The sequence below is a fragment of the Sorex fumeus genome, unplaced genomic scaffold, assembly GCF_029834395.1.
Source record: "Sorex fumeus unplaced genomic scaffold, SorFum_2.1 ptg000094l, whole genome shotgun sequence".
In the NCBI taxonomy this organism is placed as follows: Eukaryota; Metazoa; Chordata; class Mammalia; order Eulipotyphla; family Soricidae; genus Sorex; species Sorex fumeus.
Genome location: NW_026606151.1, coordinates 23,142,626 through 23,214,079, shown reverse-complemented (window position 1 = coordinate 23,214,079; position 71,454 = coordinate 23,142,626). Strand labels below are relative to the sequence as shown.

Genomic DNA, 71,454 nt, shown 5'->3' with positions numbered 1-71,454 from the left:
AGGGAAATGTAAATAAATAAATGACAGTGAGATAACATATCACACCAGTGAGAATGGCATATATTAAAAAAAAGATTGGAATAAGCAGAACTGTGAAAAAGGAAACCTCAACATAGTTAATGTTATGGAAAGCATTATCAATATTTCTTAGAAAACTAATAATATACCTCCAATATGTTGGAGAAATGCAACGTCTGGGCATCTACCCCACCCAACAACAACAACAAAGAAACATTAGCATCATAACTAAGAACAACTATGTTCCTAGCAATGCTTAATACAATAGCCAGGACTTGGAATCAACCCAAATGTCCAGTGACAGAGGAATGGATATGGAAGTTAAGATACAGATAATGCAATATTGTGTAGCTATAAGAACAGGTGAGATATACAGTTGACTGCAATGTTGATGGAATTGGAAGGTATGTTTAGTGAATTAAGTCAAAGAGTAAATGGCAAATACCAGATGATCTCACTTATCTGTAGTATACAGAAATATAAGCTACGTTTGTAGAATAACATTGGATAGGATTGAACAGTGACAAATTCTTGGCCTTGCATTACAAAACTCAGATTATCAGAAAGTGTGAGAAAAGTGATGGAGTAGGAAAAGGCAGATTACAGGTCACATAGTTACAATGGTGGAAAATCTGGGATACTTTCCTTGGATACTTTGGTGGCATATAGTAACTTTGTACATCAATGCTCTAAACTTTAATATTATTATAACCATGTTACCAAATCTTTAATATAAAATATTAAGACTGGATAACTCTTTTACTAATCGACAAGAAACTTCATATTTACCTCATTTTTAAATAAAGACTATTACAAACGGTATATTATCCTAAAATCAGATTATGAATTAAATTATTGATCTAGTCAATAAAATTAATTAAAAAATTAATTTGCCTTGTAGTTATTCTGTAATCAAAACACAACTTATACAGTATTTACAATGTGATTCAATGAACACAAATAAAGCTGTACTTCCAGTTACTAGATGTGCTAATTAAATCACTTCAACAGAAAAATGTGTTGCAGGAAAACCCAATAGAATTGCAAGTTTGGACCCCAGGGTGTTGCTCAGAATTGCCTATACCCAGAGAACGCAGAATCTCTGTGGCTGCAACGGGTCTTCACCCCAAACCCCAAATGGCCAAAGGACTGAAAAGGAGTCATCTTTACTCTCCACAGGCCAATTTTATTGATATGAACTGAGTGGCAGAGATATGACTTTCATCTCAATGTCGACTTCTGAGACTGACAGATTATCCATCCCTATGATCAGGTAAGAAATTTCTGGGTTGCTCTGGCAGGTTTCCTTAGGTTCAATAAAGGCTATACTGCAAAATGGAAAGCAAATAAATGACAGATTCTGAGGGCATAAAAAGAATCATATCTTTACTTGAAAATTGAAAACTAAAATACAAAAATTCACATTATTTTAATTTAAAATAGGAAAAGAAACTTCTTCCATCCAGAAATATTTTGTGGAATAAAATCATCATTTTTCTGTCAATATCTTTTTACTCGGTACCTTCCACTCAAATATACACACAGATGCACATTCACACACATGCTCAAACACCGTCACCCCAACAATGAGCAAATATGCCAAGAGGTTACTTTGTTATGTATTGGGGATACCTCCTATCGGATAATTTTGTTCCACCAATCTCAGACTTAAGCAATCTTACAATTCAGCAACAAATATAATCATACATCAGAGTGAGAAATAATTTCTTGTTATTTGTCTTATTTCCTTATACTCTATACCAATTCCACTCCTATCTAGTCACATTTTTGAGATTCTCAGGTATATATAATATATAATCCTACTTACAAGAATGATCACGATTCCATTTCAAGAAAAAAAGGATTTAATGTCCTGTTTTCAGAGCCTTTTGAAATCTTTATTATATAAGTAATTGTTCATTAATTTTAGTGTTTCTCAATGGATTTTGCTAGTAAACTCATTTTAAATAGACGTAATAATCTTCAGTACTGATTAGTCTGTGCCTTATTTTAAGTGTTATGTAGAATAGGCCCAAAATAGATTTAACTATATAATTTTTTCCAGAGAACACACAGATTGGCATCATAGGCGTCTGGGTCAGTGGGGCCATTTCTGGAGTCATGCATACAGCAACTACTTTCTCCATCCACATCTGTGGTTCCCGTATCATTTACCAGTTCTTCTGTGATATCCCCCAGATCTTGAAACTCTCCTGCTCCAATGAGTATATCAGTGAGATCGGTGTCTCTGCCTTCTTGTCTTCAGTGGCACTTCTTTGTTCTGTCTTTATTGGGTTCTCCTACGTGCACATATTCTCTTCCGTGCTGAGGATGCCATCTGCTGAGGGCAGAGCCAAGGCCTTTTCCACATGCCTTCCACATCTCGCTGTTGTCATATTAGTTTTTTCTACAGTTTCTTTTGATTATTTTAAACCTCTTTCAAAATCTCCATCTTCTTTGGACATTTTGCTCACTATTCTTTACACAGTATTTCCCCCAACATTCAATCCAATCATCTATAATCTGAGAAACAAAGCTATAAAGTTGGCCCTAAAAAAGATTTTTCAAAGAAGAAAAGAAAGATGGACTTTTATTCATTCTCTATTTGGAGACAAGTTCAATATATGTGGGTAAAATTAACGTGTGCTAGTTCACAGATAAATATTCATTTTAACTGATGTTTAGGGTTGATGAAATCTCTGTGTGTATGTGCTGCTGAACGAACCATTCATACTTAGGGCTACTACATAAAACTACTCTTGAGTTTTATTTTATAAGAGCACTTTGAATATTTTAAGTTTTACTTCACAAAACTGGAAGTGAAAATAGTGCAAAATACATAATGTTTAGGACATCAACTTAGTTTTGTTTCCCTGGCAATTTATATGGTAGTCATGGAAAATAGTGTATATGTGGTTCAGCGCTCATTTTCCTTTTTTACATACCTGATAGCGAAGATTGAGAAAACACTGATTCTTTGCATCATTAGTTATTCCAAACCCAGTAATCTTCTGTTAACTTCCTGAGACTCCAATCACACATGCTGAAGTCACCTTGAAAAACTCCATATCCCATTTGCTTTGCATCTCCAGATATATTGGGTTACTCTGCATTCACAGCGAACAAATATTTAAAGAAAAGTATAATTTGGGAGATCCAAAGAAATGCAGGTTTTTAAATTTTATTGACTTATTTTTTATGCATCATGATTTACAGGTGATTTACAGGAGACTAGTGTCAGACCTACAACATCCCAGCTCTAACCCCACCACCAGTAAAACAATAATCCTGAAAGATTTTATCATTTAGAGAACAGTCTGTGCAGGTACAGTATGTAAGCGATAAAATGTTCAGATATTTGATGCGATATTTCAATTTTATCCTATTATTAAATGTCAATATTTTGTTTTCTGAAATATTCCTCAATGTAGCAACCTCTCCATAATAATAAATATTTACTACTTATATTTAGATTTTAAATTTTCCCTTTTCATTTTTATATTTTGATAATAGAACTGATATTATTGTTTTATAAGATGCCCACCAGCAGGTGCCTCCACCCCTCCACCATTGTTGCAAGATCCCCTTCCCCACGCCTCCTACACAACTGTTCTCTTGACTTTAACTCAGGGCTGTTTTCACTGGGACTTGTCTAGTTCTTTGCTTGTTTCCTTTACTCTGAAAATGAGTGAGATAATCAGGTGTTTGACTTCACTCTGTAAACTTTACCTCAATTCCTTCTGAGCTGAAGCAAGTTGCATGATTTCAATTTCACCCGCAGTTGCGTGGTATTCCATTATGTACATATTCTGATAGTTGTTCATTAATCTGCCATTGGTCACTTGAGTTGATACATGTCTTGGATATTGAAAATGATGCTGAGTGAACATGGGTGTGGATATGTGCTTTCAGTTAAATATTTTCATGTTTTGAAGGTAAATATCTTGGGAGTTGCATGATCAAAAGGAAGCTCTATTCTTTATCTTTTAAGAAGCGTCAAAAATAAAAAACTTTTTCCCATCAGGTAGAATCAAGAAATGGTCCCAGCAAGTGTGAATAAGATATTTTGAAACATCCCCACCAGTATTATGTGCCTATTTTTATTCAAATGTCATACTGACTCAGTTCTTTTCGCTTTGCTGTTACTTTGAATTCAGGGGATATGAAATTTCCATTTGACATTGTTCTGCAGCTGCTGTTTATGGTTTTTGTGCTTTTAGTTTTGGGGGCACACCCTAAACCGTGTTACTCAAGCTTTTTTTTCTGGTTTTGTACCAGAATAGTTCCTGGCAGTGCCCAAGGGTACATATGAAATACTGGGGTTTAAACTTTTGTAAGTGGCTTGCAATGCAAACACCTTGTCTCCTGTACTATGACTCTGGCTGGCATTTTTACAGGGTAGCATGGTAGCACGGTCCTCCCCTTGTTCATCGATTTGCTTGAGCAGGCCCAGTAACGTCTCCATTGCAAGACTTGTGGTTGCTGTGTTTGGCATATCGAATACGTCATAGGTAGCTTGCCAGGCTTTGCCATGCAGGCAAGATACTCTTGGTAGCTTATCGGGCACTCCAAGACAGGCAAAGGAATCCAACCTGGGTCGGCCAAGTTGGCCACTTGCAAGGCAAACACCCTACTGCTGTGCTATTGCTCCAGGCATTTTTAACATATTCCAATCAAAATTGCAGAAAAGCTTAAAGTTTTCCCTTTAAGATTAAGCACAAGACATATAACATTTTCACTATCATTTGCAGTTGTATTGTAATTACACAACACAGATATTTGACATTTAAAAATAGCTACGCTAAATCAAATTTGAAAGCAAGTTAGTCTCATTATTTGACTCAAATATCTCTATGTCTCGATAGCACAGCCGTAGGGCATTTGCCTTGCACGCAGCCAACATGGCCGACCCGAGTTCGATTCCTCTGCCCCTCTCGGAGAGCCCGGCAAGATACCGAGAGTATCTCGCCCGCATGGCAGAGCCTGGCAAGCTCCCCGTGATGTATTCGACATGCCAAACACAGTAACAACAAAGTCTCCAATGGAGACGTTACTGGGCCCGCTCGAGCAAATATATGAATAACGGGAGGACAGTGATCACTATGTCAATGGTAATATATATAGAAAACACTAAATCCTTACTAAAAATCCTTTAGATACAATAAGCCAGCACAGTAAATTGAAATCAATATACAATAGAATGCTGAATTTTCCATGCAAATAACACATTAAAGATTAAGCAAAATTAAAAACCACAGTTAAAATGGCATCCACGAATGAGGCACCTAGTAATCAGCTTAACAAAGGTGAAATGACTTATACACTAGCTTTCAACAAATTTAAAAAAGACGCAAGGAAATGGAAAATATTTAAAAAGACGCAAGGAAATGGAAAATATTTCTGTATTCATAGATTGAAAGAATTAACCTTGTACAAATAACTGGTCTACCTGAGGCATTAGAGGGACTTAATGCAATTACTTTTAGCACTAAAATCATGAGATCACACTACAACTCAACTAAAAATGTATCTGTCACATGGAAGAAGGAAACTGGGGCATTGATGAAGGGAAATTGACACTTTGTAAAAAGCCTTGCAAATCACAGAGGTCCAATAAAAATATTTTTTTAATCTAAACGGCATTCTTCAATGAGACAAGACAAATGGTACTAAATATATCTGAAACCACAAACACCCCAGTATTCAAAGCCATACCAAGAAAAAAGATTTTTATGTTTTAACTCCTGCTTTATCATCCCATTAAAACATTTTGAGTTTCTGGAGTGCACGATTCCCGCGGCTGCACATCTCAAAGTCTCCTTCACTGATCAACCAAGAGTAGAATGCCAAATTGGATGGGATGCAAAGATGAAAGCAACCAACCTCAATTCACAAGACAGAAACAAACATCCAAGGCCTAACCTGTAACCAAGTAATTTCTTATACGAGGGCTTAAGAGCTCCATGGTGAGATGCAACAATCTTCACATACTTTCTTCAAAGGAAACGTTTTTGGATCACTTTTAGTGAATTTTTTAAACAAGACATATCACGATCACGATCATCTTGTTCATCGATTTCCCCGAGCAGGCACCAGTAACATCTCTTTCTTCCTAGCCCTGAGATTTTAAAAGAGCCATTTCAATGCTCTTTCAGGATTAGGAGAATGAGACCCTTCATTGTTACTGGTATTTGGCATATTGAGTACAACAGGAGAAGTTTGCCAGACTCTGCCGTGTGGGCAGGATACTTGCGGTAGCCTGCCAGTTTCTCCAAAGAAAAAATAAGATAATAAGACGTCACGTGGCTGCAAGGGCAGCCGCGCTCTTCCGGGAGCTGGGTTTTATAGTCTCTGCATCTTGGCCGTTGATGGGACCAACCTGGCGCTGGCAGCAGCTGGTGGGTGTGACCTCTACCTACTGGAAGATGGGGGGTCAGGGTGGAGAAGGCCCAGTCCCAATCCGAGTAGGCTTGGAGACCTCAGCCCTGGGACCCGCATGCCTGGGTTCCTCTGCCAGTTCTTTCATGCATGAGGCCTGTCCGGACATGTGGAGAGTCATCCCAGCATGGCCGTGGCTGGCTCTGGAGGTCCTCAGCTGTTGGGGCTCTGCTCGGGGCAAGGCAGGGGGAGAGAAACTCAACCCTCCCTCCTCCAAGGGGCCCCAGTGAGGACAGCCAGGCGCGGGGGCAGGAGACTCTGTGCTGTTCTCTTCCGGGAGCTGGGTTTTATAGTCTCTGCATCTTGGCCGTTGATGGGACCAACCTGGCGCTGGCGGCAGCTGGTGGGTGTGACGCCTACCTACTGGAAGATGGTAGAAACAAGAAATATAAAGTAAATTATTCAGGGCATGCTATAGGGGTAGGCTTGAGGGGTGGTTGGGAAAATTGAAAATAATGGTGTTGAGAAGATACAATGGTGTTGGGATTGGTGTTAGACTATTGACTGTAACGAATTGAAATTAACAATTTTATTTAAAAATAAAATAACAGGGGCTAAAGCAATAGCACAGCGGGCAGGGCATTTGGCTTGCACACTGCCAACCCAAGTTCAATTCCCAGCATCCCATATGGTCCCCCAGTACTGCCAGGAGTAAATCCTGAGTGGAGAGCCAGGAGTAACCCCTAAGCATCGCTGGGTGTGACCCCCCCCAAAAAAGAAAAAATAATAATAATATGCTCTGGTTTCTCTTCAGATCATATAAATAATAAAGGTAAAGGTAAAGGCCCTCCTGTTGATCATCGATTTGCTCGAGCGGGCCCAGTAATGTCTCCATTGGAGACTTTGTTGTTACTGTGTCTGGCATATCGAATACTCTCGGTAGCTTGCCGGGCTCTCCGAGAGGGGCAGAGGAATCGAACTCGGGTCGGCCATGTTGGCTGCTTGTAAGGTGAACGCCCTACCCGCTGTGCTATAGCGGGTATTATTTATATAAATAATTATAAAATAATATAATAAATAATAAATATATATAAAATATAATAAATAAATATAATAAATAAATTATAAAATAATATAATAAATATATTATGTATATAAATATTATTTATATAAATAATAAAATAACAAATAATAAAAAAGAAATTAATGCTCTAAATGGGATGGGATCATCAATCAATGAGTTTGTTTGGGTAGTACTTAATAGCTTTATAGTAGCTATACTACCAGTGGACAAATACCTAGATGATTTTTTAGTGGATATTTGTGACTTCCAGCTCAGTATGAAATGTATTTGAGATTTAGGGGTATAAAATTTGGAGCTATTTCATTCTTTCATTGGTAAAAATGTATTTGCGTTTACTCCCTTTTCACATAAATGGAATTCTAGTATAAAATACTGTGATGAGATAACACATATTAAATCAATATCTAAGCAATTAATTTTTATATTAAATTTAGTCTTTTGGTAGTTCTGATTTAAAAATACAACTCAAACTATAAAGTCATATGAGTGACTGAGTGGTGTAGTGCCAGGCAACCTGATATACTGTCACTCTGGCCCCAGAGTTTAAAATTTATTTTACATGATATTTTTGTTTGATTAAGCCATTTTATGTATTGCTAAATGGAAACTGAAATAATCATACTTAGAGTAACAGAAAAATTACTTATATATAGTTTTTTATTAAAAATTTTTATTAGTGAAACACCATGAGGTACAGTTATATACTTACAAACATTTGTGCTTAGGTTTCAGTTATACAATGACCAAGTACCTATCCCTCCACCAGTGCCCATCCTCCATCACCACGGGTCCCAGCATCCCTCCCACCCCCCACCCCCCCCATTCCACCCTGCCTCTGTGACAGGGCATTCCCCTTTGTTCTCTCTCTCTTCTTTTGGGTACTGTGTTTTGCAAGAGAGGCATTGAGTGATGATAATGTTTGGTCTATAGTCTACTTTCAGCCTGCTTCTCCCATCCTGGGAGGATCCTCACAACACCCTTTATTTGGTGCTCTCTTCTCTATCTGAGTTTCCTTTTCCCCTAGCATGTGTGGCTGGCCTCCAAGTCATGGAACAAAATTCCTGGTAGTAATCTCAGCCATTCCTGGGTGTTAGTCTCCCTTTTTGTTGCTTTATGTTCCCCAGATGAATGCAATATTTCTGTGTCTATCCTGCTCTTTCTGACTCATTTTGCTTAACATGATACTTTCCATGTAGTACCACTTGTATGTAAATTTCACGTCTTCATCTTTTCTAACAACTATATACTACTCCATTGTGTAAATGTACCAGAGTTTCTTTAACCAGTCATCTGTTCTCGGGCACTCAGGTTTTTTCCAGATTCTGGCTATTGTAAAGAGTGCTGCAATGAACAAACAATTGCAGATGTCACTTCGACTATCCTTTTTTGCCTCTCTGGAATATATTCCCAGGAGTGGTATTGCTGAGTCAAATGGGAGATCAAATTCTAATTTTTTGAGAATCATCCATACTGTCTCCCAAAAGAGTTGGACCAGTCGGCATTCCCACCAGCAGTGAAGGAGGGTCCCTTTCTCGCCACATCCGTGCCAGCACCGGTTGCTTCTGTTCTTGTGGATGTGGGCCAGTCTCTGTGGTGTGAAATGACATCTCATTGTTGTTTGATCTGCATCTCTCTGATGATTAGTGATGTAGAGCATTTTCTCATGTGCTTTTTGCCATTCGGATTTCTTCTTTGCGAAATTTTCTGTTCATTTCCTCGCCCCATTTTTTGATAGGGTTGGGTGAATTCTTCTTGTGGAGTTCAACCACTACCTTGTATACCCTTGATATCAACCCCTTGTCAGATGTGCATTTGGCAAATATCCTTTCCCATTCTGTAGGCTGTCTTTGTATTTTGGTCACTGTTTCTTTTGAGTTGCAGAAGCTTCTTAGTTTAAGATAGCTCCATTTGTCTATCTCTGTTTTCACTTGCTTGGCCAGTGGCGTGACATCTTTGAAGATACCATTAGCTTCAATATCATGAGGGTTTTGCCAACTTTGTCTTCAATGAACTTGATGGATTTTGGTCTGATGTTGAGGTCATAAATCCATTTTGATCTTACTTTTGTGCATGGCATTAGGCAGAGAACTGAGCCCACTTTTTTGCATGTAGCCATCCAGTTTTGCCAGCTCAATTTATTAAAGAGGCTTTCCCTGCTCCATTTCACTTTCATTGCCCCCTTTTCAAAGATTAGATGATCATATGCTTGGCAGGAGATGTCATTATATTCAGTTCTGTTCCATTGGTCTGCAGCTCTGCTTTTGTTCCAGTACCATGCTGTTTTAATTATCACTGCGTTGTAGTAGAGCTTGAAGTTAGGCAGGTTGATTCCTCCCATTTTCTTTTTCCCAAGAATTGCTTTAGCTATTCGTGGGGGCTTATTGTTCCATATAAATTTCAGGAGTGTTTGCTTCATTTCTTTGAAGATTCTCATGGGTATCTTTATAGGGATTGCATAGAATTTTTACAGTGCTTTGGGAAGTATTGACATTTTGACAATGTTGATTCTTCCCATCCATGAGCAGGGAATATTTTTCCATTTCCTCGTGTCCTCTTTTATTTACAGAAGTAGCATTTTGCAGTTTTCTTTGTACAGGTCCTTTACTTCCTTAGTTAAACTGATTCCCAGGTACTTGATTTTCTGGGGCACAATTGTGAATGGGATTGTTTTCTTCATGTCACTTTCTTCTCTTTCACTATTTGCATATAGGAAAGCCATGGACTTTTGGGTATTGATTTTATAGCCTGCCACTTTACTATACAAGCCTGTAGTTTCTAGGAGTTTCTTGGGTTCTCTAAGTAGAGTATCATATCATCTGCGATTAGTGAGAGCTTAATTTCTTCCTTCATTAACCTGGATGCCCTTAATATCTTTTTCTTGCCTAATCGCTATTGCAAGTACTTCCAGTACTATATTGAACAGTAGTGTAGATAGTGGGCATCCTTGTCTCATCCCTGATCTTAGGGGGAAGGCTCTCACTTTTTCCCCATTGAGTATGATGCTTGCTGTAGGTTTGTGGTAGATGGCTTTAACTATATTGAGGAAAGTTCCTTCTATCCTCATTTTAGCGAGGGTTTTTATCATAAATGGGTGCTGGATCTTGTCAAATGCTTTCTCTGCATCTATTGATATGATTATATGATTTTTATCTTTTCTTTTATTGATTTGCTCTAGCGGGCCCAGTAACGTCTCCATTGGAGACTAGCACAGCGGTAGGGCATCTGCCTTACACGCAGCCAACACGGCCGACCCGAGTTCGATTCCTCCGCCCCTCTCGGAGAGCCCGGCAAGCTACCGAGAGTATTGGATATGCCAGACACAGTAACAACAAAGTCTCCAATGGAGACGTTACTGGGCCCGCTCGAGCAAATCGATGATCAACGGGAGGGCCTTTTACTGATATGATGGATTATGTTGATTGATTTCCGAATGTTGAACCATCCTTGTATCCCTGGGATGAATCCCACTTGGTCATGATGTATGATCTTTTTGATGAGTTGTTAAATTCTATTTGCTACTATTTTGTTCAGAATCTTGGCATCCGTATTCATCAGGGATATCGGCCTGTAGTTTTCTTTTCTTGTGGTGCCTTTGTTTCCTTTTGGTATTAGAAAAATATGGGCTTCATAGAAACTGTTTGGGAGAGTTTCTGTTTTTTCAATTTCCTGGAAAAGCTTGAGAAGGACTGGCAGTGGGTCCTCTTTAAATGTTTCGAAAAATTCGCAAGTGAATCCATCAAATAGAACTTTTTATGGAGAAAAACAGTGTTATTACCAGTGTTATTACCTGTAGACATTTTGGTTGTTGGCTGATTTATTCACTTTGGAAATTCAGGGTTTGGCTTCACACCCTGTAGCCTCACCTCCTACCTTCCTTCCCTTTCTCTCAGGCAATCACAGTTTTCCCAGACTATAAGGTTAGTTTTCCTGTTTAGTCCTTTGTTTCTACCTAAGAGGAAAACCGGCTACTAATTATCTTTCACTCCAAGGAAAAATATTGAATGAGAGGAAAAGCATCAAGAACTTTTGCCCTCCATCATGATGAAATTAGAAACCTGCTAGAACAGCCAATGTGTGGTTGTCGTCATGTGTAAATAGGAAGGCTGATGACAGCGAATAGAGTTTCGAAGCTTATTAACAAGCAGAGCATTGAGCTGGATAACACTGTAAATGGAGAGGGCAGTTCCCAGCAGCTCCCAAGGGTCCTGTATCCATTCTCAGTGCAAGTTGCTCCATTCTGGGGCTTGAAAGTGAGGTACTGCTGGACCTCCAGTGGCAGGGAGCACCTGTGCCAGCCCAGAGTGCCTGGGAGCCAAAGGACAGAATTGTTTGTGGAGAAGCTTGTGGTCCCAGGCACCTAATTGGTGTCGGGTACATGCAAGGCAGGCTCCCAGTATTTCCTTTGTAGTTTTATTTTTATGTGCACATATCCACATATGGATGTATAGAAATTTAATAGAGTGAGGGCAGGGAGAACCCAGTAAGTGTGATCATTAAAAGCACTTCAACAGAAAAATGTGTTGCAAGAAAATGCAATAGAATTGCAAGTTTAGACCCCAGAGTGTTACACAGAATTGCCTACACCCAGAGCACCCAGAATCTCTGTGGCTGACAATGGGACTTCACACCTAACCCCAAATGGCCAAAGGACAGAAATGGACTCATTTTTACTCTCCACAGACTGCATTTTATTGAAATGAACTGAATAGCAGAGAGATGAATTTCATCTAAATATTGACTTCTGATACTGACAGATTATCCATCCCTATGACCCGGTAAGAAATTTCTGGGTAGATAGGTGAGTTTCCTCAGGTTCTAGAAAGATAGGCAATATTGTAAAATGGAATGCAAAAAATGACAGATCTGTGGGCATAAAAAGAATCATATCTGCAATTGAGAATTGCAAAATACAAATATTTACATTATTTTAATTAAAAATAAGAATAGAAACTTCTATCCAGAAACATTTTGTGAAATAGAATGACCAGATTCCTATCAACATCCTTCCATTCCAGAAACATCTTTGTGGAGTCATATGATCCCTTCCCTATCATTTACATTTAATTCCGTACCTTCCACTCTTCACGGCACTCACAGCAGACTCAGCCCTGGAGAACAAGAGTTTTTATATTATTATTATTATTACTATTATTATTATTATTATTATTAGTTTAAGAGCCACAACTGTTGGTGGTTAGGGCTCACTCCTGGCTCTGAATTCAGGAATTACTCCGGTGTTGCTTGGGGATCTTATGGGATGCCGGGGAATGAACCCAGATTAGCCTCATGCAAAGCAAGTACTCTCCCGGCTGTGCTATCACCCTGGCCTACCCGGCACTTTTACCTCCTGGGACTTAACCACAATCATGTCACATCGTGCAGTTGAGCCTCACTACTCCCTCTGGTCCAGCTACGGTGCCTGTCCTCTTGGTCCTGGCTGGGCACTGGCTGGCTGGATCCAGTGTCTTTGCTCACAAGTCTGCAGCCTCATCTCCTACCTTCCTTCCCTTTCTCTAGGGAATCACAGAATTTTCCCAGAGTCTGAGGTTAGTTTTCCCCTCTGGTCCTTTGTTTCCACCTTACTGTAAAACCAGTTGGCAATCTTTTTTCATTCCAAGAAAAAAACTCGAGAAAGAAGAAAAAGCATTAGGAACATTTTCTCTCAAGCATGACCAAATTAGAAACCTCCCACAAGAGCCACTGTGCTCTGTAGTGACAGGTAAATAGGGAGGCTTATGACAGTGAATGGAGTTTAGAAGCTTATTTACAAGAGGGATGATGAATGAAGGACACTTTGGAGGGAGAGGGCTGTTCACAGCAGCTCTCAAGGGACCTACAACCATTCCCAGAGACTCTCTCACACAGGGGCAGCTGCTCCATTCTAGGGCCTCAGGGTCCATGCACCTATGGCCCTCCAGTACCAGGGAGCACTTTAGTCGTAGTTTTATTTTTATGTGCACATATGTGCAGATGTCTGTATATATGTTTGGTGTATTGAGGCCAGGAGAACCCAGCCACTGCTGAATGGACCCCTGTGTCACTCTCATGATGTTCTGTAAAGCACAATTACTGTTCAGAGCTAGGGCCCCAAAAGAGGTGCCCCTAGGATCATGTCATGTGGGGATGAGAGATTCTGTCTGGCCATGTTTGAGAGACCCTAGGGTTCACTGGCAATGCTCAGAAACCAACTGTTGCAAGGGACCAAATCTATGAGGAGGCAAAGTGGTCTTTTGCATGCAGGCAACCCAAGCTCTGGTTCTGCGCAGCTGGTTCCCAGAAAGCCATGAGAACAGGGCTGGGAGTGGCTATCCACATCACTGAGAGTGGCCTAAGAAAAAAATCTCGAAATTTCCAAATATCATGGGTAAAAGAATAAAAAGGAAACAAGGTCAGTTTCATCCACAACACATCACCTAACAACTCTTAACATATGCCCAAGCCTCCTGTACTTTGATTTCTTTTCATCTTTGTCTGAGGATCCTCCATTGTTGTCATTTGTAACATTGAAATGGCAATGCTAAAATGCATAATGTTTAAAAACCAATATCCATTCTCTTTAAATAGACCTAATGAATTGAGATGGTTATCACTACACAAAGCCTCTCACATTTATAATAAGTGCTGATTCTGCTCTCTCACCCAAAATTCACAGATAAGACTGATTTATCAAAAAAAAAATTCTATTCAACAGATTTCATCTTGTCTTGCAGTCAGCCAGAAGAAGTCAGAGGCTATGGATAATTTCACCACAAGTGGGTTTCTTCTCATGGGATTTTCATCTAAACCTGAGCAAGAACTCTTTTATGCTTCTCCGTTCTTGGTCTTGTACTTGTTGGCTTTAACTGGCAACAGGCTCATCATCACCACATCTTCCCTGGATGATAGTCTCCAGTCCCCCATGTATTTCTTCCTGAAGCATCTCTCCTTGTTGGATCTTTCTGTATTTCTGTGATTGTGCCGATTCATTTACAACTCTTTTATGCACAGTGGGAATATATTTCCTTCTGAGAATTCACAGTGCAGTGCTTTGCGTTAGTCATCTATGCAATTGCCGAGATGGCCATACTCATGGTAATATCCTATGACCACTACATGGCCATCTGCCTGCCCCTGTGCTATGAAATCATCATAAATGTCAGAACCTGTGTCCATGGAGTCATCAGTGTCTGGGTCAGTGGGGCCATCTCTGGAGTCATGCATGTGGCAGCTACTTTCTCCATCCACTTCTGTGGTCCCCGTGTCACTCACCAGTTCTTGTCTGATATCCCCCGGATCCTGAAACTCGCTTGCTCCAGTGAGTATCTGGGTGAGATCAGTGTCATGGCAATCATGACTTTGATATCATTTCTTTGTATCATCTTTATTGGGTTCTCCTATGTGCACATATTCTCTTCTGTACTGAGGATGCCATCTGCGGAGGGCAGAGACAAGGCCCATTCCACTTGCCTCCCCCACTTTACTGTAGTCATATTGTTCCTTTCTACTGGTACCTTCATTTATTTCAAAATTAGAATAATAAATACTGATAAGTTAACAAGTGATAACTTATGCAGACAAGTATTACGACCCCAAATGTGCATGCCCTCTATGAAAGAGCAAATTGTTTTATTTAATTAATTAATTTTATTTGCTTTTTGGGTCACACCCGGTGATGCACAGGGGTTACTCCTGGCTCTGCACTCAGGAATTACCCCTGGCGGTGCTCAGGGGACCATATGGGATGCTGAGAATCGAACCTGGCCAACCGTGTGCAAGATACCCTATCCGCTGTGCTATTGCTCCAGCCTCCAAAGAGCAAATTATTTAACAAGTTTTTTTTTAAATTTTTTATTTTTTCCCTTTATTTTAGTTATTTATTTTTTTTACAGTTGTAGATTTACAATTTTTTGTGCTTTGGTTTCAATTATACAATGATCAGATACCCATCCCTCCACCAGTGCCCATTTTCCACCACCATGGATAATATCCCTCCCACCCCTATCCCCCATCCCCCCTGTCTCTGTGGCAGGGCGATCCCCTGTGTTCTCTCTCTCCTTTTGGGTGTTGTGGTCTGCAAAAGAGGCATTGAGTGGCAAACATGTTCAGTCCATAGTCTACTTTCGACATGCATCTCCCCTCCTGGGAGGATCCTCCAAACATCCTTTATTTGGTGCTCCCTTCTCTATCTGAACTGCCCTTTCCTCTAGGATACCTGGCTGGCCTCTAAGTTATGGAGTAATCCTCCTGGTGCTGATCTCAGCTATTCTTGGGTATTAATCTCATACTTTGTTACTTTATATCCCCCAGATGAATGCAATCTTTCTATGTCTATCCCTCTCTTTCTGACTCATTTCGCTTAGCATGATACTTTCCATATTGTACCACTTGTATGTAAATTTCATGACTTCATCTTTTCTAAGAGCTACATAGTACTCCATTGTGTAGATGTACCAAAGTTTCTTTAACCAGTCATCTGTTCTTGGGCATTCAGGTTTCTTCCAGTTTCTGGCTATTGTAAAGAGTGCTGCAATGAACAAACAAGTGCAGATGTCACTTCGACTATACATTTTTGCCTCTCTGGGATATATTCCCAGGAGTGGTATTGCTGGGTCAAATGGGAGCTCAATTTCTAATTTTTTGAGAATCGTCCATACTGTTTTCCAGAAGGGCTGAACCAGTGGACATTCCCACCAACAGTAAAGGAGTGTCCCTTTCTCGCCACATCCCTTTCTCGCCACATCCACGCCAGCATCGGTTGCTTTTGTTCTTTTGAATGTGGCCAGTCTCTGAGGTGTGAGATGGTATCTCATTGTGGTTTTGATCTACATCTCCCTGATGATTAATGATGTAGAGCATTTTCTCATGTGCTTTTTTGCCATTCGGATTTCTTCTTTGAGAAAGTTTCTGCTCATTTCATTGCCCCATTTTTGGATGGGGTTGGATGTTTTCTTCTTGTGGAGTTTAACCAGTATTTTGTATATCCTGGATATCAACCCCTTGTCAGATGTGTATTCGGTGAATATCTTTTCCCATTCTGTAGACTGTCTTTGTATTTTGGTCACTGTTTCTTTGGAGGTGCAGAAGCTTCTTAGTTTAAGATAGTCCCATTTATCTATCTCTGTTTTCACTTGCTCGGCCAGTGGCGTGGCATCTTTGAAGATACCATAAGCTTCAATGTCATGGAGGGTTTTGCCAACTTTGTCTTCAATGTACCTTATGGTTTCTGGTCTGATGTTGCGGTCTTTAATCCATTTTGATCTTACTTTTGTACATGGTGTTAGGCAGAGTTCTGAGCCTATTTTTTTGCATGTAGCCGTCCATTGATGCCAACACAATTTATTAAAGAGGCTTTCCTTACTCCACTTCACATTACTTGCACCTTTATCAAAGATTAGATGAGCATATGATTGAGGGGAGATGTCAGTGTATTCAACCCTGTTCCATTGGTCTGCAGTTCTGCCTTTGTTCCAGTACCATGCTGTTTTAATTATTACTGCTTTGTAGTACAGTTTGAAGTTCGGGAGGTTGATTCCTCCCATTTTCTTTTTCCCAAGAATTGCTTTAGCTATTCGTGGGGGCTTATTGTTCCATATAAATTTCAGGAGTGTTTGCTCCATTTCTTTGAAGAATGTCATGGGTATCCTTATAGGGATTGCATTGAATTTATACAATGCTTTCGGTAGTATTGCCATTTTGACAATGTTAAGTCTCCCGACCCATGAGCAGGGGATATCTTTCCATTTCCTCATGTCCTCTTTTATTTCCTGAAGTAGCGTTTTGTAGTTTTCTTTGTACAGGTCCTTTACTTCCTTAGTTAAGCTGATTCCTAGGTACTTGATTTTCTGGGACACAATTGTGAACGGGGTTGTTTTTTTCATGTTGCTTTCTTCTCTCTCACTGTTTGCGTATAGGAAAGCCATGGACTTTTGGGTATTGATTTTATAACCTGCAACTTTACTATATGAGTCTATTGTTTCTAGGAGTTTTTTGGTGGAAGTTATTGGGTTCTCTAAGTAGAGTATCATATCATCTGCGAATAGTGAGAGCTTGATTTCTTCCTTTCCTATCTGAATGCCGTTAATATATTTTTCCTGCCTAATCGCTATTGCAAGTACTTCCAGTACTATATTGAACGGCAATGGAGAGAGTGGGCATCCCTGTCTCGTCCCTGATCTTAGAGGGAAGGCTCTCAGTTTTTCCCCCGTTGAGGATAATGCTTGCTGTAGGCTTGTGGTAGATGGCTTTAATTATGTTGAGGAAGGTCCCCTCTATACCCATTTTGGCTAGGGTTTTCATCATAAAGGGGTGCTGGATCTTATCAAATGCTTTCTCTGCATCTATTGATATGATCATATGCTTTTTATCTTTTCTTTTGTTGATATGGTGGAGTATGTTGATTGATTTCCGAATGTTAAACTATCCTTGCATCCCTGGGATGAATCCTACTTGGTCATGGTGTATGATCTTTTTGATGAGTAGTTGGATTCTATTTGCTAGTAGTTTGTTGAGGATCTTTGCATCTGTGTTCATCAGGGATATCGGCCTGTAATTCTCTTTCTTTGTGGTATCTCTGTCTGCTTTTGGTATCAGTGTGATATTTGCTTCGTAGAAACTGTTCGGAAGTGTTTTTGATATTTCAATTTTGTGGAAAAGCTTAAAGAGGATTGGGAGTAAGACCTCTTTAAAGATTTGGAAGAATTCACTAGTGAATCCATCCGGACCAGGACTTTTGTGCTTGGGGAGACTTTTTATTACCATTTCAATTTCCTTGATGGTGATAGGTCTGTTCAGGTAATCCAGGTCTTCTTGGTTCAGCCTTGGGAGTCTATAGGAGTCTAGGAATTTATCCATTTCCTCGAGGTTTTGATGTTCCGTGGCATAAAGCTTCTCAAAGTACTCCCTGAGGATCCTCTGAATTTCTGTGGTTTCTGTTGTAATGACCCCCTTTTCATTTCTGATTCGGTTTATTAGGGTTTTCTCTCTCCCTTTCTTTGTGCGTTTTGCTAGGGGCTTATCGATCTTGTTAATTTTCTCAAATAACCAGCTTTTGGTTTCATTGATCTTTCGGATTGTTTTTTGGGTTTCCATCTCGTTAATCTCTGCTCTGAGTTTTATTATTTCCTTTCTCCTGTTCGGGTTGTGCTCCTTTTTTTGGTCCTTCTCCAAGCTCTTAAGCTGTGAGGTTAGGTTACTTATGTGTGCTCGCTCCTCCTTCCTGAGGAATGCTTGTAGAGCTATAAACTTTCCTCTTAACACAGCCTTTGCTGTGTCCCATAAGTTTTGGTAACTCGTGTTCTCATTTTCATTCGTTTCTAGGAATCTTTTGATTTCCTCTTTGATTTCCTCTCTAATCCACTCGTTGTTCAATAGTGCACTGTTTAGTTTCCAGGTGTTTGATTTAGTTTTCTGTTTTTGTGTGTGATTTACATCTAATTTCAGCGCATTATGGTCTGAGAAGATTGTTGATGCAATCTCTACCTTCTTAATTTTATGGAGGCATGTTTTGTGGCTCAGCATGTGGTCTATCTTGGAGAATGTTCCATGTACGCTTGAGAAGAATGTGTATTCAGCTTTTTGTGGATGAAGTGTCCTGTATATATCTACTAAGTCCCTTTCTTCCATTGTTTCCCTCAAATGAAGTATGTCCTTGCTAAGCTTGAGTCTGGTTGATCTATCAAGAGGTGACAAAGCAGTGTTGAAGTCTCCCACTAGTATTGTGTTGCTATTGATGTCTTTTTCCAAATCTATGAGTAGTTGTTTTAAGTACTTTGCTGGTCTCTCATTAGGTGCATATACATTTATTATTGTAAGTTCTTCCTGTTGTACAGATCCTTTGATCAATAAGAAATGGCCTTCACTGTCTCTTACGACCTTCCTCACTCTGAAATCGATGTGGTCTGATATAAGGATGGCTACCCCAGCTTTTTTATGGGAGCTGTTTGCCTGTAGGATTGTTTTCCAGCCTTTGACTCTGAGTCTGTGTTTGCTTTGACTATTGAGATGCGTTTCTTGCAGGCAGCAGAATGTTGGGTTCAATTTTCTAATCCATCCTGCCACTCTATGTCTTTTAATTGGTGCGTTTAGCCCATTGACATTGAGAGAGATTATTGTTATGGGATTTTGTCCCATTGTTCTGTTAAAATTTGGTGTATTTGAGGGGCCTTTCTTGCCTTAAAGTAGCCCATTTAGTTGTTCTTGTAACCATGGTTTTGAGTCTATGAAGTTCCTGAGCTGTTGTTTTTCTGTGAAACTGTGTGTTGTGCCTTCTATTATGAATGAGAGTCTTGCTGGGAAAAGTATTTTTGGGGAGGCATTTATTTCATTGAGTTTTTTTACTATGTCCCACCACTGTTTTCGGGCCATGAGGGTTTCATCAGAAAAATCAGCTGTGAATTTTAAGGATGCTCCTTTGTAAGAGATTTCTTTCTTCGATCTTGCTGCTTTCAGAATTTTGTCTCTGTCTAAGGTTTTGGTCATTTTGATCAGAATGTGTCTTGGGGTATTTTTATTCGGATTTCTTCTAGCTGGTACCCTTCGGGCCTCCTGAATGTGGTCACAAGTTTTCTTCAGCTCTGGAAATGTTGTAGCAATGATTTCTTTGACAGTTTCTTCTTCATCGAGGTTTTCTTCCTGTACCTCTGGGACTCCAATAATTCTTATGTTACCCCTCTTGGCTTCATCACGATCTTCTCTTGCCATCTGTTCTCGAATTGTGAGTCTCTTTTCCATTTTCTGCTCTTTTCTGGAGAGTCTCTGAACTTCATCTTCGAGCTCACTGATTCTGTTCTCAGCCGCTCTTACTCTGCTGCTGAGGCCTTCCACTGAGCTTTTCAGGTCTGACATTTCTGATTGCATTTTCCTCATTTCTGCCTTCAGATCCTCTTGTCTTCTATTGGCATTGCTTTCCATTGTTTCTTTTAATTCCCTAAGCATCCTAAGTAGCTCCCTTCTGAATTCCTTGTCAGAGAGGTTGTCTAACACTACAGTACTGTTGGTGTCATCTGGGCTAGACTCTTCAATATGAAAGTTTGGTGGGATTTTGCGTTGCTTTACCATTGTGAGAGGTGTGGTTTAGTCCTTCACGTTCATTGTTACTATTCTGCTTGATATGCAGTGTGAGTTAAGATAGGCTTATGAGTTATTGGCTACTGTGTTTCTAGTGGTTGAGCTAAAATAGAGAAGTTTCCATCTAAGAAGGTAGCTTATGGTTCCTATGGCATACGTAGTGGGAAAATATTTCGCGGCCGCATTAGCGGCCGCGGCTCCGGAAAGAGTCCCTGGCATTGGGCGAGGAGTTGGGAACGTCTCCTGTTTGGAATTGGAGCCGTTCAGCTTTGTTGCCCAGAGCTGGGCCTCTGTGCCCATCCCACGCAGATCAGGGGTTGAAAACCGGCTTTCTAGGGGCTGGTTCTAGCTGCGCATGCCCAGAGAGGGACCCAGGCCCTTGGGGGCGGGCTGTACCTGTTGGAATTGGAGCCGTTCAGCTTTGTTGCCCAGAGCTGGGCCTCTGTGCCCGTCCCACGCAGATCAGGGGTTGAAAACCCTTAACAAGTTTTTTAAAACAGTCTGTGTTAAGCCAAGTAAGCTTGTATGTAAATAACATTTTAATCACAGAATACTGAACATTTTGAATTAGATTTATTTTAAATTAGTAACTAGCCAAAAGTATTGATAAATATGAAAATCAATTATTATTTGTGTAAAAATTTTAGAAGACTCTAAAAATATAATTAGTCTTTTTTTTTGTAATGAGATTATGAACAAGCTGGAGCGATAGCACAGCAGGTAGGGCATTGCCTTGTACCGGCCAAAACAGTCAACCCAGTCTCGATTCCTCTGCCCCTCTTGGAGAGCCCAGCAAGCTACCAAGAGTCTCTTGCCTGCACGGCAAAATCTGGCAAGCTACCAGTGACATATTTTATATGCCAAACACAGTAACAAGTGTCACAATGGAGACATTACTGGGTCCACTTGAGGAAATCGATGAACAACAGGAGGACAGTGACAGTGATTATGAACATTATTTGGAGTAGGTTATATTCTATATGCCTTAGGATCTCAAAATATGGAACTAAACAGCAGTTGAACTAGGCGGAGAATAAGGGTCATTTGGGAACAAGACACAAAGTATTTCTCAAGGTGAGCATATGAGTATGTTTATATCTGATTAATAGGTTTTTAAACCTGACAGTGAGACCCATATAAAACTGGTTTGGCTTTGTGCTTTTAGCTCTTCAGAGTTAACCCTAAGAATACATGAAATTTACATACAAGTGGTACTACATGGAAAGTATCATGCTAAGTGAAATGAGTCAGAGAGAGAGGGACAGACATAGAAAGATTGCATTCATCAGGGTAACATAAGGTAACAAAATAGGAGACTAACACCCAAGAATAGCCGAGATAAGTACTAGGCGGATTACTTCATGGCTTGGAGGCCAGCCGCACATGCTAGGGGAAAAGGCAGCTCAGATAGAGAAGGGAGCACCAAATAAAGGGTGTTGGGAGGTTCCTCTCAGGATGGAAAATGCGTGATGAGAGTAGACTATAGTCCGAACAAGATTGCCACTCAATATCTCTTTTGCAAACCACAGCACTCAAAAGGAGAGAGATAACTAAAGGGAATGCCCTGCCACAGTGGTAGGGTGGGATGGGGAATGGGGGGAAGAGGGGTGGGAGGGATACTGGGACTGGCGGTGTTGGAGAATGAGCACTGGTGGAGGGATGGGTATTCAATCATTGTATAACTGAAACCCAAGCACGAAAATTTGTAAGTCTGCAACTGTACCTCATGGTGTTTCACTAATAAAAATTTAAGAAAAAAAATAAGCCACAAATAATTTAATTAGAAGGTGAAGGTGAATAAATTTATCTCTTCTCTAGTGTTTGAAGTAATAGAATGGGAAGAATATTCAGTGGTGGAGAGGAAACAGCCCAGAAGAGGTCATCCTCAGCACACATCAAACTTAAGCTCTTTGGAAAGCTGTTCTTTCTCAGAGTGATTTGGTGTGTGAGTGTGGCGGGGAGGGTGGCAGGTGGGGAGGGGAGGGTATGACTGTATGTATCTGTATGTGATAGTCTCACATCATAGCATTGATAATTGTGTTGAGCAAAATGTTTCTGCTATGGAAGGAATTTACAGTTTCATTTCAAGATTCCATTTTTCATTAAATAATCTGTAATTATAGTTTCATTCAAATGTTTCAAGTGAAGAAAATGTCTGGTTTTATTTTACACACTCAAAAACAAATCTGTGACTAATAGGCTCCTCATTCTCTTTATCAATACTATAAAATACAGCTTATCTTACCTTTCTGGAACCTAAAGAAATTATTAGAACACATTCAGGAACTTCTTCCCTCAACATATGGATAAGCTGCCACTGTCTGCAGTTAACAAAAGAAGAATGTCTCAATACCTATAATCCAGTCCCTTTCAGCAAAATAAGGTATGTGGAGAAAAGGACATTAAGTCTGTTTCAATTATTTGGCCTCTTGAGGGTAAGCCTGAGGTCCCTTTGGCGAGGGAGGGTTCCTGGGTGTCCTGGGTATTTACAGTTCCTTGTAAGAACCCTAGAGACCAAATTAGTGATTATATTCAGTTTCCTGGCAAGTTATTTCCTTGTTGAATTGATATAATGATCACACCAAGCTATTTAAGGTGATTGTTGCATGTTTATTGGATCATATTATAGAAAACCATCATTCCTTGTGCGTGAAACTCTGAACACCCAGAAAGTTTCATTGAGCTGAATCTATTTCACTGACTGGAGAGTCATTTAGTTTATAATTTGATTCTATTACAATGTCTAATAGTAGAGTCCCCTTTCTTTATAATGGGTTCAAGAAGTAGATATCAATCAACAAAGCAAACATTATAACTCAATATCTGATGACATTAAATATCACTTGAAACTTTCTTTGAGTAAAAAATGAAACAGTAGCTATCAAAAATAATATATGAATATATACTCAATGAGTTCACTAATCAAAAACTTTAATATTAAAATTAACATACTTTAGGATAAGTTTAGAATTAAAAAAGTAATAAATAAAATAGCAAATAATTCTTATTGTTATGAGAATTATTTTATTCAAATTAAAATGGATTCACATATTCATAGCATTATCACAATCTGGTATTTATCCTAAATTATATTTTATACATGTCAGCTTTTTATAAGTATTACACAAAATAGACCAAAATAATTTATTAGTCATTTTTAATTTTAATTTTAATTTTAATTAATTTTTTATTTTTTATCTTCTAACTTGTCAATAAATGCAAAAAAAGTCAACAAAAAATCGAGACAAATTTTTCATAAAGGTTTTAAATCCACATATGCTTTTGTGTTTCTGATCTTGGAGAGTAAATGTTTTTCAGTAAATAATAAAAGAGATCTATAACTGTCATAATATGAGACAAGGAGGAAAGAAGTTGTTTCAAAGAATAAGAAATTAGAAATGAAAGTTTAGGTACACGAGTTGTCAAGATCATGAAATAGAAATCACAGATTAAATAAGAGTAAATATAAAGTATTTAACATCTTTGAAAAATTGATTGTATAAAACCTTATGTTGCTTTATCTATTATTAGAATTGTTGAAGTTTTAATTTTTAAAATATTAAATGTCCCAGATATTAGCACTGTAGCACTGTCCTCCCATTGTTCATAGATTTGCTCCAGCAGGCCCAGTAACGTCTCCATTGTGAGACTTGTTACTGTGTTTGGCATATGGAATACGTCACGGGTAGCTTGCCAGGCTTTGCTGTGTGGGTGAGATACTCTCAGTAGCTTGCCGGGCTCTCCGAGAGGGGTGGAGGAATTGAACCCGGGTCAGCCGTGTGCAAGGCAAATGCCCTACTGGCTGTGCTATCGCTCCAGCCCAAGTGAATTTGTAATCAACTTAATAAGCCAAGCATGCTTTAACTCACCTCAGTACTCAATTCCCTTAACTCGATTCAGGTCAGCCCAACTCAGCCCAAGTAGATGTAACTCAACTCAGTTCAGTTCCTTTGGATTGAGTTTTTTAAATGGAACCAAAGAGCTGAACTTAGCTCAGTTTCAATGCAGCATTTCCTGTGTCCAGAAACTCTGGTGACCGCTGTGGACAGGACAAGACCCCCACCCTTTCAAAGCTAATTGTCTGTTTTGGTCCTCTTCCTCAAAGTTGTATTGGGGTGTATTGTATACACATGTCACTACTGAGATCTCATTTACGTGCCTTTTTTAAAATGTTGAAATTGGTGATTTTTAGAATTTTTGGTTATGAAACTGTCATTGGGCTCTAATTTTAGAGCATTTCCTGGAGGAAGCCCCACACCGTTATTAATCCACCCCGTGGCAGCCACTAATTCACTTTTCAGTCTCTGTATATTTATTTACCTCTCCTGGCCGTATAAAAGGAAGGACTCACCACATGTCCTGTGTGTCTGGCTTTCTTCACTCTGCATGCTTTCCAAGCTCATCCACGTTGTAGCTTGTTACAACATTATTATTATTACATTATTACATTATATTATCACAATATCCCAGATATTACCTATTTTTTTTATTTAGGAGGGTAGAAGGTTTTTTTTATCCAGTAGGATGACATGTTTTAATAATTGTATACACACACGCACACATACGCACATACACCATAGGAGATAAGCCTTTAGCTTGATAAAATCCCATTTGTTTATTTTACTTTTGTTTCCTTGTCATGAAGACAAATCCCTGAATACATCACAGAAGTCATGGAGTCCGTTGCCTTCGTTTTCATAAATGCATTTTCTTGATTCATGCTTAACATCGAAGTCTAGTATGGTTTGAGCAATCTATATTTATATCCTTAGTGAGATGGTGGTTCAGCTTCATTTTTTTTTTTTGCTTTTTAGGTTACACCCTGAGATACACAGGGGTTACTCCTGACTTTGCACTCAGAAATTACTCCTGGCGGTGCTTGGGGTCCATATGGAATGCTGGGAATTGAACCTGGGTTGTCCGCGTACAATGCAAACACCCTACCCGCTGTACTATCCCTCCAGCCCCCAGCTTCATTCTTTAGCATGTGACTAGCCCGTTTGTACATCACCATCAGCTAAAGAGATGTTTCTTCTTCACTTACTACTCAGCTATTTTGTTGTATATGAACTGTCTATATTTCTGATGGCTTCTTTATCACTGTATCACTGTTATCCTGTTGTTCATCGATTGCCTCGAGCAGGCACCAGTAACGTCTCCTTCATCCTAGCCCTGAGATTTTAGAAAGTGCCACATTCGAGGTTCTTTCAGGATCAGGAGAATGAGATCCATCATTGTTACTGGTTTTTGGCATATTGAGTACGCCACGGGGAGTCTGCCAGACTCGGTCGTGTGGGCAGGATACTTTTGGTAGCCTGCCAGGTTCTCCAGAGTAAGAACTAGATGATAAGATGCTTCCGGGAGCTGGGTTTTTTTTTAATAAGCTCTTAATTTTAATCCATTATTTTGAGTGTTTGCAGTGGCTCCAAACCACATTGTTCTGATTGCAAACTATAACATGGTCTAACTCACAACTAAATACCTCTCATGTTTTACTTTTCTCAGAATTTCTTTTACGTACTGGAGAATCTCTTGTGTCACACATTGCTATATGCCTAGCAATATGCCATTGGAATTTTGATAGGGCTTAACTGCATTGAGTCTATTTAGTAATTTGCATCTACTCTATTAAATTATTTTTTTGTTTCTAATGGAATTTAGTGATGCATTAAGTGATGTTATATTATTTAATTTAGCACAATAAGAGTAACATAAGAATAAGAATAACATAAGAATAATTTGTCCTCCAACCCCCTTTTCAGGAAAAATAGTAAGATAACTAGTTAGTACCCTGGAAATCGACCATTTTTTAGTGTACAGACAGAAATGGCATGAGAGACTGGGACTCCTACTTGTCCCAGGCTGTTACTCATACACACTGGTGCTCACAGGCACGCCAGCATCTGCAGTGTTGGGGAAGCACCGCTTTCTTGGAGAAACAGTTAAGAATAAGAGTTGGCCAAAGAATGAAAAGGGTGTAACAAATTTGGACAAGCAAGTCTTCAGTTGCTCATTCAAACATTTCCTTTTCTTTTTCTTTTATCTGGGGTGTGGGTGGGCGCACACTGAACAGTGCTCAGGCCCTACTCCTGCCTGTTCTGCACTTGGGGTCACTCCTGGCACCACTCAGGCAACCGTATGGGTTCCCTGGGATTTGACCACATGCATGACAAATGGCTACCTGCTATACTATTGTTTTTCCTACTACTCAATAATAAAAAAGAAAACTGCTGAATGGATTATCTACTTAACGTAGCAGGATGGAAATCTTCAAGTACATCACAAAGTTCGATGCACACCAAGGATTACATCAATCTTCTTGATGTTTACTAACTGAAGGAATGGTTGAAACAAAATTAAATGAACAAAGAAAACTTGATGAAAAAAATCTAAGAATTCAAAGAGAAATTTAAGGTGCTAAAGAATATAGTGAAAGGACTCAACAGTGGCTGAATGAAAGAAGCAGAAAATTAAATCGTGACCTCAAAAACAAGGCACAGGACACCATCATATAGATTAGGTCATAGTCAATAATACGGGGTCAGAGAGATCATAAAGTGACTTGAGCACTTCCTTTGTATACAGTCAACCCAAGTTCAGTCCCAGCACCCCATATGAACACAGAGCCAGGAGTCAGCCCTGAGCAGAGCTGAGTGTGGTCCACAAACAAATTCAAAACCTGTATCTAAGTAGGTATATTTCTATATATTTAACTGTAGATAGTATATATATATGCATACAATATATTTCTCATAAGACAGTTTTTCCTATAACCAGTTCTATACTTATATGCAGTGTCCAGAGTCCTATGTTACAAAGTATATTTTTGGGTTGTCTCTCATGCCAGGACAAATAGACATGAATCAAAAAAACAGGTATGCTTTACTTCTCTTAAAAACCATCCTAATAGCTGTTTTCATTGCTTTGTTTCTTAGGCTATAGATCAATGGATTGAGTGTTGGGGGCACAATAGAATAAAAAATAGTGAGTACAATGTCGAGAGCTGATGGATTGTCAGAATGAGGTTTTAAGAACTCAAAGAAACCTGTACAAGCAAATAAAATGACAACAGCAAGGTGGGGAATGCATGTGGAAAAAGCCTTAGTTCTGCCCTCAGCAGATGGGATCCTCAGCACAGAAGAAAATATTCGCACATAGGAGCAACCAATAAAGGTGATACAGCCAAATGATAACAGAGCAATGAATACTGTAACCCCAATCTCCCTGAGATAGTCATTAGAACAGGAGAGTCTCAGGAGCTGGGGAATATCACAGAAGAACTGGTGAATGATGCGGGGGCCACAAAACTGGATGGAGAAAGTAGCTGCCGTATGCATGACTCCAGAGAGGGTCCCGCTGATCCAGACACCGGCGATCCCATGGACACAGGTTCTGACATTCATGATGACATCATAGTGTAGGGGAAGGCAGATGGCCACATAACGATCATAGGACATCAATGTGAGCATCGCCATCTCAGCAGAACTACAGGTAATCAAAGTAAAGCACTGCACTATGCATTCCCAGAGGGAAATAGTTCCACTTTGTATGAAAGAGTTGTAAATAAATTTTGGCACAGTCACGGAAATGTAACAGAGATCCAACAAGGAGAGATGCTTCAGGAAGAAATACATGGGGGACTGGAGACTGTCATCCAGGGAAGTTGTGGTGATGATGAGCATGTTGCCAGTTAAAGCCAACACGTATAAGACCAAGAACAGAGAAGCATACAAGAGTTCTTGTTCAGGTTTGGCAGAAAATCCCAAGAGAAGAAATCCACTCACGTTGAAATTATGCATAGTCCTTGACTTCTTATTGTGCTTGACTAGAAGACAACATGGAATTTTTGAAGAAAAATTGATTTTGTAACATTAGTCTAAAGCATGAACTTTGGGTAAGAAGTCAGAATCAAAACTTTTCCTTTAGAAATGTGAGAGGTTTTGTATAATGATAACCATTAAAATTAAGCTACTTTGTCTATTAGTAGTAGATATTGGTTATGGTAAATTATGCAGTTTAGCTCTGATATTTCAATTTTACAAATGAAAACTGCATAGGATCCTCGGGCATAGGTTAAAAAGAAGCAAAGTTCAGGAGTGGGGACAGAGCATAAAACATTTTTTGGTCACAGATTTTGGATAAACATGACCTTGTTTCATTTTTTGTTTTTCACTCGGGATTTTTGGAATTACTGTTTTTATTTTGTTTGTTTGGTTCATTTGTATGTTTGCTATTATCAACTCCCAGCTCTGTTCTCAGGGGTTGCTGAGAACCAGCTGTGCAGAAGCAGAGTGTGAGATTCCTGCTTGCAGAGCACTGAGACTCCTCCTTCATTTGATTCCTTGCACAAAGCAGTTTCTGAGCACTACGAAGTGAGCCATGGAGAAGTTTCAAGTGCTGCCAGACTGAATCTGGTCATCCCCAGCATGACAGGATCCTAGTTTCTCCATTTTGGGACCCAGCTTTGAACTGCAACTGTGTTTTGCAATATACCAGAAAGGTGGACCAGGGGTCCCCTCAGCAATGTTGGGGTTCTTCAAACCCTCATATACCAAATAAATATATATTTATATATACACATATATATCCATATATAGATACATGCACATAAAAATAAAACCACCAAGAAAGTACCTGGAGCTTGCCTTGCATATAGTCGACGCCACTTAGGTCTCTTGTATCACCTGCTCCCTGCCCCCACAAGCATTGCTGGTCCAGAGGTCCCTGAACATTCCTGGGTGGCATAGGTGCTCCCTGGCACTCGAAGCCCACAGCACCTCACTCTCAGGCCCTAGAATGGAGCAGCTGCCCCTGTGTGCGAGAGTCACTGGGAGAGGTTGAGGCCCCTTGAGAACTGCTGGCAACTGGCCTCTCCATCCAAAGTGTTATTCAGTTCAATACAACACTTAGAAATAAGCTTCTAAGATCTCCATCACTATCATCAACTGTCCTAAGTATACATTACTAGGACCACACAGCAGTTCATTTTAGGGGGTTTATAATATTATCGTGCATGAGGGCAAAAGTTCCTGATGCTTTTTCTTCTTACTCAATATTTTTCCTTGCAATGCCAGCTGCTTGGACTCTTAGTTGGAAACATAGGACCAAACAGCAAAACCAGCCTTAGATGCTAGTAAAAATCTGTGATTGCCTGAGAGAAAGGGAAGGAAGGTAGAAGGTGAGAATGGAAGGTACAGCTAAAGTGTGTGAAACTCTCATCTCAAAGTTCCAGAGTATGTAAGCCAGTGAACACACAAAATGTCAAGAGATAAAAATGAACAATGAATGTTTTTCTCCAGCAAAATGTCTTATTTTGCTATCTGCTTTTATCTTGTGTTAGGTCACCAGTGCTTGTGGATCACTTATAACTCTGTGCTTGGATGTTGATCTCTGAAGTGCTGGTGGAACCCCCAGTTTCCTGCTGAAAAGCCCGTGCTCAGCCTGTGTCTATTGATATGACCTACACAGGCACATTTATATGCTCATAACATTGTGGTTAACATAAAGCATCACGTTCTTGTCCTGAAAACCTAAATTTCCAGTCTGAAAGCATGAAATAACATCTCATTTATTGTTAAAAGATATAAATATTGCTGAAATAAACTTAAAAATTAGTTTTCAAGCTTTCATTTGAATATGATATCAGTTATGAAATATCATTTTCACCTAACATGTATAAAATTGTTTATAATGATCGCTCTCAAATTTATATACTGAATGGTATTAATTATTGAGAATGTAACCTAAACATACAAATAGTACATACATACAAATAGTAAATTTTGTGTGTGTTCTCTAGAAAACAGTCTATAGTTTAATCAAATTTGTTTCTAAATGAAACTTAAGACTCCAAATAATCAATACTGAAGAATATTTTATCTATTTAAAATTGGTTCACTAGCAAAATCCATTAAGAAATCCTAAAACTATGAAAAATTCCTTATATGGAAAGATTTCAGAAGGTTCTGAAAATAGGATTCTGAATTATTTTTTCTGAAATGGTATTATGATCACACTTAGGATTATATTATATTATTTCTATATACAGATTTTTTAAGCTCTCAAAATATTCAATTAGATAGGAATGGAATTGGTTTAGACTATAAGGAAATAAGACCAATAGCAACTAATTATTTCTTTTTATTTCTGAGTGTATTTTTATGTCTGTTGCTGAACTGGAAGACTGGTTAAATCTGAGATTGATGGAGAGAAATTATCCCAGAAGAGGTGGTTCCAGCACAGATCAAAGCTAACCTCTTGCACATTTGTTCATTGTTGGGGTGATTGTGTTTGTGCATGTGTGTGGTTGTGCAATTCTGTGTACATTTAAGTGAAAGGTACCGAATAAAAAGTGACTGATAGGGAATAGATCATTTTACTCTAGAATATGTTTCTGGAGCCTAATGAACAGCCAGGTATGTTACTGCATTGATGAAGCACGTGGGGCTTCATGTGATGGGGGGTGGGATCGGCCCTGCTCTCCGCCATGACAATGGTCTGGGTTGCCACCCTCAAATGCCTCCTCTGGCTTCTGACAGACCATGAACCCAGAGGCACACATATCAATCTCGGAACCCAGCTTCTGGCAGTAATCCCTCTAGGTTTATTACTAAAATATTAGAAATCTAAATTTGGGTGGCCACTATATTGGCCACACAACATCATATGCTCTTCATAACCAACATTAGAAAACAAATTTTCTAATGATATCTTTGTGGCAGGTCTGAATGTTGGGGCAAATTTCAAATAACAATACTGGATTTTTTGTCGTAATATTGAATGTGATCAACAGGGAGAGAGAGAGAGAGAGAGAGAGAGAGAGAGAGAGAGAGAGAGAGAGAGAGAGAGAGAGAGAGAGAGTAAAGTGGAAATCTGCCACACAGGTCGAGGGTGGGTGGGAGGGAGGGTATACTGGGGTTTTTGGTAGTGGAAAATGTGCACTGGTGAAGGGATAGGTGTTTGATCATTGTATGACCAACTGAGACTAGAACTGAAAGGCTTTGTTACTGTTCTCATGGTGATTCAACAAATAAATTAAAAATATATATTAAAAAAAAGAAAAGGTTTCTGGAATGGAAGGAGTTTCTCTTTTTATATCTAATTAAAATGTTGTAAATTTATGTAGTTTAATTCACAATTTTCAAATAAAGATGTGCTTCTTTTTATACTGTCAAATCTGTTATTTGTTGCATTTCACTTTACTTTATAATCAATCTTTCTAGAATCTAAGAAAATTCGCCAGAGCACCCCCAGAAATTTCTTACCTCATCATAAGGACAAGCTGTCAGTCTCAGAAGCCAACAGTCACTTAGATGAAAGTCTTGTCTCGGCCATCCAGTTCCTTTGACTAAAATGCAGTTTGTGGGGTGTATAACATGAGTCCATTTCAGTTCTTTGGCCATTTGGGCTTAGGGATAAAGTCCCATTGGCAGCATTAGAGATTCTGGGTTCTCTGGGTATTGGCAATTCTGTGTAATACCCTGGGGTCCAAACTTGCAATTCTAATGGGTTTTCTTGAAGTACATTTTTCTGCTGAAGTATTTTAATGACCTAGTTACTGGAAGTAGAGCTTTATTTGCATTCTCTAATCATATAATAAAAACAAATACCATATCTTAATTTCAGAAATCAAGAGCAATGAATTAATATATTTTAAGCAATTGTATTAACTGGATGTTCATTCAACTCATAATTTAATCTTGGTATAATATCCAAACCTGTCATTACCTTTTGTTTAAAACAGAGATAAAAAACCATTTGTTTGCTTACAATGAAGCAAAGTAATATCCTAGTCTTTAAAAAGTGGTGTTTAATATATTTTTTAGTAAAGGTTATAACAGTATTAAAATTTATAGTTTCAATGAACAAAGTTATTACACCCCATCATCTATCAAATGTCCAACATTTTTCACCACTGTCCCTTGTCACCTGTGGTCTACCTCTATCTTCCACTCTATCTGCTCCTCCACTGTTTTATAATCTTAATTTTTCTCTGTAATTGTTCAATACTATTCAGTTCTGTTCAATATTCTTGATTTATCCTTCTATATATATCACAGATAAGTAAGATCATCTGGTATTTGTCTTTTGCCCTCTGACTTATCTCACTTAACAAGACACCTTCCAATTCCATTGACATTGTAGCCCACTACATGATTTTATCATTTCCTAAAGCTGCATAGTATTGCATTGTGTATCTATAGTAAATTCTATATCCATTCATCAGTTCATTGGTGATTTGGGTTGTCTCCACATCTGGACTATTACACCAAAGATTGTGATTAACTAGCTATGCATAGTTTTGAATGTTAATATTTTGTTTTGTTTTATTTAATTTTTTTTAGTTTGGGATTTAGATGCCCAGAGTTGAATCGTCCTTATGGAGGTCTATGCTTAATTTATGAGAAATTTCCATGTTTCTATAGAGATGAATCACACCACATTCCCACCAATAGTATAAGAAGTTTCCTTTATTATCATACCCCAGTCACTGCGTATTTTCTATATATATCTAGATATTTAGATAGGTAGATAGACTGTTCTCATTGGTATTAGATGTTATCTCTCTATTACTTGGTTTTGCATTTCCATGATAATAGTAGCTGGTGAACACTTTTTCAAAAGTTTTCTTCAGGGAATGTTTATCTTTCCACCAAATTTTGATAATATTTTTGGTGTTTCTATTTTAGATAATTGTGAGATATTTATGTGTTTTGTATGTTAGCCGGTATCTCTTTATTGTGTGCACATATTTTCTCACATTTATGGGAGTCTTTTAGTATTATCCTGGGTTTCCTTGACCATGTGAAATCATTTACATTTGATGTAGTCCATTTCTTCAGTTTTGTTTTTCTTATTCCTGCCACTTTTGTCAAGTTATTGACATCAGTTATGACACTGATGTCAAGTTATATACTTCCAAGATTTATATCCTAGAGTTATAATTATGCTTTTCTTGATACATATTTTATGAATTCCTTTCTAGTACCTTTTAAAAATCATATTTAATGGCTAAAGAGGGAAAGCTTTCCTTCTAAGATCAAGGCACAAACAATGCTCCCTTTCTTCATTTGTGATCAGTAATATTAGTAGGCCATGGCAATAAGGCATGAAAAAGAAATCAAAGGCATCCAAATTTGAAAAAGACAAAGTTAAATAGCACTCTTTGCATATAACTTGCTAATTAGCACTGTCCTGTTAGTGCTGTCCTCCAATTCATAAAATTGCTTGAGTGGGTACCAGTATGACCTCCACTGTGAAACTAGTTACTGTTTTTGGCATATCAAATATGCCATGGGGAGCTTGCCAGGCTCTGTCATGTGGGTAGGATACTCTCGGTAGCTTGCTGGGCTCTCTGAGAGGGACAGAGGAATCGAACCTGGGTCAGTCACGTGCAAGGCAAACACCCTACCCACAGTGCGATTGCTCCAGCCAGACTTGCTAATAGGCATAGAAAACCCTCAAACTCCACAACAAAAAACCTTTTAATAAAAAATGAATCAACACTGCAATGTTGCAGGTGATAAAATTAATACTCAAAAGTTGCTTGCATTATTATACAAGATTATCCCCTTTTTATAGTGCCCAAACATAGAGACCTAAAAAAGTCAACAGCATATACAAAAGACTTCTATACACCATACTATAAGTCTCCACTGAAGGAAACAGAAGAGAATACTAGGAATTAGAAAAATATTCCATGTCCATGGACTGTTTAGATTGCCAAAAATGACCATCCTGACACATGCACACTATTATTCATTGCTGCACTCAATCCAATGGCTAAGATACGGAATCAATTTAGGTGTCCAATGACAGATGAATGGATTTTAAAGATATGGTAGAATACTATGCAGCTATAAGAAGTGTTGAAATCATGCAATTATCTGTGATTGGAACTGGAAGATCTCATGTTGAGTGGTGCAAGCCAGAAGAAGAGAGACAAACACAGGAAAATCTCACTTGTCTGAGGTATAAAGAATACTGAATGAGGAAAAGTACTACAGAAAAAGGAGATGTGCCAAGATCATCTTTGACCCTAGTTTTTAGAGAGGAAAAGGACAGAGAAGAAAAGAATTCAAGGAGGTTAGAAGAGAAAAGGATGCAGTGGGCGAGCTAACATCAGAGTTTCAGAAATATGTGGGAATGGTGTAGCCATATGCCCCTCCCCCCATGACATAGACTAAACAAAAATAAAAATATGAGATCTCAGTTATAACCACTAAAAGGTTGTAGTGTGCCTGTCAAGTTGACAGCAGGGGTAGGGTGCGGATTGGAGTGGGGAGGGAATATGGGAACACTGATGAGATATCTAAAGCTTACACGGTTATAGAAAAATCTGAGTACCTCAGAGATTCTAGAAGAACAGAGTTAGAAAAATTAGAATACTAGAATAAACAAGGACCGTAAAGCTGCAGTGAATGGCAGAGTTTGACCTCAGTATCAACAGTTTTTCATAATCTCCTCATCGGCCACCCTCCAGATCTCAAGATGCTCCTCCCAGACGGGAGTATAAAATGAGGCTCCCAGAACCATGCCACTGGCCTCCATGTCAGGCTGTGGGGAGGGTGAGAGCCTTCCCCACCCCAAGGGACCCAGCCCCGGCAGCCAACCTCCACTACTCAATCACCACCACGCTCCAGGCTGCTTGTGGCCACGCAACACATTATAAGACACTTCATACCCATTTTCCACAATTACTACACTATATCTGATGGGGTTCAGACAGTAGACAACAAATCATAGAGAAAAATATATAAATATATGCCTTTTGGAGAGCCCGGCAAGCTACCGAGAGTATCCCGCCCACACAGGCAGAGCCTGGCAAGCTCCCTCTGCGTATTTGATATGACAAAATACAGTTAAGACAGCAAGTCTCATTTCCCTGACCCTGAAAGAGCCTCCAATCATTGGGAAAAGACGAGTAAGAAGAGGCTGCTAAAATCTCAGGGCTGGAAGGAATAGAGACGTTACTGGCACTGCTCTAGTATTTCGATGATCAACAGGATGACAGTGATACAGTGATAAACAGTTTAGTTGAACAGACTAGTAACTCCCATACCTATATTGTTCTATGATTTATGACAAGGTGTCCCTAAAATTCACTGAAAAAAAATTACATAACCAATGTTACTGAGTCAGTTGTCTTTGTGAATTAAATGAACTACATTCTACCTTAACCCGTGGAAAAATTTACTTTATTGTGGGTTATAGAATTCACAGAAGAATAATAAAGGTTTTACTCTAAATGTCAAAATTTTCCCTTCTATCACTTTGCATTTTTCTTAGACATTCTCTTTGTAAATTTAATTATAGGCATAATCAAATATGTGTTATATTTTTAAATGTGGTGTCTTTTAATTTTATGAATCTCTTAAGTGCTTAAACTTATTTATTTTTGTTTTCTATTTTAATTATAAATGTCTATTCTTCAGAGCCCAGAAACGAGATAAATGCATGCTTTGTGTCGTGTTAAGTGGCATACTTTGCTCTCTCCCATGACTCAACTTCTGATTTTTGTTCTCTTCAGAATGATTATTTTTTCATTTTTGTTTATTTGCTTATTTTGTGGATAATCATATTTTTACATTTGAAAACTTAATCATTAAAATTCAATTAATTTGTATTTCATTCTCATAATGTTAATGAATTCAATTCAATTTTAATTTTGATCAGAGTATATTTGGATATGTAAGCATACAAATTTGATTTATTAAAAAGTAGAAAGTTATAATAGTGTTAAAATGTGTGGTACTGATATATAAACTACTACACCCCACCATATTAATTTACTTATTAAAATCATCCTTCCTTTTTATTGGCATATATCTCTATATTGATATTATTTTATATTTCTGTTATCATGTATTCATTTGACAATTTAAAAGCGTTCATATTAGAGGCTCTCACAGATTACATTTTATGTAAACATTTCTTTCCCAAGGGTTGTAAATTAATCCATATCTGAAGAGGCAAAAGTAAGTGGAAAATGAAACTTTTGATATCACCTCAACATATCTGATTGGCAGCTGACAGTGTTGATTGAATACTACTGAAGCTCCAAATGGCCCAAAATACTGAGAATTAGGGCATGTTTCTGTCAATTCTTACATCAGACAATATTATTGTATGCTATTTTACATAAACGAGAAATGACACTAATGTATATTGCTTATAGAACAATAAGCAATTAATCCTATATTTGGTATTTTCCACCATCATCACGCAAAACGATTGGGAAAAAAAATCTAGTCGACATCTTAAACATCATAAAGTTTACATTATTTTCACAGCCAGTTTGTGTAGTAAGATTTTAAGATATTCACAAGAGTAATTTTTAAAGTAGTATATATGTAGTCCTAGTTCTAAGTAATTTTATTTTTCAAGTAGCACAAAAAATTGTGCAAATCACAAAATACTACAATTTTAATCTATTGATTGGTTCAAACACTATTTTGAATTGGTCTCACAATTGAGAATGAATAGAATTAAGTGTCTCAACAAAAGAGGTACGCTACTCTTCTTTGAAAAAGCTTACTTATAGCCAACTTGATAGCTTTATTTCGCAGGCTATAGATGATTGGATTAAAAGTTGGGGGAACAATTGTGTAAAGAACAGTAAGAAAAATATCTAGAGGAGTTGGAGAGTCGGAATGAGGCTTCAAAAACTCAAACACACTAGTAGAAATAAATAATAAGACAACAGCAAGGTGGGGGAGGCAAGTGGAAAAGGCCTTGGCTCTGCCCTCCGCAGATGGCATCCTCAGAACAAAAGAAAAAATGTGCACGTAGGAGAACCCAATAAAGATGACACAAAGAAATGCCAGCACAGCCACGAAGGCAGTGACACCGATCTCACCCAGGTACTCATTAGAACAGGAGAGTTTCAGGATCTGGGGGATATCACAGAAGAACTGGTGAATGATGCGGGGGCCACAGAAGTGGATGGAGAAAGTAGCTGCCGTGTGCATGGCTCCAGAGAGGGTCCCACTGACCCAGACACCAGCGACTCCTTGGACACAGGTTCTGACGTCCATGATGACGTCATAGTGCAGGGGCAGGCAGATGGCCACGTAGCGGTCATAGGACATCACTGTGAGCATGGCCATCTCGGCCACAGCACAGAGAGTGAACACAAAGCACTGCATGATGCACTCCCAGAGGGAGATATTCCCACTGTGTGTAAAAGAGTTGTAAATGAATCTGGGCACAGTCACAGAAATGTAGCAGAGATCCAACAAGGAGAGATGCTTCAGGAAGAAATACATGGGGGACTGGAGACTGTCATCCAGGGACGCTGTGGTGATGATGAGCATGTTGCCTGTCAACGCCAACAAATACAGGACTAAGAACAGGGAAGCATAGAAGATTTCTAGCTCAGGTGTGGCAGAAAACCCCAGGAGAAGAAACCCGCTCGTGGTGAAATTCGTCATAGTTTTGCTATTGGCTGCAAGACAAGATAGACAATCTTAAATAGATGTTTTTAATCACATCAATGAAGAACCTGAATATGTCGTGAAGAACTTCTTCACTGTAATTATGGAGATGTCTTATATAGTGGTAACCATCGTAACAAATTTGCTTTATCTTAGTGATGGAACAAAAATTGACTATGGAGATCATGAGTGTTAAAATTTCCATTTCAGTTTAAAACAGAAAAAAAAAACCTAAGAAAAGGGTCAGCTATAGATTAGTATTGTAGCACTGTCCTCCATTGTTCATCTATTTGCTCGAGTGGCCACCAGTAAGGTCTCCATCGTGGGACTTGTTATTGTTTTTGGCATATCAAATACACCACGGAGAGCTTTCCAGGGGATACGCTCTGTAGTTTGCCGGGATCTCTGAGAGGGATGGAGGAATTGAACGTGGGTCGGCTGTATGCAAGGCAGAATTGAAGGAATTGAACCCGGTCTGCCCTACCCACTGTGCTATCGTTCTAGTCCAAACTATAGAGTACAAAGGTTAAATCATATGCTTTTCAAGTATCCAAAATGGTCTTATGTTTTGTTTTTTGTTTTTTCGGTTTTTTGGTTTGTTTGGTTTTAGAGCAGTCCCAGTGATGTTGGTGGCCACTCCCAGCTCTCTTACAGGGGTTTCTGAGAATCAGCTGTGCAGGAACAAAACTTGGGGTTTCTGCATTCAAAACACGCTCTTGCCCCCAACTGAATTCGATCCCTTGCACTAGCCGGTTTCTGAACATTGCCAATGAGCCCTGGAGACTCTTGAGCACTGCCAGACTGGATCCATGCATCCACAACATGACAGGAACCTGGGGACACCTCACTCTTGGGCCCGAGCTCTGAACTGCCAGCCTGGTTAGCAGGCTGATATTGATATTCTTATCATGGGATTGGTCCAGGGATCGCCTGAACACGTATTGGATAGTTTCTGCTCTCCCTAAATGAAAACAAAAATATTCACATAAAAATAAACATATAGGTACAGAACTGAGAGCTTGCCTTGATGTACCAGATCCTTATCAGGTCCCTGGTACCACATGCCCCCCCACACCCCAAGCATTGCTGGTCCTGAGGCCCATGAGCATTCTTGGGGGCATAGTTGCTCCCTGCCTCTGGAGGACCTGGCAGACTGCACTGTCAGGCCCCATTAAAGGGATTGATAGGCAAGAAAGTAATCTTTTCTTATTTTTTTTTCGAGTTCAAGGCAAATGTCCTACCCTCTGTGCTCCAGAAAGTAATCATTTTATTCTAAAAATGTTTCTGGAATGGAAGGAGTTTCTCTTCCTATTTTTAATTAACAATGTGAATTTATGTATTTTTGCTTAAAATTCTCAAGTAAAGATATGATTCTTTTTAGGCCCTCAAAATCTGTCTTTTATTTCTATTCCATTTTACAACACAGCCTGTTTTCTACAACCAAGGAAAGTCACTAGAGCACACCTAGAAATGTCTTACCTCGTCATAGGGACAAGCTGTCAGTCTCAGAAGCCAAAACTTAGTTGGAAGTCATATCTGAGCCACTCAGTTCCTTTCACTAAAATGTAGAGAGGAAAACACGAGTCAATTTCAATCGTTTGGCCATTTGGGGTTAGGTGGAATGTGCCTTTGTCAGCAGCAGAGATCCTCGGTGATCTGGGGATTGGCAATTCTGTGCAACACCCTGGGGTCCAAACTTGCAATTCTGTTGGGTTTTCTTGCAAGACATTTTTCTGTTGAAGTGATTTTAATGATCACACCTAGTTACTGGAAGTACAGCTTTATTTCTTTTCATTGAATCACATCATAACTGCATTGTAAGTTGTGTTTTGACTGCAGAATGTGCTACAAGGGAAATTATTTTCTTTAATTTTATTGACTGGATTATAATTTAATTTATAAATTGACTATAGGAGAATGTCTAAGCTTGGAATTGCCTTTATTTTAAATAGGGGTAAATATGAATCGTTTACTGCCAATTCAGCAAGGAAGTATCCCAGTGTTTGTTAATTTTAATATTTTATATTTAGGTTAGGTAACATGGTTTTAGGAGTATAGTAGTGTAGTAGTTCAATGCATTAATATGCAAACTTAGTGCACCCCACCAAAGAACCCAAGCAAGGTATTCAAGATTCTCCACCACTGTCTCTATGTGACCTGTAATCTGTCTTTTCTTTCTCCATCTCTTCTCCCCACTTTCTGGTAATCTAAGTTTCATAATGAAAGGCCTAAGGTTTGTGATTGTTCAATCTTATCCAGTATTATCCAACACTCTTGATTGTCTTACATACACCACAGGAAAGTGAGATCAACTGGTATTTGCCATATACCTTCTGACTTATTTTACTTAGCATAACTTCCAATTCTATGATTTCACCAGTTCTTATAACTGCACAGGACTGCATTATCTATATAATAACTTCTGTATCTATTCATCTGTAATTGAACAGTTAAGTTATTTCCAAATCCTGTCTATTGTATTAAGAATTTTAATAAATGTAGCTGTGCATAGTTTTAACTTTAATGTCTTTTGTTTGGGGCGGTAGATGCCCAGAAGTTGAATTGCTGGATAATATTGGGAATTTATTCTCACATTTTTGAGAACTATTCAAAATGCATTTCATAGATACTAAAACAGGCAACATGCCAACCAACAGAGAACGAGAGTTCCTTTACCCCAGCACTGGATTAGTCGATTGCCTCGAGCAGGCCCCAGTAACGTCTCTTTCATCCTTGCCCTGAGATTATATTCAAGGCTATTTAGGAGAATGAGACCCATCATTGTTACTGGTATTTGGCATATTTGGTACGCCACGGGGAGTTTGCCAGACTCTGCCCTGTGGGCAGGTTACATTCGATTGCCTGCAAGTTTGTCCAAAGTAGGAATAAGACAATAAGATGCCATAAAAAAAAAAGTTCTGTTAAGATGTCGCGCGGCCGCGAATGTGGCCGCGCGGTTCCGGGATCTGGATTTTATAGTCTCTGAGTCTTGGCCGCTGATGGGATTACACGGCGCCAGGGGGCCAGGTGGTGGGTGTGACCCCCGCCTACTGGAATTTGGAGGATCTGGGTGGAAGATGCTCGACTCCAATTCGAGTAGGCTTGGAGGTCTCGGCCCCGGAACCCGCGTGGCTTTGTCCCTCTGCCAGTACCTTCATGTGTGCGGAGAGTGGTCTCAGCATGGTGGTGGCTGGTCCTGGAGGTCTTGGGCTGCCGGAGCCCTGGTCGGGGCGGGGAGGAAAGCTCAACCCGCTCCCCTCCAAGGTACTCCAGGAAGGAACACCCAGGCGCGGGGGCAGAGACTGCACTGTTCTCGTCCGGGATCTGGATTTTATAGTCTCTGAGTCTTGGCCGCTGATGCGATTACACGGCGCCAGGGGGCTAGGTGGTGGGTGTTACCCCCGCCTACTGGAATTTGGAGGATCTGGATGGAAGATGCTCGACTCCAATTCGAGTAGGCTTGGAGGTCTCGGCCCCGGAACCCGCGTGGTTTTGTCCCTCTGCCAGTATTTTCATGTGTGCGGAGAGTGGTCTCAGCATGGTGGTGGCTGGTCCTGGAGGTCTTCGGCTGCCGGAGCCCTGGTCGGGGCGGGGAGGAAAGCTCAACCCGCTCCCCTCCAAGGGACTCCAGGAAGGAACACCCAGGCGCGGGGGCAGAGACTGCACTGTTCTCCTCCGGGACCTGGATTTTATAGTCTCTGAGTCTTGGCCGCTGATGGGATTACACGGCGCCAGGGGGCCAGGTGTTGGGTGTGACCCCCGCCTACTGGAATTTGGAGGATCTGGGTGGAAGATGCTCGACTGCAATTCGAGTAGGCTTGGAGGTCTCGGCCCCGGAACCCGCGTGGATTTTTCCCTCTGCCAGTACCTTCATGTGTGCGGAGAGTGGTCTCAGCATGGTGGTGGCTGGTCCTGGAGGTCTTGGGCTGCCGGAGCCCTGGTCGGGGCGGGGAGGAAAGCTCAACCCGCTCCCCTCCCAGGGACTCCAGATAGGAACACCCAGGCGCGGGGGCAGAGACTGCACTGTTCTCGTCCGGGGTCTGGATTTTATAGTCTCTGAGTCTTGGCCGCTGATGGGATTACACGGCGCCAGGGGGCCAGGTGGTGGGTGTGACCCTCGCCTTCTGGAATTTGGAGTATATGGGTGGAAGATGCTCGACTCCAATTCGAGTAGGCTTGGAGGTCTCGGCCCCGGACCCCGCGTGGCTTTGTCCCTCTGCCAGTACCTTCATGTGTGCGGAGAGTGGTCTCAGCATGGTGGTGGCTGGTCCTGGAGGTCTTGGGCTGCCGGAGCCCTGGTCGGGGCGGGGAGGAAAGCTCAACCCGCTCCCCTCCAAGGGACTCCAGGAAGGAACACCCAGGCGCGGGGGCAGGGACTGCACTGTTCTCGTCCGGGATCTGGATTTTATAGTCTCTGAGTCTTGGCCGCTGATGGGATTACACGGCGCCAGGGGGCCAGGTGGTGGGTGTGACCCCCGCCTACTGGAATTTGGAGGATCTGGGTGGAAGATGCTTGACTCCAATTCGAGTAGGCTTGGAGGTCTCGGCCCCGGAACCCGCGTGGCTTTGTCCCTCTGCCAGTACCTTCATGTGTGCGGAGAGTGGTCTCAGCATGGTGGTGGCTGGTACTGGAGGTCTTGGGCTGCCGGAGCCCTGGTCGGGGCGGGGAGGAAAGCTCAACCCGCTCCCCTCCCAGGGACTCCAGATAGGAACACCCAGGCGTGGGGGCAGAGACTGCACTGTTCTCGTCCGGGATCTGGATTTTATAGTCTCTGAGTCTTGGCCGCTGATGAGATTACACGGGGCCAGGGGGCCAGGTGGTGGGTGTGACCCCCGCCTCCTGGAATTTGGAGGATCTGGGTGGAAGATGCTCGACTCCAATTCGAGTAGACTTGGAGGTCTCGGCCCCGGAACCCGCGTGGCTTTGTCCCTCTGCCAGTACCTTCATGTGTGCGGAGAGTGGTCTCAGCATGGTGGTGGCTGGTCCTGGAGGTCTTCGGCTGCCAGAGCCCTGGTCGGGGCGGGAAGGAAAGCTCAACCCGCTCCCCTCCAAGGGACTCCAGGAAGGAACACCCAGGCGCGGGGGCAGAGACTGCACTGTTCTCGTCCGGGATCTGGATTTTATAGTCTCTGAGTCTTGGCCGCTGATGGGATTACACGGCGCCAGGGGGCCAGGTGGTGGGTGTGACCCCCGCCTACTGGAATTTGGAGGATCTGGGTGGAAGATGCTCGACTCCAATTCGAGTAGGCTTGGAGGTCTCGGCCCCGGAACCCGCGTGGCTTTGTCCCTCTGCCAGTACTTTCATGTGTGCGGAGAGTGGTCTCAGCATGGTGGTGGCTGGTCCTGGAGGACTTCGGCTGCCGGAGCCCTGGTCGGGGCGGGGAGGAAAGCTCAACCCGCTCCCCTCCAAGGGACTTCAGGAAGGAACACCCAGGCGCGGGGGCAGAGACTGCACTGTTCTCGTCCGGGATCTGATTTTATAGTCTCTGAGTCTTGGCCGCTGATGCGATTACACGGCGCCAGGGGGCTAGGTGGTGGGTGTTACCCCCGCCTACTGGAATTTGGAGGATCTGGATGGAAGATGCTCGACTCCAATTCGAGTAGTCTTGGAGGTCTCGGCCCCGGAACCCGCGTGGTTTTGTCCCTCTGCCAGTATTTTCATGTGTGCGGAGAGTGGTCTCAGCATGGTCGTGGCTGGTCCTGGAGGTCTTCGGCTGCCGGAGCCTTGGTCGGGGCGGGGAGGAAAGCTCAACCCGCTCCCCTCCAAGGGACTCCAGGAAGGAACACCCAGGCGCGGGGGCAGAGACTGCACTGTTCTCGTCCGGGATCTGGATTTTATAGTCTCTGAGTCTTGGCCGCTGATGGGATTACACGGCGCCAGGGGGCCAGGTGGTGGGTGTGACCCCCGCCTACTGGAATTTGGAGGATCTGGGTGGAAGATGCTCGACTGCAATTCGAGTAGGCTTGGAGGTCTCGGCCCCGGAACCCGCGTGGATTTTTCCCTCTGCCAGTACCTTCATGTGTGCGGAGAGTGGTCTCAGCATGGTGGTGGCTGGTCCTGGAGGTCTTGGGCTGCCGGAGCCCTGGTCGGGGCGGGGAGGAAAGCTCAACCCGCTCCCCTCCCAGGGACTCCAGATAGGAACACCCAGGCGCGTGGGCAGAGACTGCACTGTTCTCGTCCGGGGTCTGGATTTTATAGTCTCTGAGTCTTGGCCGCTGATGGGATTACACGGCACCATGGGGCCAGGTGGTGGGTGTGACCCCCGACTACTGGAATTTGGAGGATTTGGGTGGAAGATGCTCGACTCCAATTCGAGTAGGCTTGGAGGTCTCGGCCCCGGACCCCGCGTGGCTTTGTCCCTCTGCCAGTACCTTCATGTGTGCGGAGAGTGGTCTCAGCATGGTGGTGGCTGGTCCTGGAGGTCTTGGGCTGCCGGAGCCCTGGTCGGGGCGGGGAGGAAAGCTCAACCCGCTCCCCTCCAAGGGACTCCAGTAAGGAACACCCAGGCGCGGGGGCAGGGACTGCACTGTTCTCGTCCGGGATCTGGATTTTATAGTCTCTGAGTCTTGGCCGCTGATGGGATTACACGGCGCCAGGGGGCCAGGTGGTGGGTGTGACCCCCGCCTACTGGAATTTGGAGGATCTGCGTCGCAGATGCTCGACTCCAATTCGAGTAGGCATGGAGGTCTCGGCCCCGGAACCCGCGTGGCTTTGTCCCAATGCCAGTACCTTCATGTGTGCGGAGAGTGGTCTCAGCATGGTGGTGGCTGGTACTGGAGGTCTTGGGCTGCCGGAGCCCTGGTCGGGGCGGGGAGGAAAGCTCAACCCGCTCCCCTCCCAGGGACTCCAGATAGGAACACCCAGGCGCGGGGGCAGAGACTGCACTGTTCTCGTCCGGGATCTGGATTTTATAGTCTCTGAGTCTTGGCCGCTGATGGGATTACACGGCGCCAGGGGGCCAGGTGGTGGGTGTGACCCCCGCCTACTGGAATTTGGAGGATCTGGGTGGAAGATGCTCGACTCCAATTCGAGTAGGCTTGGAGGTCTCGGCCCCGGAACCCGCGTGGCTTTGTCCCTCTGCCAGTACCTTCATGTGTGCGGAGAGTGGTCTCAGCATGGTGGTGGCTGGTCCTGGAGGTCTTGGGCTGCCGGAGCCCTGGTCGGGGCGGGGAGGAAAGCTCAACCCGCTCCCCTCCAAGGGACTCCAGGAAGGAACACCCAGGCGCGGGGGCAGGGACTGCACTGTTCTCGTCCGGGATCTGGATTTTATAGTCTCTGAGTCTTGGTCGCTGATGGGATTACACGGCACCATGGGGCCAGGTGGTGGGTGTGAACCCCGCCTACTGGAATTTGGAGGATCTGGGTGGAAGATGCTCGACTCCAATTCGAGTAGGCTTGGAGGTCTCGGTCCCGGAACCCGCGTGGCTTTGTCCCTCTGCCAGTACCTTCATGTGTGCGGAGAGTGGTCTCAGCATGGTGGTGGCTGGTCCTGGAGGTCTTGGGCTGCCGGAGCCCTGGTCGGGGCGGGGAGGAAAGCTCAACCCGCTCCCCTCCCAGGGACTCCAGGAAGGAACACCCAGGCGCGGGGGCAGAGACTGCACTGTTCTCGTCCGGGATCTGGATTTTATAGTCTCTGAGTCTTGGCCGCTGATGGGATTACACGGCGCCAGGGGGCCAGGTGGTGGGTGTGACCCCCGCCTACTGGAATTTGGAGGATCTGGGTGGAAGATGCTCGACTCCAATTCGAGTAGGCTTGGAGGTCTCGGCCCCGGAACCCGCGTGGCTTTGTCCCTCTGCCAGTACCTTCATGTGTGCGGAGAGTGGTCTCAGCATGGTGGTGGCTGGTCCTGGAGGTCTTCGGCTGCCGGAGCCCTGGTCGGGGCGGGGAGGAAAGCTCAACCCGCTCCCCTCCAAGGGACTCCAGGAAGGAACACCCAGGCGCGGGGGCAGAGACTGCACTGTTCTCGTCCGGGATCTGGATTTTATAGTCTCTGAGTCTTGGCCGCTGATGGGATTACACGGCACCATGGGGCCAGGTGGTGGGTGTGACCCCCGCCTACTGGAATTTGGAGGATCTGGGTGGAAGATGCTCGACTCCAATTCGAGTAGGCTTGGAGGTCTCGGCCCCGGAACCCGCGTGGTTTGTCCCTCTGCCAGTACCTTCATGTGTGCGGAGAGTGGTCTCAGCATGGTGGTGGCTGGTCCTGGAGGTCTTCGGCTGCCGGAGCCCTGGTCGGGGCGGGGAGGAAAGCTCAACCCGCTCCCCTCCAAGGGACTCCAGGAAGGAACACCCAGGCGCGGGGGCAGGGACTGCACTGTTCTCGTCCGGGATCTGGATTTTATAGTCTCTGAGTCTTGGCCGCTGATGGGAATACACGGCGCCAGGGGGCCAGGTGGTGGGTGTGACCCCCGCCTACTGGAATTTGGAGGATCTGGGTCGCAGATGCTCGACTCCAATTCGAGTAGGCATGGAGGTCTCGGCCCCGGAACCCGCGTGGCTTTGTCCCTCTGCCAGTACCTTCATGTGTGCGGAGAGTGTTCTCAGCATGGTGGTGGCTGGTACTGGAGGTCTTGGGCTGCCGGAGCCCTGGTCGGGGCGGGGAGGAAAGCTCAACCCGCTCCCCTCCCAGGGACTCCAGATAGGAACACCCAGGCGCGGGGGCAGAGACTGCACTGTTCTCGTCCGGGATCTGGATTTTATAGTCTCTGAGTCTTGGCCGCTGATGAGATTACACGGGGCCAGGGGGCCAGGTGGTGGGTGTGACCCCCGCCTACTGGAATTTGGAGGATCTGGGTGGAAGATGCTCGACTCCAATTCGAGTAGGCTTGGAGGTCTCGGCCACGGAACCCGCGTGGCTTTGTCCCTCTGCCAGTACCTTCATGTGTGCGGAGAGTGGTCTCAGCATGGTGGTGGCTGGTCCTGGAGGTCTTTGGCTGCCGGAGCCCTGGTCGGGGCTGGGAGGAAAGCTCAACCCGCTCCCCTCCAAGGGACTCCAGGAAGGAACACCCAGGCGCGGGGGCAGAGACTGCACTGTTCTCGTCCGGGATCTGGATTTTATAGTCTCTGAGTCTTGGCCGCTGATGGGATTACACGGCGCCAGTGGGCCAGGTGGTGGGTGTGACCCCCGCCTACTGGAATTTGGAGGATCTGGGTGGAAGATGCTCGACTCCAATTCGAGTAGGCTTGGAGGTCTCGGCCACGGAACCCGCGTGGCTTTGTCCCTCTGCCAGTACCTTCATGTGTGCGGAGAGTGGTCTCAGCATGGTGGTGGCTGGTCCTGGAGGTCTTCGGCTGCCGGAGCCCTGGTCGGGGCGGGGAGGAAAGCTCAACCCGCTCCCCTCCCAGGGACTCCAGGAAGGAACACCCAGGCGCGGGGGCAGAGACTGCACTGTTCTCGTCCGGGATCTGGATTTTATAGTCTCTGAGTCTTGGCCGCTGATGGGATTACACGGCGCCAGGGGGCCAGGTGGTGGGTGTGACCCCCGCCTACTGGAATTTGGAGGATCTGGGTGGAAGATGCTCGACTCCAATTCGAGTAGGCTTGGAGGTCTCGGCCCCGGAACCTGCGTGCCTTTTTCCCTCTTCCAGTACCTTCATGTGTGCGGAGAGTGGTCTCAGCATGGTGGTGGCTGGTCCTGGAGGTCTTCGGCTGCCGGAGCCCTGGTCGGGGCGGGGAGGAAAGCTCAACCCGCTCCCCTCCCAGGGACTCCAGGAAGGAACACCCAGGCGCGGGGGCAGAGACTGCACTGATCTCGTCCGGGATCTGGATTTTATAGTCTCTGAGTCTTGGCCGCTGATGGGATTACACGGCGCCAGGGGGCCAGGTGGTGGGTGTGACCCCCGCCTACTGGAATTTGGAGGATCTGGGTGGAAGATGCCCGACTCCAATTCGAGTAGGCTTGGAGGTCCCGGCCCCGGAACCCGCGTGGCTTTGTCCCTCTGCCAGTACCTTCATGTGTGCGGAGAGTGGTCTCAGCATGGTGGTGGCTGGTCCTGGAGGTCTTCGGCTGCCGAAGCCCTGGTCAGGGCGGGGAGGAAAGCTCAACCCGCTGCCCTCAAAGGGACTCCAGGTAGGAACACCCAGGCGCGAGGGCAGAGACTGCACTGTTCTCGTCAAGGGATCTGGATTTTATAGTCTCTGAGTCTTGGCCGCTGATGCGATTACACGGCGCCAGGGGGCTAGGTGGTGGGTGTGGCCCCCGCCTACTGGAATTTGGAGGATCTGGGTGGCAGATGCTCGACTCCAATTCGAGTAGGCTTGGAGGTCTCGGCCCCGGAACCCGCGTGGCTTTGTCCCTCTGCCAGTACCTTCATGTGTGCGGAGAGTGGTCTCAGCATGGTGGTGGCTGGTCCTGGAGGTCTTGGGCTGCCGGAGCCCTGGTCGGGGCGGGGAGGAAAGCTCAACCCGCTCCCCTCCAAGGGACTCCAGGAAGGAACACCCAGGCGCGTGGGCAGGGACTGCACTGTTCTCGTCAGGGATCTGGATTTTATAGTCTCTGAGTCTTGGCCGCTGATGGGATTACACGGCACCATGGGGCCAGGTGGTGGGTGTGACCCCCGCCTACTGGAATTTGGAGGATCTGGGTGGAAGATGCTCGACTCCAATTGGAGTAGGCTTGGAGGTCTCGGCCCCGGAACCCGCGTGGCTTTGTCCCTCTGCCAGTACCTTCATGTGTGCGGAGAGTGGTCTCAGCATGGTGGTGGCTGGTCCTGGAGGTCTTCGGCTGCCGGAGCCCTGGTCGGGGCGGTTAGGAAAGCTCAACCCGCTCCCCTCCAAGGGACTCCAGGAAGGAACACCCAGGCGCGGGGGCAGAGACTGCACTGTTCTCGTCCGGGATCTGGATTTTATAGTCTCTGAGTCTTGGCCGCTGATGGGATAACACGGCGCCAGGGGGCCAGGTGGTGGGTGTGACCCCCGCCTACTGGAATTTGGAGGATCTGGGTGGAAGATGCTCAACTCCAATTCGAGTAGGCTTGGAGGTCTCGGCCCCGGAACCTGCGTGCCTTTTTCCCTCTGCCAGTACCTTCATGTGTGCGGAGAGTGGTCTCAGCATGGTGGTGGCTGGTCCTGGAGGTCTTGGGCTGCCGGAGCCCTGGTCGGGGCGGGGAGGAAAGCTCAACCCGCTCCCCTCCCAGGGACTCTAGGAAGGAACACCCAGGCGCGGGGGCAGAGACTGCACTGTTCTCGTCCGGGATCTGGATTTTATAGTCTCTGAGTCTTGGCCGCTGATGCGATTACACGGCGCCAGGGGGCCAGGTGGTGGGTGTGACCCCCGCCTACTGGAATTTGGAGGATCTGGGTGGAAGATGCTCGACTCCAATTCGAGTAGGCTTGGAGGTCTCGGCCCCGGAACCCGCGTGGCTTTGTCCCTCTGCCAGTACCTTCATGTGTGCGGAGAGTGGTCTCAGCATGGTGGTGGCTGGTCCTGGAGGTCTTCGGCTGCCGGAGCCCTGGTCGGGGCGGGGAGGAAAGCTCAACCCGCTCCCCTCCAAGGGACTCCAGGAAGGAACACCCAGGCGCGGGGCCAGGGACTGCACTGTTCTCGTCCGGGATCTGGATTTTATAGTCTCTGAGTCTTGGCCGCTGATGGGAATACACGGCGCCAGGGGGCCAGGTGGTGGGTGTGACCCCCGCCTACTGGAATTTGGAGGATCTGGGTCGCAGATGCTCGACTCCAATTCGAGTAGGCATGGAGGTCTCGGCCCCGGAACCCGCGTGGCTTTGTCCCTCTGCCAGTACCTTCATGTGTGCGGAGAGTGGTCTCAGCATGGTGGTGGCTGGTACTGGAGGTCTTGGGCTGCCGGAGCCCTGGTCGGGGCGGGGAGGAAAGCTCAACCCGCTCCCCTCCCAGGGACTCCAGATAGGAACACCCAGGCGCGGGGGCAGAGACTGCACTGTTCTCGTCCGGGATCTGGATTTTATAGTCTCTGAGTCTTGGCCGCTGATGAGATTACACGGGGCCAGGGGGCCAGGTGGTGGGTGTGACCCCCGCCTACTGGAATTTGGAGGATCTGGGTGGAAGATGCTCGACTCCAATTCGAGTAGGCTTGGAGGTCTCGGCCCCGGAACCCGCGTGGCTTTGTCCCTCTGCCAGTACCTTCATGTGTGCGGAGAGTGGTCTCAGCATGGTGGTGGCTGGTCCTGGAGGTCTTTGGCTGCCGGAGCCCTGGTCAGGGCGGGGAGGAAAGCTCAACCCGCTCCCCGCCAAGGGACTCCAGGAAGGAACAGCCAGGCGCGGGGGCAGAGACTGCACTGTTCTCGTCCGGGATCTGGATTTTATAGTCTCTGAGTCTTGGCCGCTGATGGGATTACACGGCGCCAGGGGGCCAGGTGGTGGGTGTGACCCCCGCCTACTGGAATTTGGAGGATCTGGGTGGAAGATGCTCGACTCCAATTCGAGTAGGCTTGGAGGTCTCGGCCCCGGAACCCGCGTGGCTTTGTCCCTCTGCCAGTACCTTCATGTGTGCGGAGAGTGGTCTCAGCATGGTGGTGGCTGGTCCTGGAGGTCTTCGGCTGCCGGAGCCCTGGTCGGGGCGGGGAGGAAAGCTCAACCCGCTCCCCTCCCAGGGACTCCAGGAAGGAACACCCAGGCGCGGGGGCAGAGACTGCACTGTTCTCGTCCGGGATCTGGATTTTATAGTCTCTGAGTCTTGGCCGCTGATGGGATTACACGGCGCCAGGGGGCCAGGTGGTGGGTGTGACCCCCGCCTACTGGAATTTGGAGGATCTGGGTGGAAGATGCTCGACTCCAATTCGAGTAGGCTTGGAGGTCTCGGCCCCGGAACCTGCGTGCCTTTTTCCCTCTGCCAGTACCTTCATGTGTGCGGAGAGTGGTCTCAGCATGGTGGTGGCTGGTCCTGGAGGTCTTCGGCTGCCGGAGCCCTGGTCGGGGCGGGGAGGAAAGCTCAACCCGCTCCCCTCCCAGGGACTCCAGGAAGGAACACCCAGGCGCGGGGGCAGAGACTGCACTGATCTCGTCCGGGATCTGGATTTTATAGTCTCTGAGTCTTGGCCGCTGATGGGATTACACGGCGCCAGGGGGCCAGGTGGTGGGTGTGACCCCCGCCTACTGGAATTTGGAGGATCTGGGTGGAAGATGCCCGACTCCAATTCGAGTAGGCTTGGAGGTCCCGGCCCCGGAACCCGCGTGGCTTTGTCCCTCTGCCAGTACCTTCATGTGTGGGGAGAGTGGTCTCAGCATGGTGGTGGCTGGTCCTGGAGGTCTTCGGCTGCCGAAGCCCTGGTCAGGGCGGGGAGGAAAGCTCAACCCGCTGCCCTCAAAGGGACTCCAGGTAGGAACACCCAGGCGCGAGGGCAGAGACTGCACTGTTCTCGTCAAGGGATCTGGATTTTATAGTCTCTGAGTCTTGGCCGCTGATGCGATTACACGGCGCCAGGGGGCTAGGTGGTGGGTGTGGCCCCCGCCTACTGGAATTTGGAGGATCTGGGTGGCAGATGCTCGACTCCAATTCGAGTAGGCTTGGAGGTCTCGGCCCCGGAACCCGCGTGGCTTTGTCCCTCTGCCAGTACCTTCATGTGTGCGGAGAGTGGTCTCAGCATGGTGGTGGCTGGTCCTGGAGGTCTTGGGCTGCCGGAGCCCTGGTCGGGGCGGGGAGGAAAGCTCAACCCGCTCCCCTCCAAGGGACTCCAGGAAGGAACACCCAGGCGCGTGGGCAGGGACTGCACTGTTCTCGTCAGGGATCTGGATTTTATAGTCTCTGAGTCTTGGCCGCTGATGGGATTACACGGCACCATGGGGCCAGGTGGTGGGTGTGACCCCCGCCTACTGGAATTTGGAGGATCTGGGTGGAAGATGCTCGACTCCAATTGGAGTAGGCTTGGAGGTCTCGGCCCCGGAACCCGCGTGGCTTTGTCCCTCTGCCAGTACCTTCATGTGTGCGGAGAGTGGTCTCAGCATGGTGGTGGCTGGTCCTGGAGGTCTTCGGCTGCCGGAGCCCTGGTCGGGGCGGTTAGGAAAGCTCAACCCGCTCCCCTCCAAGGGACTCCAGGAAGGAACACCCAGGCGCGGGGGCAGAGACTGCACTGTTCTCGTCCGGGATCTGGATTTTATAGTCTCTGAGTCTTGGCCGCTGATGGGATAACACGGCGCCAGGGGGCCAGGTGGTGGGTGTGACCCCCGCCTACTGGAATTTGGAGGATCTGGGTGGAAGATGCTCAACTCCAATTCGAGTAGGCTTGGAGGTCTCGGCCCCGGAACCTGCGTGCCTTTTTCCCTCTGCCAGTACCTTCATGTGTGCGGAGAGTGGTCTCAGCATGGTGGTGGCTGGTCCTGGAGGTCTTGGGCTGCCGGAGCCCTGGTCGGGGCGGGGAGGAAAGCTCAACCCGCTCCCCTCCCAGGGACTCTAGGAAGGAACACCCAGGCGCGGGGGCAGAGACTGCACTGTTCTCGTCCGGGATCTGGATTTTATAGTCTCTGAGTCTTGGCCGCTGATGCGATTACACGGCGCCAGGGGGCCAGGTGGTGGGTGTGACCCCCGCCTACTGGAATTTGGAGGATCTGGGTGGAAGATGCTCGACTCCAATTCGAGTAGGCTTGGAGGTCTCGGCCCCGGAACCCGCGTGGCTTTGTCCCTCTGCCAGTACCTTCATGTGTGCGGAGAGTGGTCTCAGCATGGTGGTGGCTGGTCCTGGAGGTCTTCGGCTGCCGGAGCCCTGGTCGGGGCGGGGAGGAAAGCTCAACCCGCTCCCCTCCAAGGGACTCCAGGAAGGAACACCCAGGCGCGGGGCCAGGGACTGCACTGTTCTCGTCCGGGATCTGGATTTTATAGTCTCTGAGTCTTGGCCGCTGATGGGAATACACGGCGCCAGGGGGCCAGGTGGTGGGTGTGACCCCCGCCTACTGGAATTTGGAGGATCTGGGTCGCAGATGCTCGACTCCAATTCGAGTAGGCATGGAGGTCTCGGCCCCGGAACCCGCGTGGCTTTGTCCCTCTGCCAGTACCTTCATGTGTGCGGAGAGTGGTCTCAGCATGGTGGTGGCTGGTCCTGGAGGTCTTTGGCTGCCGGAGCCCTGGTCAGGGCGGGGAGGAAAGCTCAACCCGCTCCCCGCCAAGGGACTCCAGGAAGGAACAGCCAGGCGCGGGGGCAGAGACTGCACTGTTCTCGTCCGGGATCTGGATTTTATAGTCTCTGAGTCTTGGCCGCTGATGGGATTACACGGCGCCAGGGGGCCAGGTGGTGGGTGTGACCCCCGCCTACTGGAATTTGGAGGATCTGGGTGGAAGATGCTCGACTCCAATTCGAGTAGGCTTGGAGGTCTCGGCCCCGGAACCCGCGTGGCTTTGTCCCTCTGCCAGTACCTTCATGTGTGCGGAGAGTGGTCTCAGCATGGTGGTGGCTGGTCCTGGAGGTCTTCGGCTGCCGGAGCCCTGGTCGGGGCGGGGAGGAAAGCTCAACCCGCTCCCCTCCCAGGGACTCCAGGAAGGAACACCCAGGCGCGGGGGCAGAGACTGCACTGTTCTCGTCCGGGATCTGGATTTTATAGTCTCTGAGTCTTGGCCGCTGATGGGATTACACGGCGCCAGGGGGCCAGGTGGTGGGTGTGACCCCCGCCTACTGGAATTTGGAGGATCTGGGTGGAAGATGCTCGACTCCAATTCGAGTAGGCTTGGAGGTCTCGGCCCCGGAACCTGCGTGCCTTTTTCCCTCTGCCAGTACCTTCATGTGTGCGGAGAGTGGTCTCAGCATGGTGGTGGCTGGTCCTGGAGGTCTTCGGCTGCCGGAGCCCTGGTCGGGGCGGGGAGGAAAGCTCAACCCGCTCCCCTCCCAGGGACTCCAGGAAGGAACACCCAGGCGCGGGGGCAGAGACTGCACTGATCTCGTCCGGGATCTGGATTTTATAGTCTCTGAGTCTTGGCCGCTGATGGGATTACACGGCGCCAGGGGGCCAGGTGGTGGGTGTGACCCCCGCCTACTGGAATTTGGAGGATCTGGGTGGAAGACGCCCGACTCCAATTCGAGTAGGCTTGGAGGTCCCGGCCCCGGAACCCGCGTGGCTTTGTCCCTCTGCCAGTACCTTCATGTGTGGGGAGAGTGGTCTCAGCATGGTGGTGGCTGGTCCTGGAGGTCTTCGGCTGCCGAAGCCCTGGTCAGGGCGGGGAGGAAAGCTCAACCCGCTCCCCTCAAAGGGACTCCAGGTAGGAACACCCAGGCGCGGGGGCAGAGACTGCACTGTTCTCGTCAAGGGATCTGGATTTTATAGTCTCTGAGTCTTGGCCGCTGATGCGATTACACAGAGCCAGGGGGCTAGGTGGTGGGTGTGGCCCCCGCCTACTGGAATTTGGAGGATCTGGGTGGCAGATGCTCGACTCCAATTCGAGTAGGCTTGGAGGTCTCGGCCCGGAACCCGCGTGGCTTTGTCCCTCTGCCAGTACCTTCATGTGTGTAGAGAGTGGTCTCCGCATGGTGGTGGCTAGTCCTGGAGGTCTTCGGCTGCCGGAGCCCTGGTCGGTGCGGGGAGGAAAGCTCAACCCGCTCCCCTCCCAGGGACTCCAGGAAGGAACACCCAGGCGCGGGGGCAGAGACTGCACTGTTCTCGTCCGGGATCTGGATTTTATAGTCTCTGAGTCTTGGCCGCTGATGGGATTACACGGCGCCAGGGGGCCAGGTGGTGGGTGTGACCCCCGCCTACTGGAATTTGGAAGATCTGGGTGGAAGATGCTCAACTCCAATTCGAGTAGGCTTGGAGGTCTCGGCCCCGGAATCCGCGTGGCTTTGTCCCTCTGCCAGTACCTTCATGTGTGCAGAGAGTGGTCTCAGCATGGTAGGGGCTGGTCCTGGAGGTCTTCGGCTGCCGGAGCCCTGGTCGGGGCGGTGAGGAAAGCTCAACCCGCTCCCCTCCAAGGGACTCCAGGAAGGAACACCCAGGCGCGGGGGCAGAGACTGCACTGTTCTCGTCCGGGATCTGGATTTTATAGTCTCTGAGTCTTGGCCGCTGATGGGATTACACGGCGCCAGGGGGCCAGGTGGTGGGTGTGACCCCAGCCTACTGGAATTTGGAGGATCTGGGTGGAAGATGCTCGACTGCAATTCGAGTAGGCTTGGAGGTCTCGGCCCCGGAACCTGCGTGGCTTTGTCCCTCTGCCAGTACCTTCATGTGTGCGGAGAGTGGTCTCAGCATGGTGGTGGCTGGTCCTGGAGGTCTTCGGCTGGCGGAGCCCTTGTCGGGGCGGGGAGGAAAGCTCAACCCGCTCCCCTCCCAGGGACTCCAGGAAGGAACACCCAGGCGCGGGGGCAGAGACTGCACTGTTCTCGACTGGGATCTGGATATTTTAGTCTCTGAGTCTTGGCCGCTGATGGGATTACACGGCGCCAGGGGGCCAGGGGGTGGGTGTGACCCCCGCCTACTGGATTTTGGAGGATCTGGGTGGAAGATGCTCGACTCCAATTCGAGTAGGCTTGGAGGTCTCGGCCACGGAACCCGCGTGGCTTTGTCCCTCTGCCAGTACCTTCATGTGTGCGGAGAGTGGTCTCAGCATGGTGGTGGCTGGTCCTGGAAGTCTTCGGCTGCCGGAGCCCTGGTCGGGACGGGGAGGAAAGCTCAACCCGCTCCCCTCCAAGGGACTCCAGGATGGAACACCCAGGCGCGGGGGCAGAGACTGCACTGTTCTCGTCCGGGATCTGGATTTTATAGTCTCTGAGTCTTGGCCGCTGATGCGATTACACGGCGCCAGGGGGCTAGGTGGTGGGTGTTACCCCCGCCTACTGGAATTTGGAGGATCTGGGTGGAAGATGCTCGACTCCAATTCAAGTAGGCTTGGAGGTCTCGGCCCCGGAACCCGCGTGGCTTTGTCCCTCTGCCAGTACCTTCATGTGTGCGGAGAGTGGTCTCAGCATGGTGGTGGCTGGTCCTGGAGGTCTTCGGCTGCCGGAGCCCTGGTCGGGGCGGGGAGGAAAGCTCAACCCGCTCCCCTCCAAGGGACTCCAGGAAGGAACACCCAGGCGCGGGGGCAGAGACTGCACTGTTCTCGTCCGGGATCTGGATTTTATAGTCTCTGAGTCTTGGCCGCTGATGGGATTACACGGCGCCAGGGGGCCAGGTGGTGGGTGTGACCCCCGCCTACTGGAATTTGGAGGATCTGGGTGGAAGATGCTCGACTCCAATTCGAGTAGGCTTGGAGGTCTCGGCCCCGGAACCCGCGTGGCTTTGTCCCTCTGCCAGTACCTTCATGTGTGCGGAGAGTGGTCTCAGCATGGTGGTGGCTGGTCCTGGAGGTCTTCGGCTGCCGTAGCCCTGCTCGCGGCGGGAAGGAAAGCTCAACCCGCTCCCCTCCAAGGGACTCCAGGAAGGAACACCCAGGCGCGGGGGCAGAGACTGCACTGTTCTCGTCCGGGATCTGGATTTTATAGTCTCTGAGTCTTGGCCGCTGATGGGATTACACGGCGCCAGGGGGCCAGGTGGTGGGTGTGACCCCCGCCTACTGGAATTTGGAGGATCTGGGTCGCAGATGCTCGACTCCAATTCGAGTAGGCATGGAGGTCTCGGCCCCGGAACCCGCGTGGCTTTGTCCCTCTGCCAGTACCTTCATGTGTGCGGAGAGTGGTCTCAGCATGGTGGTGGCTGGTCCTGGAGGTCTTGGGCTGCCGGAGCCCTGGTCGGGGCGGGGAGGAAAGCTCAACCCGCTCCCCTCCCTGGGACTCCATATAGGAACACCCAGGCGCGGGGGCAGAGACTGCACTGTTCTCGTCCGGGATCTGGATTTTATAGTCTCTGAGTCTTGGCCGCTGATGCGATTACACGGCGCCAGGGGGCCAGGTGGTGGGTGTGACCCCCGCCTACTGGAATTTGGAGGATCTGGGTGGAAGATGCTCGACTCCAATTCGAGTAGGCTTGGAGGTCTCGGCCCCGGAACCCGCGTGGCTTTGTCCCTCTGCCAGTACCTTCATGTGTGCGGAGAGTGGTCTCAGCATGGTGGTGGCTGGTCCTGGAGGTCTTCGGCTGCCGGAGCCCTGGTCGGGGCGGGGAGGAAAGCTCAACCCGCTCCCCTCCAAGGGACTCCAGGAAGGAACACCCAGGCGCGGGGGCAGGGACTGCACTGTTCTCGTCCGGGATCTGGATTTTATAGTCTCTGAGTCTTGGCCGCTGATGGGAATACATGGCGCCAGGGGGCCAGGTGGTGGGTGTGACCCCCGCCTACTGGAATTTGGAGGATCTGGGTCGCAGATGCTCGACTCCAATTCGAGTAGGCATGGAGGTCTCGGCCCCGGAACCCGCGTGGCTTTGTCCCTCTGCCAGTACCTTCATGTGTGCGGAGAGTGGTCTCAGCATGGTGGTGGCTGGTCCTGGAGGTCTTTGGCTGCCGGAGCCCTGGTCAGGGCGGGGAGGAAAGCTCAACCCGCTCCCCTCCAAGGGACTCCAGGAAGGAACAGCCAGGCGCAGGGGCAGAGACTGCACTGTTCTCGTCCGGGATCTGGATTTTATAGTCTCTGAGTCTTGGCCGCTGATGGGATTACACGGCGCCAGGGGGCCAGGTGGTGGGTGTGACCCCCGCCTACTGGAATTTGGAGGATCTGGGTGGAAGATGCTCGACTCCAATTCGAGTAGGCTTGGAGGTCTCGGCCCCGGAACCCGCGTGGCTTTGTCCCTCTGCCAGTACCTTCATGTGTGCGGAGAGTGGTCTCAGCATGGTGGTGGCTGGTCCTGGAGGTCTTGGGCTGCCGGAGCCCTGGTCGGGGCGGGGAGGAAAGCTCAACCCGCTCCCCTCCAAGGGACTCCAGGAAGGAACACCCAGGCGCGGGGGCAGAGACTGCACTGTTCTCGTCCGGGATCTGGATTTTATAGTCTCTGAGTCTTGGCCGCTGATGGGATAACACGGCGCCAGGGGGCCAGGTGGTGGGTGTGACCCCCGCCTACTGGAATTTGGAGGATCTGGGTGGAAGATGCTCAACTCCAATTCGAGTAGGCTTGGAGGTCTCGGCCCCGGAACCTGCGTGCCTTTTTCCCTCTGCCAGTACCTTCATGTGTGCGGAGAGTGGTCTCAGCATGGTGGTGGCTGGTCCTGGAGGTCTTGGGCTGCCGGAGCCCTGGTCGGGGCGGGGAGGAAAGCTCAACCCGCTCCCCTCCCAGGGACTCCAGGAAGGAACACCCAGGCGCGGGGGCAGAGACTGCACTGTTCTCGTCCGGGATCTGGATTTTATAGTCTCTGAGTCTTGGCCGCTGATGCGATTACACGGCGCCAGGGGGCCAGGTGGTGGGTGTGACCCCCGCCTACTGGAATTTGGAGGATCTGGGTGGAAGATGCTCGACTCCAATTCGAGTAGGCTTGGAGGTCTCGGCCCCGGAACCCGCGTGGCTTTGTCCCTCTGCCAGTACCTTCATGTGTGCGGAGAGTGGTCTCAGCATGGTGGTGGCTGGTCCTGGAGGTCTTCGGCTGCCGGAGCCCTGGTCGGGGCGGGGAGGAAAGCTCAACCCGCTCCCCTCCAAGGGACTCCAGGAAGGAACACCCAGGCGCGGGGGCAGGGACTGCACTGTTCTCGTCCGGGATCTGGATTTTATAGTCTCTGAGTCTTGGCCGCTGATGGGAATACACGGCGCCAGGGGGCCAGGTGGTGGGTGTGACCCCCGCCTACTGGAATTTGGAGGATCTGGGTCGCAGATGCTCGACTCCAATTCGAGTAGGCATGGAGGTCTCGGCCCCGGAACCCGCGTGGCTTTGTCCCTCTGCCAGTACCTTCATGTGTGCGGAGAGTGGTCTCAGCATGGTGGTGGCTGGTACTGGAGGTCTTGGGCTGCCGGAGCCCTGGTCGGGGCGGGGAGGAAAGCTCAACCCGCTCCCCTCCCAGGGACTCCAGATAGGAACACCCAGGCGCGGGGGCAGAGACTGCACTGTTCTCGTCCGGGATCTGGATTTTATAGTCTCTGAGTCTTGGCCGCTGATGAGATTACACGGGGCCAGGGGGCCAGGTGGTGGGTGTGACCCCCGCCTACTGGAATTTGGAGGATCTGGGTGGAAGATGCTCGACTCCAATTCGAGTAGGCTTGGAGGTCTCGGCCCCGGAACCCGCGTGGCTTTGTCCCTCTGCCAGTACCTTCATGTGTGCGGAGAGTGGTCTCAGCATGGTGGTGGCTGGTCCTGGAGGTCTTTGGCTGCCGGAGCCCTGGTCAGGGCGGGGAGGAAAGCTCAACCCGCTCCCCTCCAAGGGACTCCAGGAAGGAACAGCCAGGCGCGGGGGCAGAGACTGAACTGTTCTCGTCCGGGATCTGGATTTTATAGTCTCTGAGTCTTGGCCGCTGATGGGATTACACGGCGCCAGGGGGCCAGGTGGTGGGTGTGACCCCCGCCTACTGGAATTTGGAGGATCTGGGTGGAAGATGCTCGACTCCAATTCGAGTAGGCTTGGAGGTCTCGGCCCCGGAACCCGCGTGGCTTTGTCCCTCTGCCAGTACCTTCATGTGTGCGGAGAGTGGTCTCAGCATGGTGGTGGCTGGTCCTGGAGGTCTTCGGCTGCCGGAGCCCTGGTCGGGGCGGGGAGGAAAGCTCAACCCGCTCCCCTCCCAGGGACTCCAGGAAGGAACACCCAGGCGCGGGGGCAGAGACTGCACTGTTCTCGTCCGGGATCTGGATTTTATAGTCTCTGAGTCTTGGCCGCTGATGGGATTACACGGCGCCAGGGGGCCAGGTGGTGGGTGTGACCCCCGCCTACTGGAATTTGGAGGATCTGGGTGGAAGATGCTCGACTCCAATTCGAGTAGGCTTGGAGGTCTCGGCCCCGGAACCTGCGTGCCTTTTTCCCTCTGCCAGTACCTTCATGTGTGCGGAGAGTGGTCTCAGCATGGTGGTGGCTGGTCCTGGAGGTCTTCGGCTGCCGGAGCCCTGGTCGGGGCGGGGAGGAAAGCTCAACCCGCTCCCCTCCCAGGGACTCCAGGAAGGAACACCCAGGCGCGTGGGCAGAGACTGCACTGATCTCGTCCGGGATCTGGATTTTATAGTCTCTGAGTCTTGGCCGCTGATGGGATTACACGGCGCCAGGGGGCCAGGTGGTGGGTGTGACCCCCGCCTACTGGAATTTGGAGGATCTGGGTGGAAGATGCTCGACTCCAATTCGAGTAGGCTTGGAGGTCCCGGCCCCGGAACCCGCGTGGCTTTGTCCCTCTGCCAGTACCTTCATGTGTGGGGAGAGTGGTCTCAGCATGGTGGTGGCTGGTCCTGGAGGTCTTCGGCTGCCGAAGCCCTGGTCAGGGCGGGGAGGAAAGCTCAACCCGCTCCCCTCAAAGGGACTCCAGGTAGGAACACCCAGGCGCGGGGGCAGAGACTGCACTGTTCTCGTCAAGGGATCTGGATTTTATAGTCTCTGAGTCTTGGCCGCTGATGCGATTACACAGAGCCAGGGGGCTAGGTGGTGGGTGTGGCCCCCGCCTACTGGAATTTGGAGGATCTGGGTGGCAGATGCTCGACTCCAATTCGAGTAGGCTTGGAGGTCTCGGCCCGGAACCCGCGTGGCTTTGTCCCTCTGCCAGTACCTTCATGTGTGTAGAGAGTGGTCTCCGCATGGTAGTGGCTAGTCCTGGAGGTCTTCGGCTGCCGGAGCCCTGGTCGGTGCGGGGAGGAAAGCTCAACCCGCTCCCCTCCCAGGGACTCCAGGAAGGAACACCCAGGCGCGGGGGCAGAGACTGCACTGTTCTCGTCCGGGATCTGGATTTTATAGTCTCTGAGTCTTGGCCGCTGATGGGATTACACGGCGCCAGGGGGCCAGGTGGTGGGTGTGACCCCCGCCTACTGGAATTTGGAAGATCTGGGTGGAAGATGCTCAACTCCAATTCGAGTAGGCTTGGAGGTCTCGGCCCCGGAATCCGCGTGGCTTTGTCCCTCTGCCAGTACCTTCATGTGTGCAGAGAGTGGTCTCAGCATGGTAGGGGCTGGTCCTGGAGGTCTTCGGCTGCCGGAGCCCTGGTCGGGGCGGGGAGGAAAGCTCAACCCGCTCCCCTCCAAGGGACTCCAGGAAGGAACACCCAGGCGCGGGGGCAGAGACTGCACTGTTCTCGTCCGGGATCTGGATTTTATAGTCTCTGAGTCTTGGCCGCTGATGGGATTACACGGCGCCAGGGGGCCAGGTGGTGGGTGTGACCCCAGCCTACTGGAATTTGGAGGATCTGGGTGGAAGATGCTCGACTGCAATTCGAGTAGGCTTGGAGGTCTCGGCCCCGGAACCTGCGTGGCTTTGTCCCTCTGCCAGTACCTTCATGTGTGCGGAGAGTGGTCTCAGCATGGTGGTGGCTGGTCCTGGAGGTCTTCGGCTGGCGGAGCCCTTGTCGGGGCGGGGAGGAAAGCTCAACCCGCTCCCCTCCCAGGGACTCCAGGAAGGAACACCCAGGCGCGGGGGCAGAGACTGCACTGTTCTCGACTGGGATCTGGATTTTTTAGTCTCTGAGTCTTGGCCGCTGATGGGATTACACGGCGCCAGGGGGCCAGGGGGTGGGTGTGACCCCCGCCTACTGGATTTTGGAGGATCTGGGTGGAAGATGCTCGACTCCAATTCGAGTAGGCTTGGAGGTCTCGGCCACGGAACCCGCGTGGCTTTGTCCCTCTGCCAGTACCTTCATGTGTGCGGAGAGTGGTCTCAGCATGGTGGTGGCTGGTCCTGGAAGTCTTCGGCTGCCGGAGCCCTGGTCGGGACGGGGAGGAAAGCTCAACCCGCTCCCCTGCAAGGGACTCCAGGATGGAACACCCAGGCGCGGGGGCAGAGACTGCACTGTTCTCGTCCGGGATCTGGATTTTATAGTCTCTGAGTCTTGGCCGCTGATGCGATTACACGGCGCCAGGGGGCTAGGTGGTGGGTGTTACCCCCGCCTACTGGAATTTGGAGGATCTGGGTGGAAGATGCTCGACTCCAATTCAAGTAGGCTTGGAGGTCTCGGCCCCGGAACCCGCGTGGCTTTGTCCCTCTGCCAGTACCTTCATGTGTGCGGAGAGTGGTCTCAGCATGGTGGTGGCTGGTCCTGGAGGTCTTCGGCTGCCGGAGCCCTGGTCGGGGCGGGGAGGAAAGCTCAACCCGCTCCCCTCCAAGGGACTCCAGGAAGGAACACCCAGGCGCGGGGGCAGAGACTGCACTGTTCTCGTCCGGGATCTGGATTTTATAGTCTCTGAGTCTTGGCCGCTGATGGGATTACACGGCGCCAGGGGGCCAGGTGGTGGGTGTGACCCCCGCCTACTGGAATTTGGAGGATCTGGGTGGAAGATGCTCGACTCCAATTCGAGTAGGCTTGGAGGTCTCGGCCCCGGAACCCGCGTGGCTTTGTCCCTCTGCCAGTACCTTCATGTGTGCGGAGAGTGGTCTCAGCATGGTGGTGGCTGGTCCTGGAGGTCTTCGGCTGCCGTAGCCCTGCTCGGGGCGGGAAGGAAAGCTCAACCCGCTCCCCTCCAAGGGACTCCAGGAAGGAACACCCAGGCGCGGGGGCAGAGACTGCACTGTTCTCGTCCGGGATCTGGATTTTATAGTCTCTGAGTCTTGGCCGCTGATGGGATTACACGGCGCCAGGGGGCCAGGTGGTGGGTGTGACCCCCGCCTACTGGAATTTGGAGGATCTGGGTCGCAGATGCTCGACTCCAATTCGAGTAGGCATGGAGGTCTCGGCCCCGGAACCCGCGTGGCTTTGTCCCTCTGCCAGTACCTTCATGTGTGCGGAGAGTGGTCTCAGCATGGTGGTGGCTGGTCCTGGAGGTCTTGGGCTGCCGGAGCCCTGGTCGGGGCGGGGAGGAAAGCTCAACCCGCTCCCCTCCCTGGGACTCCATATAGGAACACCCAGGCGCGGGGGCAGAGACTGCACTGTTCTCGTCCGGGATCTGGATTTTATAGTCTCTGAGTCTTGGCCGCTGATGGGATTACACGGCGCCAGGGGGCCAGGTGGTGGGTGTGACCCCCGCCTACTGGAATTTGGAGGATCTGGGTGGAAGATGCTCGACTCCAATTCGAGTAGGCTTGGAGGTCTCGGCCCCGGAACCCGCGTGGCTTTGTCCCTCTGCCAGTACCTTCATGTGTGCGGAGAGTGGTCTCAGCATGGTGGTGGCTGGTCCTGGAGGTCTTCGGCTGCCGGAGCCCTGGTCGGGGCGGGGAGGAAAGCTCAACCCGCTCCCCTCCAAGGGACTCCAGGAAGGAACACCCAGGCGCGGGGGCAGAGACTGCACTGTTCTCGTCCGGGATCTGGATTTTATAGTCTCTGAGTCTTGGCCGCTGATGGGATTACACGGCGCCAGGGGGCCAGGTGGTGGGTGTGACCCCCGCCTACTGGAATTTGGAGGATCTGGGTGGAAGATGCTCGACTCCAATTCGAGTAGGCTTGGAGGTCTCGGCCCCGGAACCCGCGTGGCTTTGTCCCTCTGCCAGTACCTTCATGTGTGCGGAGAGTGGTCTCAGCATGGTGGTGGCTGGTCCTGGAGGTCTTCGGCTGCTGGAGCCCTGGTCGGGGTGGGGAGGAAAGCTCAACCCGCTCCCGTCCAAGGGACTCCAGGAAGGAACACCCAGGCGCGGGGGCAGAGACTGCACTGTTCTCGTCCGGGATCTGGATTTTATAGTCTCTGAGTCTTGGCCGCTGATGGGATTACACGGCGCCAGGGGGCCAGGTGGTGGGTGTGACCCCCGCCCACTGGAATTTGGAGGATCTGGGTCGCAGATGCTCGACTCCAATTCGAGTAGGCATGGAGGTCTCGGCCCCGGAACCCGCGTGGCTTTGTCCCTCTGCCAGTACCTTCATGTGTGCGGAGAGTGGTCTCAGCATGGTGGTGGCTGGTCCTGGAGGTCTTGGGCTGCCGGAGCCCTGGTCGGGGCGGGGAGGAAAGCTCAACCCGCTCCCCTCCCAGGGACTCCAGATAGGAACACCCAGGCGCGGGGGCAGAGACTGCACTGTTCTCGTCCGGGATCTGGATTTTATAGTCTCTGAGTCTTGGCCCCTGATGGGATTACACGGCGCCAGGGGGCCAGGTGGTGGGTGTGACCCCCGCCTACTGGAATTTGGAGGATCTGGGTGGAAGATGCTCAACTCCAATTCGAGTAGGCTTGGAGGTCTCGGCCCCGGAACCCGCGTGGCTTTGTCCCTCTGCCAGTACCTTCATGTGTGCGGAGAGTGGTCTCAGCATGGTGGTGGCTGGTCCTGGAGGTCTTCGGCTGCCGGAGCCCTGGTCGGGGCGGGGAGGAAAGCTCAACCCGCTCCCCTCCAAGGGACTCCAGGAAGGAACACCCAGGCGCGGGGGCAGAGACTGCACTGTTCTCGTCCGGGATCTGGATTTTATAGTCTCTGAGTCTTGGCCGCTGATGGGATTACACGGCGCCAGGGGGCCAGGTGGTGGGTGTGACCCCCGCCTACTGGAATTTGGAGGATCTGGGTGGAAGATGCTCGACTCCAATTCGAGTAGGCTTGGAGGTCTCGGCCCCGGAACCCGCGTGGCTTTGTCCCTCTGCCAGTACCTTCATGTGTGCGGAGAGTGGTCTCAGCATGGTGGTGGCTGGTCCTGTAGGTCTTCGGCTGCCGGAGCCCTGGTTGGGGCGGGGAGCAAAGCTTAACCCGCTCCCCTCCAAGGGACTCCAGGAAGGAACACCCAGGCGCGGGGGCAGAGACTGCACTGTTCTCGTCCGGGATCTGGATTTTATAGTCTCTGAGTCTTGGCCGCTGATGGGATTACACGGCACCAGGGGGCCAGGTGGTGGGTGTGACCCCCGCCCACTGGAATTTGGAGGATCTGGGTGGAAGATGCTCGACTCCAATTCGAAGAGGCTTGGAGGTCTCGGCCCCGGAACCCGCGTGGCTTTGTCCCTCTGCCAGTACCTTCATGTGTGCGGAGAGTGGTCTCAGCATGGTGGTGGCTGGTCCTGGAGGTCTTCGGCTGCCGGAGCCCTGGTCGGGGCAGGGAGGAAAGCTCAACCCACTCCCCTCCAAGGGACTCCAGGAAGGAACACCCAGGCGCGGGGGCAGAGACTGCACTGTTCTCGTCCGTGATCTGGATTTTATAGTCTCTGAGTCTTGGCCGCTGATGGGATTACACGGCGCCAGGGGGCCAGGTGGTGGGTGTGACCCCCGCCTACTGGAATTTGGAGGATCTGGGTGGAAGATGCTCGACTCCAATTCGAGTAGGCTTGGAGGTCTCGGCCCCGGAACCCGCGTGGCTTTGTCCCTCTGCCAGTACCTTCATGTGTGCGGAGAGTGGTCTCAGCATGGTGGTGGCTGGTCCTGGAGGTCTTGGGCTGCCGGAGCCCTGGTCGGGGCGGGGAGGAAAGCTCAACCCGCTCCCCTCCCAGGGACTCCAGGAAGGAACACCCAGGCGCGGGGGCAGAGACTGCACTGTTCTCGTCTGGGATCTGGATTTTATAGTCTCTGAGTCTTGGCCGCTGATGGGATTACACGGCGCCAGGGGGCCAGGGTGTGGGTGTGACCCCCGCCTACTGGAATTTGGAGGATCTGGGTGGAAGATGCTCGACTCCAATTCGAGTAGGCTTGGAGGTCTCGGCCACGGAACCCGCGTGGCTTTGTCCCTCTGCCAGTACCTTCATGTGTGCGGAGAGTGGTCTCAGCATGGTGGTGCCTGGTCCTGGAAGTCTTCGGCTGCCGGAGCCCTGGTCGGGACGGGGAGGAAAGCTCAACCCGCTCCCCTCCAAGGGACTCCAGGAAGGAACACCCAGGCGCGGGGGCAGGGACTGCACTGTTCTCGTTCGGGATCTGGATTTTATAGTCTCTGAGTCTTGGCCGCTGATGCGATTACACGGCGCCAGGGGGCTAGGTGGTGGGTGTTACCCCCGCCTACTGGAATTTGGAGGATCTGGGTGGAAGATGCTCGACTCCAATTCAAGTAGGCTTGGAGGTCTCGGCCCCGGAACCCGCGTGGCTTTGTCCCTCTGCCAGTACCTTCATGTGTGCGGAGAGTGGTCTCAGCATGGTGGTGGCTGGTCCTGGAGGTCTTCGGCTGCCGGAGCCCTGGTCGGGGCGGGGAGGAAAGCTCAACCCGCTCCCCTCCAAGGGACTCCAGGAAGGAACACCCAGGCGCGGGGGCAGAGACTGCACTGTTCTCGTCCGGGATCTGGATTTTATAGTCTCTGAGTCTTGGCCGCTGATGGGATTACACGGCGCCAGGGGGCCAGGTGGTGGGTGTGACCCCCGCCTACTGGAATTTGGAGGATCTGGGTGGAAGATGCTCGACGGCAATTAGAGTAGGCTTAGAGGTCTCGGCCCCGGAACCTCCGTGGCTTTGTCCCTCGGCCAGTACCTTCATGTGTGCGGAGAGTGGTCTCAGCATGGTGGTGGCTGGTCCTGGAGGTCTTCGGCTGCCGGAGCCCTGGTCGGGGCGGGGAGGAAAGCTCAACCCGCTCCCCTCCCTGGGACTCCAGGAAGGAACACCCAGGCGCGGGGGCAGAGACTGCACTGTTCTGTCCGGGATCTGGATTTTATAGTCTCTGAGTCTTGGCCGCTGATGGGATTACACGGCGCCAGTAGGCCAGGTGGTGGGTGTGTCCCCCGCCTACTGGAATTTGGAGGATCTGGGTGGAAGATGCTCGACTCCAATTCGAGTAGGCTTGGAGGTCTCGGCCCCGGAACCCGCGTGGCTTTGTCCCTCTGCCAGTACCTTCATGTGTGCAGAGAGTGGTCTCAGCATGGTGGTGGCTGGTCCTGGAGGTCTTCGGCTGCCGGAGCCCTGGTCGGGGCGGGGAGGAAAGCTCAACCCGCTCCCCTCCAAGGGACTCCAGGAAGGAACACCCAGGCGCGGGGGCAGAGACTGCACTGTTCTCGTCCGGGATCTGGATTTTATAGTCTCTGAGTCTTGGCCGCTGATGGGATTACACGGCGCCAGGGGGCCAGGTGGTGGGTGTGACCCCCGCCTACTGGAATTTGGAGGATCTGGGTGGAAGATGCTCGACTCCAATTCGAGTAGGCTTGGAGGTCTCGGCCCCGGAACCCGCGTGGCTTTGTCCCTCTGCCAGTACCTTCATGTGTGCGGAGAGTGGTCTCAGCATGGTGGTGGCTGGTCCTGGAGGTCTTCGGCTGCCGTAGCCCTGCTCGGGGCGGGAAGGAAAGCTCAACCCGCTCCCCTCCAAGGGACTCCAGGAAGGAACACCCAGGCGCGGGGGCAGAGACTGCACTGTTCTAGTCCGGGATCTGGATTTTATAGTCTCTGAGTCTTGGCCGCTGATGGGATTACACGGCGCCAGGGGGCCAGGTGGTGGGTGTGACCCCCGCCTACTGGAATTTGGAGGATCTGGGTCGCAGATGCTCGACTCCAATTCGAGTAGGCATGGAGGTCTCGGCCCCGGAACCCGCGTGGCTTTGTCCCTCTGCCAGTACCTTCATGTGTGCAGAGAGTGGTCTCAGCATGGTAGGGGCTGGTCCTGGAGGTCTTCGGCTGCCGGAGCCCTGGTCGGGACGTGGAGGAAAGCTCAACCCGCTCCCCTCCAAGGGACTCCAGGAAGGAACACCCAGGCGCGGGGGCAGGGACTGCACTGTTCTCGTTCGGGATCTGGATTTTATAGTCTCTGAGTCTTGGCCGCTGATGCGATTACACGGCGCCAGGGGGCTAGGTGGTGGGTGTTACCCCCGCCTACTGGAATTTGGAGGATCTGGGTGGAAGATGCTCGACTCCAATTCAAGTAGGCTTGGAGGTCTCGGCCCCGGAACCCGCGTGGCTTTGTCCCTCTGCCAGTACCTTCATGTGTGCGGAGAGTGGTCTCAGCATGGTGGTGGCTGGTCCTGGAGGTCTTCGGCTGCCGGAGCCCTGGTCGGGGCGGGGAGGAAAGCTCAACCCGCTCCCCTCCAAGGGACTCCAGGAAGGAACACCCAGGCGCGGGGGCAGAGACTGCACTGTTCTCGTCCGGGATCTGGATTTTATAGTCTCTGAGTCTTGGCCGCTGATGGGATTACACGGCGCCAGGGGGCCAGGTGGTGGGTGTGACCCCCGCCTACTGGAATTTGGAGGATCTGGGTGGAAGATGCTCGACGGCAATTAGAGTAGGCTTAGAGGTCTCGGCCCCGGAACCTCCGTGGCTTTGTCCCTCGGCCAGTACCTTCATGTGTGCGGAGAGTGGTCTCAGCATGGTGGTGGCTGGTCCTGGAGGTCTTGGGCTGCCGGAGCCCTGGTCGGGGCGGGGAGGAAAGCTCAACCCGCTCCCCTCCCTGGGACTCCAGGAAGGAACACCCAGGCGCGGGGGCAGAGACTGCACTGTTCTGTCCGGGATCTGGATTTTATAGTCTCTGAGTCTTGGCCGCTGATGGGATTACACGGCGCCAGTAGGCCAGGTGGTGGGTGTGTCCCCCGCCTACTGGAATTTGGAGGATCTGGGTGGAAGATGCTCGACTCCAATTCGAGTAGGCTTGGAGGTCTCGGCCCCGGAACCCGCGTGGCTTTGTCCCTCTGCCAGTACCTTCATGTGTGCAGAGAGTGGTCTCAGCATGGTGGTGGCTGGTCCTGGAGGTCTTCGGCTGCCGGAGCCCTGGTCGGGGCGGGGAGTAAAGCTCAACCCGCTCCCCTCCAAGGGACTCCAGGAAGGAACACCCAGGCGCGGGGGCAGAGACTGCACTGTTCTCGTCCGGGATCTGGATTTTATAGTCTCTGAGTCTTGGCCGCTGATGGGATTACACGGCGCCAGGGGGCCAGGTGGTGGGTGTGACCCCCGCCTACTGGAATTTGGAGGATCTGGGTGGAAGATGCTCGACTCCAATTCGAGTAGGCTTGGAGGTCTCGGCCCCGGAACCCGCGTGGCTTTGTCCCTCTGCCAGTACCTTCATGTGTGCGGAGAGTGGTCTCAGCATGGTGGTGGCTGGTCCTGGAGGTCTTCGGCTGCCGTAGCCCTGCTCGGGGCGGGAAGGAAAGCTCAACCCGCTCCCCTCCAAGGGACTCCAGGAAGGAACACCCAGGCGCGGGGGCAGAGACTGCACTGTTCTCGTCCGGGATCTGGATTTTATAGTCTCTGAGTCTTGGCCGCTGATGGGATTACACGGCGCCAGGGGGCCAGGTGGTGGGTGTGACCCCCGCCTACTGGAATTTGGAGGATCTGGGTCGCAGATGCTCGACTCCAATTCGAGTAGGCATGGAGGTCTCGGCCCCGGAACCCGCGTGGCTTTGTCCCTCTGCCAGTACCTTCATGTGTGCGGAGAGTGGTCTCAGCATGGTGGTGGCTGGTCCTGGAGGTCTTGGGCTGCCGGAGCCCTGGTCGGGGCGGGGAGGAAAGCTCAACCCGCTCCCCTCCCTGGGACTCCATATAGGAACACCCAGGCGCGGGGGCAGAGACTGCACTGTTCTCGTCCGGGATCTGGATTTTATAGTCTCTGAGTCTTGGCCGCTGATGGGATTACACGGCGCCAGGGGGCCAGGTGGTGGGTGTGACCCCCGCCTACTGGAATTTGGAGGATCTGGGTGGAAGATGCTCGACTCCAATTCGAGTAGGCTTGGAGGTCTCGGCCCCGGAACCCGCGTGGCTTTGTCCCTCTGCCAGTACCTTCATGTGTGCGGAGAGTGGTCTCAGCATGGTGGTGGCTGGTCCTGGAGGTCTTCGGCTGCCGGAGCCCTGGTCGGGGCGGGGAGGAAAGCTCAACCCGCTCCCCTCCAAGGGACTCCAGGAAGGAACACCCAGGCGCGGGGGCAGAGACTGCACTGTTCTCGTCCGGGATCTGGATTTTATAGTCTCTGAGTCTTGGCCGCTGATGGGATTACACGGCGCCAGGGGGCCAGGTGGTGGGTGTGACCCCCGCCTACTGGAATTTGGAGGATCTGGGTGGAAGATGCTCGACTCCAATTCGAGTAGGCTTGGAGGTCTCGGCCCCGGAACCCGCGTGGCTTTGTCCCTCTGCCAGTACCTTCATGTGTGCGGAGAGTGGTCTCAGCATGGTGGTGGCTGGTCCTGGAGGTCTTCGGCTGCTGGAGCCCTGGTCGGGGTGGGGAGGAAAGCTCAACCCGCTCCCGTCCAAGGGACTCCAGGAAGGAACACCCAGGCGCGGGGGCAGAGACTGCACTGTTCTCGTCCGGGATCTGGATTTTATAGTCTCTGAGTCTTGGCCGCTGATGGGATTACACGGCGCCAGGGGGCCAGGTGGTGGGTGTGACCCCCGCCCACTGGAATTTGGAGGATCTGGGTCGCAGATGCTCGACTCCAATTCGAGTAGGCATGGAGGTCTCGGCCCCGGAACCCGCGTGGCTTTGTCCCTCTGCCAGTACCTTCATGTGTGCGGAGAGTGGTCTCAGCATGGTGGTGGCTGGTCCTGGAGGTCTTGGGCTGCCGGAGCCCTGGTCGGGGCGGGGAGGAAAGCTCAACCCGCTCCCCTCCCAGGGACTCCAGATAGGAACACCCAGGCGCGGGGGCAGAGACTGCACTGTTCTCGTCCGGGATCTGGATTTTATAGTCTCTGAGTCTTGGCCCCTGATGGGATTACACGGCGCCAGGGGGCCAGGTGGTGGGTGTGACCCCCGCCTACTGGAATTTGGAGGATCTGGGTGGAAGATGCTCAACTCCAATTCGAGTAGGCTTGGAGGTCTCGGCCCCGGAACCCGCGTGGCTTTGTCCCTCTGCCAGTACCTTCATGTGTGCGGAGAGTGGTCTCAGCATGGTGGTGGCTGGTCCTGGAGGTCTTCGGCTGCCGGAGCCCTGGTCGGGGCGGGGAGGAAAGCTCAACCCGCTCCCCTCCAAGGGACTCCAGGAAGGAACACCCAGGCGCGGGGGCAGAGACTGCACTGTTCTCGTCCGGGATCTGGATTTTATAGTCTCTGAGTCTTGGCCGCTGATGGGATTACACGGCGCCAGGGGGCCAGGTGGTGGGTGTGACCCCCGCCGACTGGAATTTGGAGGATCTGGGTGGAAGATGCTCGACTCCAATTCGAGTAGGCTTGGAGGTCTCGGCCCCGGAACCCGCGTGGCTTTGTCCCTCTGCCAGTACCTTCATGTGTGCGGAGAGTGGTCTCAGCATGGTGGTGGCTGGTCCTGTAGGTCTTCGGCTGCCGGAGCCCTGGTTGGGGCGGGGAGCAAAGCTTAACCCGCTCCCCTCCAAGGGACTCCAGGAAGGAACACCCAGGCGCGGGGGCAGAGACTGCACTGTTCTCGTCCGGGATCTGGATTTTATAGTCTCTGAGTCTTGGCCGCTGATGGGATTACACGGCACCAGGGGGCCAGGTGGTGGGTGTGACCCCCGCCCACTGGAATTTGGAGGATCTGGGTGGAAGATGCTCGACTCCAATTCGAAGAGGCTTGGAGGTCTCGGCCCCGGAACCCGCGTGGCTTTGTCCCTCTGCCAGTACCTTCATGTGTGCGGAGAGTGGTCTCAGCATGGTGGTGGCTGGTCCTGGAGGTCTTCGGCTGCCGGAGCCCTGGTCGGGGCAGGGAGGAAAGCTCAACCCACTCCCCTCCAAGGGACTCCAGGAAGGAACACCCAGGCGCGGGGGCAGAGACTGCACTGTTCTCGTCCGTGATCTGGATTTTATAGTCTCTGAGTCTTGGCCGCTGATGGGATTACACGGCGCCAGGGGGCCAGGTGGTGGGTGTGACCCCCGCCTACTGGAATTTGGAGGATC

The 71,454-nt window shown here is 48.8% G+C and overlaps 2 protein-coding genes across 2 annotated transcripts; both read right to left on the bottom strand.

Moving 5' to 3' along the window:
• Positions 1-14,512: 14,512 nt before the first annotated feature.
• Positions 14,513-28,323, bottom strand: LOC130040224 (olfactory receptor 14J1-like). The gene is made up of 3 exons (XM_056132236.1): positions 27,411-28,323; positions 22,770-22,780; positions 14,513-14,782 (listed from the first exon to the last, which is right to left on the bottom strand). Exons 1-3 carry the CDS (start codon positions 28,321-28,323, stop codon positions 14,513-14,515), a joined length of 1,194 nt encoding a protein of 397 aa, XP_055988211.1.
• Positions 28,324-37,020: 8,697 nt separating this feature from the next.
• Positions 37,021-37,956, bottom strand: LOC130040223 (olfactory receptor 14J1-like). The gene has a single exon (XM_056132235.1). It carries the CDS (start codon positions 37,954-37,956, stop codon positions 37,021-37,023), a length of 936 nt encoding a protein of 311 aa, XP_055988210.1.
• Positions 37,957-71,454: the final 33,498 nt, after the last annotated feature.

Bases quoted from the DNA above. Each gene is read 5' to 3' on its own strand.
- LOC130040224 (XM_056132236.1), bottom strand. From the start codon at position 28,323: ATGCATAATTTCAACGTGAGTGGATTTCTTCTCTTGGGATTTTCTGCC.
- LOC130040223 (XM_056132235.1), bottom strand. From the start codon at position 37,956: ATGACGAATTTCACCACGAGCGGGTTTCTTCTCCTGGGGTTTTCTGCC.